Here is a 72,089-nt window from a genome sequence, read left to right as displayed (position 1 = left end):
AACTTACAGAACTAGCACGGGACTCCCGGTTTGAAAACTAAGTCCAAAAATGTAATTTTTCACACTTAAGCTTGAGAATAGGCCATTGGAGGTTAAAATCATGTTATAGTCACGAGAAGGCCTGGGCAACACCTCGGGAGGGACGAACGTAAGTTGTGAAAACTTACGGAACTAGCACAGGACTTCCGGTTTGAAAACTAAGTCTGAATGTGGGTCGATAGGGAACCATCCATGTCTGGATAGGTCTTACAATTTGGAAGGTAATGGCTATTGGTAATTGTGTCTCTAACCAGTGACTCATCTGTCTAATAGTAAGGTGATTAAAGGTCTAGGTTTCGGTGGTTTGTTGTCGCAGGGCCTATATTTTCCACTATAGTTCTCATTTGTTTGAGATATCTATGTAATGAGAAATGCCTCATGAAACAAGAATTCCACCATATCAGCCAACCATTGGCCCCATAGGGGTAAAAAATTGCCAGAAATTGGCCTTCTAATAGGGGGATAGGGCACCGTTGAGGTAAAATTCCTACTCTTTTCAATGTGACAAGAATCTGTTTGGACCCACCAATTATAGAATCCACTTGATCATTTCTATATGTAGAAAACTGGGAAAATCATTTTTTGAGATGATTTCTATATGTCACCGTAGGGAGGAGGATCCTCATGAGGTTTTGCAAAGAAGCAAGCGAAGTAATGGGGAAAAGAACGAAAACATCACATCAATTTCAAACGACAAAATCCAGAGGAAGGAAAATTCTGATAGGTAGTGTTCAGATTTACAGCTCTTGAAAATGCTTTGTCATTTCACATCTCTTGGTTTAAAAACTTATTTTCATTGCTTCTATCTGTTGCAGTGAGGGACATTTTGAACATGCTTTTGAAGAGGTATCTAATAGAAGGAAAAGTCTGGTTCTCAATGAAGATCTGGAAGGACAAATTAAGGGTCAATATGAAAAGTGAGTGTCATTTCATGCATATGTTTTATGTTGCAAATATTTGATCATGAATTACCATTGTAATTATAACATATACATTTTAATCATGATAGAATTTAAACATATTAAGTTGCATTTTCAATTATTTGACTTGTATTATCGAAGTGATTGAGTCGTTGCTCTTTGAAATTCTAGATGTACTCTCCATTATGTTGGTAGCATTAGCAATGATTAATTCCTAAAAATGAAGTGGTTATATATATTTTTCTTTTATGATTGTGCTTCAGCTGAACACTCATTGCCCAGTTAATTTCATGAATTTGTGTCTGTTAGTCTGTGTCTGTTTACATTCAAACTGAATCTGTGTCTGTTTACATTCAATCTGTTTAATTGAATCTGTGACTGTATTTTATATTTTATTAATATTTTATTAATCTGAATCTGTTTAAAAGAATTCAATATTTTATTAAAAAGGTCCAAAATAAAGATTGACAAAATAGGAGAAAAAAAGGTTTAGAAATGGACTATAATTGCTATAATTGCTTTAATTTTGCTCTGTTATGTTATTTGTTTATTTTTCACTTTTGTTCCACAAGTTTGGTCATAAAAGAGAGATCTTCATTTTACAATTTCGACTAGTGTTTTTGGTGTCTTGTATCAAATAAAATGAACTTGAGATTCAATGACATTGTTTGATATTGTTTGGTTTTGCTACTTTGGAATCTGATTTTCATAATTTTGCTTATGTTTGGTGTAATATGGAATGAAATGGACTATAATTGCTATAATTGCTTTAATTTTGCTTATGTTTGGTGTTTCATAATTTTGTGTTTTAGGCATATATAAGGAAACTTTGTTCATAAGGTTTGATAGAACTAGAGTTTGTCATAGTTTTATGTATATCATTTCACACCTAGATTCAATTAGCAAAGATTCTGAAGAAGCAAAAAAATAGCAAGGGGAGTTTAATGTGTATTTTGCTGGGAAATAATTTGAGAGAAGTGAGTGGATCTATAAGTGACACCGAAAAAACTTGAATGGTGTAGACTGTATTGTTTTAGACTAGCACAATACATTGATCTATAAGTGAGTGGATGTATACATATTACCCCTACTCTCTTTGTTGTGTCGTGCTTAGTATCTAATCTTTTATTAAATGTCTTGTTTCTCAAATAATATTGTCATTTTCTACAAGTGCATATCTTGAGTTTTAGATCACTTTTTTGTTTTATTATTAAATTATTCTAGCTTAAGAAAGTTTGAAATCATTCATGCCTTGATGATTTATTTTGGCTTCTACAAGGGTATCAATATCTTTTGTAGCTTTATACTATTTGTGTGGAGAATCAAAATAATTATGTCATTTTTGGTGGCTGTGGGGAAAGGATTGGGGCAGTTTAACAACTAGATAAATTACATTATTTTTGGTGTGATCTAAATGTAAGTTTATAAATTAATTAGTAAGTTTATTCATATGCTTCTGGCGGTTTTTAAATTAATTTGTTTTTTTATTTTTCAGGTCAGAAATTTCTTGGAGAGATGCAAAATATAGTCAAAGAATTCAAGAACTTACTTTTTTCAAGTTTTTTATTTTTTATTTTTTAATGTATGTAATCACAGTTAATTTTTTTTTTATTAATTTCTTTGTATATACTTTTAAACATTTAACTTTCATTTATGAAATATATGATATTATTTCATTCAATATATGGTTGTGATTCAAAATATAGTATATAGTGTGTATTACATTATTTAAATGCGCGTGCAAAAATAATATTGATTATTCTTTAAATATGTAATTTTTTTTATCACAGGTTTTATTAGCTATTAATCACACTTAAAAGGTGTGATCTAAATATTTTTAATCACACTTAAAATGTGTGATCTAAAGTTTTTAATCACACTTAAAAGGTGTGAACTAAAGTTTTTAATCACACTTAAAAGGTGTGATCTAAATGTTTTTAACCACACTTAAAAGGTGTGATCTAAAGTTTTTAATCACACTTAAAAGGTGTGATCTAAATGTTTTTAACCACACTTAAAAGGTGTGATCTAAATGTTTTTAATTACACTTAAAAGGTGTGATCTAAATATTATTAATCACACTTAAAAGATGTGATGAAAGCATTTTTTAATGACACTTAAAAAGTGTGATTAAAAATGACCATTTTTAATCACACTCCTAAAGACCACACTTTAATAAAACTTAAAAGGTGGGATTAAAAAACATACATCACACCAAAAAAGTGTGATCTTTATCTATATTTGTAGTAGTAATTCTGAACCAATATAATGGTATTAGGGGTGGGCGCGGGTCGGTTGCGGCCACGGAACCTCCAATCCGCCATCCGTCCGCCAAATTGACGGATTGGAGAAACTCAATCCGCATCCGTCCACCAATCCGGCGGATGCGGATTGAGCGGATTGGCGGATGGATGCAAATTGGTTTAGCGGTTTGAAATTTTATAAATTTTCAACATAGTTCACTTGTGCACTTCCTCAAAAAAAAAAAAAAAAAAAAAAGAGTATTACAGTCAATGACTTAAAAAAGTATTACAATTACTTTATGCCTCATCCAAAGAAAGAAAGTTTGAAACTTTAAAATATCACAATCACTGCATGCCTCATCCACATATTACAATCACAGCATGCCTCATCCACATAAAGTATTACCATCTGTTGTTCTTAAAATATAAAAACAATTCAAACCACCAAAATCATGAACAGAGCAATAGTAGAGATTGTATGTCTTTGTATTGTTACATTTATATATGTTTTTGAAAATAAAAACTAACCACCATATATCATATTTTCTATTTATTACTTTTAGAGTTAGATTTAAAAACTAAAAAATATAGATAAATAATACGTTTATTTTTTTCAATTCAATATTCAAGTTAAAAACTTTTTTTCAACAGAATATTTGAACTCCTTTTCAATTGAAAACACAAACAAAATATTTAAACAAATTGAAAACACAAAGTCTTATAAATTACTAAGGGTGCTCGCGGTTTGGCGGTTCGATTGCGGCCAAAGGAACCTCAGATCCGCCATCTGTCGGTCAAATTGGTGGATTGGAGAAAATCAATCCGCAACCATCCGCTCGTCATCACGCATCCGTCCAAAATGCGGCGGATCGGTTCGGTTCGGTCGGTTTTGGCGGATCGATATATCCACTGCTCACCCCTAAATGGTATGCCTCTGAAATGCTTTTGGAAATAGGGGAATACTAAGAACAAATTGTGAAGGTAGTGGCTACGTACTTAAACGACTTCTTTGTGACTGTTGGAATGAAGTGTACCTTGTTGAATAGGCAGAACCTTCTTTTATTCTACATGCCTGAAGTGGACACCGAAACGACTAGTTGGGTAAAACTGTGAGATGCTTATTATGTTGTGCACTTTGGAATAATTGTGATACATATCGGGTTAACTTGTGAACTGTCCGAACTGATTTATAACAGAATTAGACAATAATGTAAGACTGAGATTTCTAACCTGTTACATGGTAAAACAAGTTTGTGGGACCAAACTTATTTAAGGGGGGGGGGGAGGGTGTAATAACCCGACCCTCGTACATGTTTTCTAGTATACGTTCAGTCCCTCATTCTGTGCATTTAAATGCTTCATGTGAAATTGGATGTTGAATCAAGGTTAATTAAGTGGATCATATGAATATAGATTCATATCTGTCTAATAGAAGAAACGTATGTTACTATTGAGGTGATTAGAGCAAAAATTGAAGGCCTTAGAAGCGTAATAATCTGAAATTGATTTTACTTTTGAGATCAGCATGATTTTTAAGTCATAATATGATTTTCTGTGAAATTTCTATTTGGAACGATTAAACTGATTGATTTTCGTCCTTATTTACCTTTTAGATATATATCTATGTTCTTCACATATTTGACTTGGAGCCATTATGTAAAACATCTCCTGGGAGAGGGTTAGAGAGAAAAAAAGAGAGAAAAAGAGAGCTTGAGAGGGAGGAGAGTAGGAATTGAGAGAGGTTGTGAAGATTTGGCTCAAGGACACACTCCAGGGGGAACCATCACTTCGCTACAGCACTGTAAGTAGTAGTACGGTAGACGTATATTTTACTTACCGTTAATATTAACGTTCTGAATTAACGAATACGATGAAACGATGGCATTGATATGGACCTATGGACATTCTGTATAAAAGTGGGCCCCAGGGCCATTATGATATGAATTGCTTTGCCCTATTAGTATAATGAAACATTTGCCTTCTGATCATTATTAATATTTATGTTCTGAACTTACAACAAACCGTGGGAAAATCCAAGCGCATCATTGGGTAGTAGTATTGTAGCATTACATTTTGGTTACTATTGATAGTTAATATTAACTTCCTGTTATCTGCAAGCTAGCGTCATCCAGGCACAGATCATCAGTGCAACAGTTACCAGATCAGCAGTCATTATCTACCTCACCTGTGCGCAATTGGGTTGTGATATCTGCTTCCACCTCAGAGAGGGAACATACACCTTCTCAGTCAAATCCGTACTTTACAGTCAGTATGGAAGACATGATGCGCCAACTCCAAAAGACCATGTAGGCCATGCAGCAGGATGCTGCTCGTCAGGCAGAGGTTACCGCACGTCAGGCAGAAGTTGTAGCTCAACAGGCAGAACTGATTGCCAGGCTCCAACAACAGCAGTAACCACAACAAGCTAGAGCATCTACTTCGCATCCACACCCACCCTCACCTAGGGTTCCAACACTCGGAGAAACAACAAACGTCCAGGAAAATACGGACGTTCTAACAGGGCTGGTCTCACCGCCAATCCCACCTCAGATGTCTAAGGCACTGGCTAATCCAGTGGACATTCCGTTTGAATTTGAGGTGGATCCAATCGCTCTGAAAATGAGTAAGCTCGAAAAGATGTTCAAGCGAGCCCAGGGAGTTAACCTGATCCTGGACATAGAAGATAGGTATACTGATTCGGCGGTGACATTGCCAGACCAGTTCAAGATGCCACATATAGACCATTTTAACGGTTCTAGAGATCCTATGGTACATCTGTGGTTGTTCTTACATATCCTACGGCCAATGGGCCTCTCCAGATTGCAAAAACTATCACTCTTCGGTCAGACCCTGTCGGGTATTGCGGCCATCTGGTACGCCAAGTTGGACGACTCAATGAAAAGGAGTTGGGAGGAGATGGCTAAGGCCTTCGTCACACAGTATTCAGGCAATACGCAGATCGAGGTCATGACTCGTGATCTTGAGGCGACCAGGCAAGAGCTGAAAGAAGGCTTTTCTGACTTTGTCACTCGATGGAGGGCCAAGGCCTCCATGATAACAACTCAGCCACTTGAAAAAGATCAGATAAGAATGGTTGTACGCAACCTTCAATCCAAGCTGATGCAAAAAATGATCGTCTTACCCCTCCCTACCTTTGCTGACTTGCATGAGATTGGGGTACAGATTGAAGATGCTATGAAGCAAGGTCTGATTGACCAAGAGAAGGAACAGCCCAAGAGGGCATTTGCACACGGTTTAAATGCGGCCACGAGCAGCGCTGCAGTCACAAGAACTTCAGACGTCGGCATGGTCACCACCACGCCCAAAATAACTACACCCTTCACCGGTACACCTGGAACCAGTTCGCAACCAGCAAAGAATCCACCTCGAGGCAAGAGGGTTTTTACCCCACTTTATATGCCTTTGTCTAAAGTTCTAGGGGTGCTACTCAGGAAAGGACATCTAAAATCGTTAGAACAACGGCCTTTACCCGATCCTCTCCCTCCAAAGCATGACCCGACTAAATACTGTGCTTTCCATCAGCAGCAAGGTCACGACATTGAATTTTGCTTCAGACTACGTCATGAGATTCAAGATCTCATTGACAACAAGGTGATTGAACCCCCCGACAAACCAAATGTCACTACCAACCCACTCCCACCATATAACCAAGCTCCACCACCTAGGCAGATAAACCTGATCCAAACCATGGCCATCCACTATGACCCAAGCATATACATCACTCCCTCCCACCTACCCAAGCCTAAGGTGTTCATCCCAGATAGTATAGACTTGTGCATGATGAGTACCTCTCTAACCCAACCCGAGCTAGTGGTGTTGACTGTCGAAGACAGAACTGGGGTGACTTTGGAGGCAAATGAGAATGTTGGTTTAGAACCTAATAGATCTGGGAGCTTTATTGAGGAAGCATACAACCTGTGCGGTTATATTGTGTCAACAGATCAGGCTAAGCCAAAGGTAGAGATGCCAACTGGGGCAGAGATCAATGTGGTCCGGGAGGATAAACCTAGTCAGGGGTTGGATGATTTGGCAGAGTTGGAGGAAGACATTGCTAATCTGCAGTTCTTTAATGAGCAAGACCCGGGGGATGTGAACATCAACTGGTTTGACTTGAATGGTTGACAGATAATTCAGGCTGGCTCAGTGACGAGCCAAATATTGTTGAGGAGCCTCAGCCAGAATAGGGTCAGCCAGAGACAGGGACGTCTGCAGTGGGCGGAACGGCTGAGAATCAAGAGGAATTATCGGAGAGCACCGGTGTGAAGAATTTTGCTCGGGACTTGGGCAGTTTATGTACAGCAGACACCAAATAGGTGGCTGCATTGAAAAGGTTTGAGCAAGAGAGGATCAAGAACGATGAAAGGGCTAGAAAAGCCAAGGCACCTGAGGGGGCAAAATGTATTGAGAATACGAGAACAGCTACAGCGAAACCGGACAGTTGTTTGTCAGTTACCGATGGGATGTGGTGGAAAGACGACGACTTACGTCTTGCCTACACTGACGAGGACTGGGGGCAGAACCAACCAGATGACACCTAGTACATCGAAGAGGTCGACCATATGACCCGAAGTGGGCGGTACTTCAAACCCCCACACCTGGACCAGCCGGAGGCGTCTAGAAAAGACAGAGAAGTTGAGAAACAAAAGGACAGACTGCTAGAGGAGGAAGCTGTGTTGAAACAGCTAAAGAAAATTCAAGCAGACATCTCCATCTAGGGACTGCTTATGGCCTCGAGGGTTCACAGACAAGCCGTCCTTACAGCCATGGATAGGGCCAAGCTTTCAATAGATACCACACCCGAGTAGTTGGTGGGGTTGGTTTTCCCGAGCGGAGCTTTACCTACCTTAACCTTCATAGATAAAGAACTATCACCTGAGGGCTCTGATCATAACAAGTCGCTCTATATCTCTGTAGAGTGCAGAGAGAAATGGATACCGGTGGTCCTGGTCAACACGGGATCTGCAATTAATGTATGCCCGTTGAGAACGGCGTATGCTATCGGGTTGAAGCCCGCGAATTTTGTACCTACAGCCCAGGTAATACGGGCCTATGATAACACCAGTCGGGAAGTGATGGGGACGATACAGATCAAGACTCAGGTTGGCCCGAGACAGCAAAATATTGAGTTTTATGTCTTGGACGTACTAGCAACCTTCAATCCACCCCTTGGGCGACCGTGGCTGCACCAGGTGAAAGCCGTCTCTTCCAACTTATACCAGATGTTGAAGTATCCCCATGAGAAGGGGGTGGCAATTGTTTTTGGGAATTCTTCAATACATCTGCCGCCAGAGGTTTCTACACCAGTTCTGGAGATTGAGCACGGCATGGAGGATATATTTTTATCAGGATTCACCTTGGCTGAGGCTCGGGTTGTACAGGATATGCTGGTCGTTGATGAGGGGCTATACATCAGTGCACAATTTGTCTACATCATGAACATGCTTCAACACATGCCCAGAATGGGATTAGAGAGAAGTGGCTGGAAGGGTGTCGCAGCATTGGTTGAAGTGCCACACAACCTATATACCTTTGGTTTAGGTTATCTGTCTGCCAAAGAGGATCGGGCCAGGAAATGAAGGGAAATGGCCGGAAAAGCTAAGGCCAAGCAAGCTGGGAAGCACTATGAGTTGGTGCACAGACCTATCCAAGGAACGTTGAACGAACGCTTTGTCCGGGAGGGGGATGACTTCCCATTTTGCAGCTTTCCGGAGACATGGTTGAATTCAGAGAAGCGGCGTTTGACCGGCTTCGAGATCTTTTTTGACCTTCAGTTATCAGGGGATGAAATTGCCGAAGAGCAGACAGACCCACCAGCTGAGGTTGAGCAGTACAAGGAGAAAGAGTCAGAGAGCACATATATTGAGATTGGGGTAGCACTGGCTTGTCTCCTCTCAGATCCTCAGATCATACCGGAGTTCTTGGGGGATAACTTCTCAGTTTCTGTGATCGGGGATCAAGCGGCTGCGGGCCCTTCTTCTGGCATTTTCGATGCATCCTTCGCACCCTTCCTCGTTTGGCAATATAAGGAAGGCTTTTTATCGAGTAGTTTTGGAGCAGGTAGTGAACCAGAATCTGATATCACAGAGTCTGTGGAGTCGAAATCAGATTCTAGTTCGTCTGAGTCAAAGTCAGGTATTTCTAGGAGTGGTAACCCAGATGCCACTGTCCTGTCCAGGTTGTCCTTTTCTTTTTCCTTTGAGTCTTTTGTAACCGAAGGATCAGACAGGCTGGATGTTATTAATGAGAATCGTGCTGCTGTGGTTTCTGAGTACTTTTCTGTGCCTTTAGTTTATTGTATTAATCAGGATTTTCAAACTTTGATGAAAACGACGAGGAAGAAATTCCTCCGGTTTTGAAACATTTGATTGATCAAGAGAATGAGAGGTTTGTAAAACCTTTGGTTGATGAAATCACTTCAATTAATGTTAGTACTGAGAAGGATCTGTGACTGGTCCAGATCGGGTCCACGTTGTCTTCTGAGGAACGCAAGCGCTTAGTCGCTTTATTAAAAGATTTCAAAGATGTTTTCGCGTGGTCCTACGAAGACATGCCTGGAATCGATCCTGAGATTGTACAGCACCGGATCCCTCTTGACCTAGAGGCCCGACCTGTTAAGCAGAAGCTGCGAAGGATTCGCCCAGACTAGGCCCTGAAAATCAAAGAAGAGGTCACCAAGCAGATCGATGCAGGGTTCCTGTTAGTATCTGAGTATCCAACTTGGCTAGCCAATATAGTTCCGGTGTCGAAGAAAGACGTTAGAATTCAGATATGTGTGGACTTCAGAGATCTGAACAAAGCCAGTCCGAAGAACGACTTTCCTCTACCGTATATCGACGAATTAGTGGATTTCACTGCTGGGCATACGCTGCTCTCGTTCATGGATGGGTTTTCAGGCTACAATAAGATTTTGATGGCACCTGAAGACAGGGAGAAAACTGCTTTCAGTACCCCGTGGGGAACTTACTATTATAGGGTGATGCCGTTTGGTTTGAAGAATGCTGGGGCTACATAACAGCGGGCTGCGACCACAATCTTACATGATATGATCCACGAAAAGGTTGAGGTGTACGTGGACGACATGATTGTCAAGTCCAAGGAAAGAGAGGGCCACTACACTGCCTTAAAGAAAATTTTCCAACGGATCAGAGAGTATCGGTTGCGGCTGAACCCTCAGAAATGTACATTTGGTGTTACAGCAGGGAAAATGTTGGGATTCTTGGTCACACAAAGGGGCATCGAGGTCGACCCTTCCAAGATTAAGGCCATCTTAGAAATGCCACCACCAAAGACTTAAAAGGAGATGCGAGGCTTTCTAGGTAAAGTGCAATTCATAAGACGGTTTATTGCAAAATTAACCTTGACTTGTGAACCACTGTTTGGTCTCCTGAAGAAAGGAAAGAAGTTCCAATGGGATGACCGATGCCAAGTTACTTTCGAACAGATCAAGCAATATCTGCAGAACCCACCTGTGTTGTCGACGTTGGAGCCAGGGAAACCGTTGATATTGTATCTGTTAGTAACCGAAATGACAATGGGTTGCATGCTTGCAGAGGAGTCTGAGGACAAAGTGGAGAAGGCTATCTACTACCTGAGCAAGAAAATGCTGGAATACGAGACCCGCTACACGCTGCTGGAAAAGGCTTGTCTGGCCTTGGTATGGGCTACCAGGAAGTTGAGGCACTACCTGTTAGCTCACTTTGTAATACTGGTTTCGAGATTAGATCCCATCAAATATCTCTTTGAGAAACCTGCACTTTCGGGTAGGCTAGCCTGTTGGTTGCTTCTGTTTTCCGAATTCGATCTGAAGTACATGACGCGCAAGTCTGTGAAAGGGAGAGTGGTAGCGGAGTTCCTAGCTGATCACCCAGTGAAAAGGGATGATGCAGTAGAATATCTATTCCCGAATGAAGCCATTTTTCATGTTGAGGAAGAAACTTGGACTATGTACTTTGACGGAGCGTCAAACCAGTATGGGTATGGGATAGGGGTGTTGCTGATAGCACCCGACAATTCCCGCATACCCTTAGCCTTCAAGCTCCGGTTTAAGGTATCGAATAATGAAGAAGAATATGAGGTGTGTATTGCTAGACTAGAAGTCGCCCTGGAACTAGGGGCAAAACGATTGGATGTCATCGGAGACTCGAACCTTGTTGTATCTCAAGCTAATGGAGATTGGAAAGTTAAAGAAGAAAGAATGAAAATCTATCACCAGAACTTGGATGTTTTGATTCCTTGGTTTGAAAAGTTAAACTTCACCCATCTGTTAAGAGAGAACAACAGGTTCGCCGATTCTTTTGCAACTCTATCTTCTATGATAGACATCTCTTTTGAAGTCCGGATGCGTCCGATCAAGATTGAACAGAAATTCGTGCTGGCCTACAACCTGATTGCTGCCATAGATGAGGTACAAAATCAGAACCTCTGGTATTATGACATCTAGAACTTCTTGGAAAAGGAGGCTTATTCACCATGGGCAAATGCCAAAGATAAGAGGGCAGTTCGAAGAATGGTTGTTCAGTTCATCATCTGCGGGGGTAAACTGTACAAGCAGGGTCATCTTGGAATGCATGAACTGTGTGTTGATGCTAAAGAATCTAAGCGCCTGATGGAGGCCATCCACGGAGGAGAGTGCAGAGCGCACATGAGCGAGGTGATGCTAGCCCAGAAGATCCTTAGAACATCAAACACATTCTGCAGACCAACGGAGCTGTTGAGGCTGCCAACAAGAACATCAAACACATTCTGCAGAAGATGGTGGAAACCTGCAGGGACTGGCCAGATAAGTTGCCATTTGCTCTTTGGGGCTACCGGACTTCAATTCGAACTTCTACTGGGGCAACTCCGTATTCCTTGGTCTATGGGATGGAGGCTGTTCTGCCTATCGAAGTTAAGGTTCCGTCATTGCGAGTAATGGCTGAGTGCCAGATTGCTGAGGCAGATTGGCAGCAGAGCAGATTCAAACAACTCATGTTGTTTGACGAGAGAATGCTGAAAGCAGTGTATCACGTCCAAGGTTATCAACGAAGAATTGCCAAGGCTTTCAACAAGAAGGTTAAGTCCAGGAATTTGAAGGAAGGAGATTTGGTGCTTAAAGACAACCGAGCTCTCATCCACGACCCTAGGGGCAAGTTTAGACCTAATTGGACTGGTCCCTACATCATCAAGTCTATCTAGTCAGGTGGAGCTGACATTCTGATGGATTTAGATGGCCTTGAGTTCTCCCAGCCGATCAACATGAACAAGTTGAAGAAATACTATCCCTGAAAGGCTCGCTAGGCCGAAAACCCAAAAGGGCAACCTAGGCAAAATTTAGAGCATGAAAAATTTGAAATAAGAAAAACTGAGTTCACAAGGTTGAAAACCTAGAAAGGGCAGCCTTGGCAAAAGTTAGAGCGCAAAAGGAGAGTGTTAATATGCGAGTGAACCTGAACCGAACTACGTAAGGCTTGATTCCCATCTTCGGGATACGTAGACAACTTCATTCTGAAGTCCAGCCACAAACACTTCCAAATCAACTGTGTCCATGTGATTGTTTTTGGCCATCTTTGTCTTTTCCGCATCCAAGAGTTCGGTTGTGATCTACAGTGCAGTGTTGTTCAGACTAGGGGCAACTTTCTAGTTTTTGGGATCCGGGGTTGTACATCTCAGGGATAGATCTCAGGCATGTCCAGTTTTGATCCATATCAAAAATGGTTTTGAAAAGTTTTAATAAAAGTTGATTTTGTTCAAATTAATCTTTTTACGACTTAGACCATTTTTGGACCATAACGGAAAATTTTCAGTACCCACAACCTTCAATTACTTTGATTTCAGTACAGAGTTCTCCTACTCTTGAATACAAATTGAAGTTGCTTTTTATTACATTCATAAAGAAAACTTAAAAGTACAGATAAAGCAATAAACTCAGGGCGTGGTCAGGTGTTCCTACGCCCCCTCCCAGAGCTTGTGGAAGTCTCTGATGTCAAAGTAGGCCCGATCTATGCTTCTTCATCGAGCCAAGCTATGCACTCGCCAGAAAGGGTGCAACTAAAAGTGGGAACGGGGGCCAGAAGCTCTCTTATCCTCCATGTTGTGGCATACCAAGCCAAATGTGAGCCTCGAACTGGAAATGCAGCAGGGTACTCTACCCCATCTTCCGGGCAAGTCTGATCATGTCCAAATTGGTATCGAAATCGAAATGGGAAGTAAAAGACACAGTGTGTCAAACCAATCAGCTGAATGCCTGGCTGGCGAGACATGATGTAGCTCATCGTCGGCAGATTAAGCCAGGGGCAGCGCCAAGCGATGTTGACAGTTGATAGGCTGCACATCCATTCGCACCACCATCCCTCGTCTGGGGCATCAACTAGTCGTTGTCGGAAGAAATAGTCGCGTGCTGAATATGCTGGGCATGAGTCCACTACTTTCAACTTATCCATCATCCATATCTGGAGAGGGATGAAAAGCAAGAGGGATTAAAGAATAGAGAGGTGTACGTGGAGAGAAAAGAGAGAAAAGGGTTTTGAGAGAAAAACAGAGCCTGAGGGCCGAGTGATGTGAGACACACATGTGAGAAGGGTGGAAAACATTACCTACAGCTGTAGTGGACTCCCCGCGAATCTAGTTGTCTCTCGACGATGGAAGGCATCCAAACCCATCTGTGTCTCAGCTAGTGTCATGCCAACGCAGCTCTTACCCTCTTTTAAGCCTTGGGCAACCTCAATCAAACGGACGCTAGACCCTCCAGAGCCTGGGGCAAGCAAGAAATGAGACAACATACAGAAGCAGAGGGTGTGTCACCGAAAACTCTGCCAAAGATGATCGTCTCGGTCATCGGCATCAGAAAATCGATGAATCAAGCATGGAATGTCCATTTCTCTGTCGTGAATCAAAGACCGACCGTCATGCAAAGTAAGCCCACACATCCATCCTAAGGCGTGGATGTCGCCAAAATGGAACTGGGGCACGATCTCTTCATCGCGCTGAGATTCCATTAAAGCTTGGAAATCTTCAAAAGTGGGACATACCTCTTGTCCGCCAAAAATAAAAGCATGAGTTACCAGATTCTAACACCTGGCCGCGGCATGGAGGAACGAAAAACGCAGCGGGGTACTGCTCAGCGTGAATAATGCATTTATTCTGAAACCCCAGAAATTCAACTCTTCCGAGCCATCTAAGCTTGCAATCCAATTTGTGAGGTTTTGGGTAAGAAATGCTTCCATTTGGGGCAAAAATGGAGTTGGAATGAGGAACTCACGAAGCTGGAACCTTTACAGAAGATAGAGCATTGAGTGGAGGACAAATGGCAGAAATCTAGAGATTCCCAGAATTACTGGCTGACCGGCCAGTTAAAGTAGCTGACGACCACCTTAACTGGCTGGCTGGCCACTTAAGTGGTCCACAAAAACAAAAAGTGAACGGCAATGGCTATAAGTGGCCGACAACCACTGTTTGTCCCCAGCAAATTTGTCTTGGTCTGTCTATGTGCTGGGAGTGCTGAAAATCTGTGTTTTGTTCTGCTCTGGATGCGTTCTGCTGTGGTTCTGTGGACTTATCCTCAAGTTTGTCGCTTTTATTTATCGAGTTGTTGAACTTTGCTTATCGAGTTGTTGCAATTTGTTTATCGAGTTGTTTTGCTTATCAAGTTGTTCTTTAAGTTGTTTTGTTTTGTTTGTTACGGCGGTTCACTACCTGACTATGCAATAAACAAATGTTCAATTTCCATCAATCTCATTTTTGTGCAAAATGGTGTGATGCGATGCTTAGATTACAAATGCAACACTTTTTGATCAAAAAGATGTTTTCATTCCATCATGGTTTCTCTTTACTAAAAGTACAAAGTTTTAAAGAAAATAAAACTGCCTAAGGTTGTACAATGTACCATAATACTAGTAAAAAGAAAACAAAGCAAAAAAAAAAAAAAAAATCTGAACTGGTGTCATTCAACTTAGGACTCAGAGGCCCTCTTCATCCTCTTCCTTGACTGAGAGAACTCTGGAACATCGTCGCCATTAGTACTGTTGTCTGAGCCAGAGTCATCTCCGCTCTCATCCTCGGAGCCCTCCTCGGCTGACTTTGACTGAGGACTCGCTGCCTCCTCGTCCTCACTGGACTTATCGTCATCACCGCGTCTGGTAGGCCTCTTACGTCTCCCTCGGTTGTGTGTTGCTGGAGATGGTACTGAAGGTCCTGCTGCCACTCCTCCTGGGGCACCTGATGGAGCTGATGTCTCGAAAGGGATTTGAAAAAAAGGGAGCTTGTCATAATGTATTAATTGCGGTATATAGCAGATGCAGTATATTAGATGCAAGAGATGATGTGCCGTGAGCAATAAATGGTTGTAGTGTGTATGCTGTGAGCAGTGTATGAGAACAGTGTATTAATGCAGTGTTTTAGTGCAGAGTATCAGATCAGCGTAGTATGGAACTGTGTAAATGCTAATGCATTAGCAGAGAGTTTCATGGCATGAAATGAAAATTGAAGAAAGATTATCGGAATCCTGTAGAGGCTGAGTAGGTCCAAGCTCGTCTGCATCATCTCTGTCAAGGAAGTTACTAAGTCAAGAGCTTGTCCTGTGTACTCAATAGGTGCCTGCAAGTGCATTGAAGATATTAGTATTCCACAAAGCATAATTGAAATGAAGCAAATATGCAGAATCTAAAGTTTGGTACATACCGGGGTCCGACCTCGAAATCCAGCAAGCGCACGCCCGACCGGTGCAGGTTTGACGGGGATCTAGCAAGTTTCCCCAGAACGTCTCCAGTAAGTCAGCGAGGTAGGCAAGTCTGGCCATCCGACACTCTGTCTGGTGGTGGACATCTCCCCAACTCTGCCTCTCCGTGCTCGAGACCTGCTCATCAAGGGGGCACCCACCGCTCTAGCCCTGCTCGATGAAGTAGTAGCAACTGTCCTCCACGCAGGAGCGCGAGCACCTGCCAACGGAGGCATGAGGTATGTCCGGATGTAAGCTGTGTAGTCTCCCTCTCCAATGAATCAATCTGCATCCGCGCCCTGCATAACATCAATGAGCTCCTGAGGGGAGAAACTCTCTGTGTCCCGCATGGATGGTTGAGGTGGCAAAGGGATCGACTGTAACTTAAAGCCTAATGTCTGGTGCCTGAAGTGCTCACCTAAGAACCAGGCTCGGCCCACTAGTTCCTCGAACAAGATCCGGTATCGGGAGGTGCCCCGGGCTCCAGCAAAATGGAATCGGGTAAACTCTGGCATCACCTCCGAAGGCTACCAAGTAATCTGCAGGCAACAAGTGCATTAGTTGCCAGTAGCTATGCAAAGTGAAGTAAAGTTGAAAGCAAAAAGAAAAAAAAATTGTGAGTTTTGAGTTACCTCTGCTGGCCTCACTGTGTCGACATACTGGCGCAGGTAGGAAAGAGTCTCCCGGGTCCTCGGCTGGCACTGGCCATCATAGCAACGTGAGTAGGGTACCTCAGGCGGCGTCTCAACCTCTAGCTCAGGTGCAAGCACTGGGAAGTAGGTGTATACCCATTGCTGTGCAAAACAAGAGGGTGGCAGTAAGAATACAGAAGACAGATAATGGAGGAAGCAGAGTATGGTACAGTGTGTAAAAAGTATGAGTGCAGAACAGAAAATGAGACTGTGCATGTAGTGTGCAGTGTGCAGAAAGTACAAGTGTAGAACAGAAATGAGGTTGTGCGTGTAGTGTGCAGTGTGCAGAAAGTACAAAACAAAAAAACATGGTCGAGAATGTTAAGCTGAAAATTAAAGCATACCTCCCAAACTCTCCAGTAGCTGCCCACTCTATTCTCGCTCCTGCGGGAGGTCGAGCCCATATAACAATAAAGAGTGGCAAGGGCGGCGCAGCCCCAATCATAGTGTCGCACTTGGGACAGGTCCACTAAGGCACTTAACAAATATAGCCCCATAGTGCTCGCCCTATCAGCAAACAGAGTAGTGCCGCAGAGGAACATGAGGAAACCACGAGCATACTGCTCTATAGCCTCGGTCGTCGTAGGCTCTCTCCCTCTGAAGTGTCGTCGAACCAAGTATAATGGACGGAGCCTGATGAGCGGTAAATAGGCGGATGTGCTCCCAATAGGTAGGTCCAAGCTGCCTCTCACTCGCCCATATTGGAATCATATGGGATCGGCTGGCCTCCTACCTCTAGGCCTGTCAACATCGCGAAGTCGTACGGGGTTATAGTCATATCCCCCATGGTAGAGAAATGGAAAGAGTTTGTGGTGTCCCACCATCTCTCTACCAATGTGCCTAAGACAGTCCTACTCGCGAAGAGATGCGAGAGCCCCGTACAGAACAAGCGAAACCCCGCCTTGTCTATAATCTGCTAAACGCTGTCAGGGAGCTCCAAGTACCACTCCCTCACCATGGTCGACCTGTACCCGCGGGTGAAATGGGAGTCAACCTGTGTGAATGAGCAGAGATGCAGTGTATATGAGTGTTCAGAATGAGCAGATGAAATACAGTGCAAAAAGTGCGAGCCTATGCAAGAAATGTAAAGTACATCACAGAAAATGTAAAAGTGCAGTGTGTACCTCTAGGGCATCATGGGATAAATGGGACTCAGGGTTCTGTAGCAGAAGATCTGCGGGCGCGCGCCGCGCAAATTCGGTAAAGTGACGCACCATGCTAGGTGGTAGCACGTGTACCTCAGGGTGGTATGCCACTGATCAAATGACCAGACTCGGGGCGGCAACGGGATGTGCTCCGGCTCCCCCTCCATCCTAGGAGGATCCCCACCATGTGGCGCGTCATCTACTATCTGAAAAGAGGATGAAAGACAGACAAAATAAGCAAAATGGGGCGAAAATGCAAAAAAGTCAACTCTTGGGAAGAGAAAAGTCAAAAAGTCAAAACCCGGGAAAAGGGCGCAAAACTCAAGTCAAAGTTGGGGGAAACAAACCTCAAATGGTGGAAATGGAGGAAAAGGATCCAAAAACAACTTTTGTACGGTTCAAAACGAAGAGAATCAAAAGTTTTTCGCGAATCAACTTCTCGGGGGCGTTGGAACACGCGTATAAAGTGCGGATTTGAGGGGAAAAAAAGGTCTAGGGATGAAGAGCAAGAGTTTTCGGCAATGGGAGTGTGAGAAAAAGTGTTTGGGGTTTGAGTTTTTAAAGACCCGTGTGCAAAAGGTCAAAAACTGCCCCGATTTTCTTAAACTGGCCAGCTGGCTAGTTTTTGTGGCCAACCGTCCACTCAAGTGGCCAACAATTGAGAAAAGTGGCCAGCAATGTTTTAAAGTGGCTGGCAGGTGCCTAATGTACTCTCTAAGTGCTTTCAGATTGTTATGTGTCCTTGGGTTCCAAGGAATGCAAGGAATGCTCAAAGTTTGATTCAAAATGCCTCCGCGGAAGTCAGAATTGTGTTCTTTGTTCACGGTGATCATCGCTCTTCAACACACATAAGGTGTATCCTTTTTAACATAGTGCAACTCTCCGAGAGGTAAATCGGGAGTTACCTTTGAGTTGTCTCTATCATAGGCTTTTGTCGTTGCATGGAATGAACATCACTTTTATTATTGCATGGAGTATACATTATGAATTGTTGCATTGAGCATGCATTATTTGGCATCGAATATACACTATTGATTATCTTGCATTGAATATGCGTTTTTGGTTATCTTTCATTGCATATGCATCGTTGTCGTTTGTCTCGTAGGAGACATGCATGGTATTGCATTGTATCTATCGGGTTTCTTTCTTATAGAGGCACGATATTGTATGTACGGTTCATTTGAAGCTGGTGCAACCAGACGATATTGTATGCATGGTTCGTTCAGAGAAGTTTCGTTTAAGATTGATTATGTCTAGTGTATCTATCACACGTTCGCTTTGTGTATCTATCACACATGCTCACTTAGTGTATCTATCACACGTTCGCTTTGTGTATCTATCACACATGCTCACTTAGTGTATCTATCACACTTTGCTCACCTTGTGTATCTATCACACGTTCGCTTTGTGTATCTATCACCCATGCTCACTTTGTGTATCAATCACACTTTGCTCACTTTGTGTATCAATCACACATGCTCACTTTGTGTATCTATCACACATGCTCACTTTGTGTATCTATCACACGCTCACTTTGTGTATCTATCACACATGCTCACTTTGTGTATCTATCACACATTCGCTTTGTGTATCTTTCACACATGCTCGCTTTGTGTATCTATCATTTGTGTATCTATCGCACATGCTCACTTTGTATATCTATCACATGTTCGCTTTGTGTATCTATCGCACATGTTTACTCTGTGTATCTATCACCGTTAATCTCGTATGCCTTGGGCATTGTTGTTCTTTCTCCTCGCGCGTGCAACGGGTTAGACCTCCTTTGGTTAAGAGCGTTTGCAATGCTTGTACCACTCCTATTCCTTTCGCGTACAACGTGTCAGGGTCTTTTTTGAGACTTCGAGTGTTCCCGACAATCGCTTTGGGCCTTCCCCGAGAAAGGCGCAGTGAAGATTGCATAATTTTCTTACATCCTTTCTGCATGAAATGTAGTTCGGTCTGTAATTCCCACGCATGGCGTGTTTACTTACTTGTTTATGTATGAGTTTGTTGTAGCATTTTTTTGCATAACATTTGCATCTAGATGTTTCTTTACAGTCCTCTCTGCATAATCATAAATTATGTTCTGCATTGTGCATGTCATTTGTATTTTGCCCCTACCTGCGGGCGCATCTATTTTGTTATCTTGCCTGTTTGTCTAAGTCTTCGGCCTTGTCAAAAATGGGCCGTCTCTGGGCTTTGACATTCACTCCTGTCATTTCATGACTTTCGAGTTCTGTCAAAGAAGGGCAACTGTAGACACCTCATTTTTGACCGACCTTAAGACTTTGACATCATCGTTTGTGCACGTAATGATTGCGCATGTTTGTGCTTGTTTCGAGCGCTCGAAAGTCTCAGCTGAGTGCTTTGTCTTTGAGCCTCTTAACACTTTGTGTTTTGGCCTTGGTTTTTGGGCCAAACCTTGTTGCCTCTTTCCTTGGGGAGAAGAGGGCCTTGTCGGCCACCTTTGGCATCTGCCGGCCACTTTTCTTTCTTGTAGGCCACTTGGAGTGGCCGGTCGGCAAAGGAAAGTGGCCCTCGGCCACCTTAACTGGCCGACAGCTATTTTTTCTCCTTTTTAGATATTTTCAGATCTTTTGAGCCAGTTGTGGCTCACTGAGTTCATCCTCTATACACGTGTATGGAGAGATGAATCAAGCCTTTTTGCTTGCTTGTTCTATATAAGGGGAGCTTCCTCTCCCTATTTAAGGGTTCAGATTTTCCAGAGCAAAAATCTCCCTCTCTCTCTAGAATTCTCACACTCTCTCTCTCTATATATTGTGCTATTTTGAGCCTTAAAATGGGTTTTCTTCACACATTTGAACTAAGACACTTAGTTAAACACCTTCACTTTGGAGCTGAGGTCCATTGGAGCTTCATTTGAGGTCTTTGGATTGCTTTTGGTTCAAAATTGTTGTTGAAGTTGCCTCATTGCTGCTGTGCTTCAAGGGTAAGGCACTTGTCCCTTTTAAAGCTTTGTTTTGCTTAATAGCTTGACCACTTTTGCATGCTACTTTGGGGCTATTTTTAGCCTCTCAAAAACTCTAATTTTAAGGCTTGAAAATGTTGGTTTGAGCCTTGTGTGGTTACGGGGGTGTTTCCCCTCTTTTACTTTTTGGCTTGTTAAGCCTCTTGAGCCAACTCTCTAAGCTTTTGAATCACCCCTTGTTTGGTCTTTTAATCACTGAAACTCAAAGGAATTTCAATGGCAAAAAGTTGGTTTTGTGGCCCAAAATGGGAGGCGGTGGTCCCCTCCCCTTTTGTCTTGCTTGCATGCCTTGTTGGCCTACTAAGTGGGCATGTATTTCTCCTTTCTTTAAGTTGAGCTCAAGCTTGTTTTGTGACTTTTTGGATGTTCCATAACTTAGTTTTTGGTTGGTTTGGTCATTGGTTGCTTGCATCTTATACTTGTAGTGTAATATTATTTGTTGGCCTAACATGTTTCATGCTTCATGCCTATCATCCTAGCTTGTGTTAACTCTATCTCAACATGTTTTTGCCATTATTTTAGCATGCCTTAGCTCTGTTTTGAGCGGTCTTGGCCATGTGAGACTGTAGTGCATGGTTGTAGTGTGAATGCCTTGACTAGCTTTGAGTTTCAAAGCCACTTGCATGCTTTACTTGTGGTGTTTGCATGCCTTAGCCTCATTTCTCACATGATTTCAGTGTATATAGCATAGTCACACTCTCACATATTCCACTCTTTCATAGTTTTTGTGGGTTGTGCTTTATGCCTTGATCATGAGCCAATACGTATGCATGCTTGTCTAAGCTTTTGGGCTACCATTTCAGCATGTTTTAGCCTTTGTTTTGGCATACTTGAGCTCTGTCCAAAGCTGGTTTGGTTGTTTAGGCTATGCATTGCATGCTTCTTGTGTAGTGCTCTTTACTAGTCTTGTGCTTTAGGCCTTCTAGCATGCCTTATTTGTGTTGTTTGCATGATATGTCATCATCTAACACATAATTTCAGAGCATATAGCCTTGTCATACTCTCATGTATATCACTCTTTAATTATGTTTAAGAGTTGTGTCTCATGCCTTGTTGATAAGCCAATGCATGAACATCATTTTCTTGCCTTTCCTGCTATCATTTCATAGCATTTTGGCCACTGTCTTGACATGCATGAGGTCTGTTTAGGGCTGATTTAGTCTATTGAGCATTGTATTGCATAGTCCTAGTGTTGTGTACTTCACTAGTTTTAATGCTTAAGTCATCTAACATGCTATACTTGTGTTGTTTGCATGATATGTCATCATTTGGCACATGATTTCAGTGCTTGTACCTCTGTCATGCTCTCATATATATCACTCTTTCAATGTGTTTGAAAGTTAAGCTTTGTGCCTTACTTGCGAGCAAATGAATGAGCATGCATTTCTTGCTTTTTATGCCTAAGTTTTAGTGTGTTTTGGCTACCGTTTTGGAGTATATTAGGTCTGTCCATAGCTGGTTTGACCATTTGAGATTCATAGTGCATGCCTCATGTGTAATGTTCTTTACTTGCTTTAGTGCTCTTGGTCCCTTAACATGTCTTGCATGCATTGCTTACATGATAGAGTCTTGTGTATGCCACTTTAGCATTGAAAGATGAGCGTGTTGTTTGCATTGCATTGTGTTTGGATCGAACGTCAATCCAAACGCGAGGAATGTGGCATGTTTCATACTCAAAGTGATGGAACGTGTTGCGTTTCTCGGTCGCCGACACCCTTGATCATGTATGATAGGGTGGAGGCTCTTTGAGTCTTGTTTGTGCATTCACTAACATTGTGCAAGCTTGACTCTTTGGCCATCATGCATTGAGATGCGTGATTGGTGACTTGAGAGCCGAGTACTACGCTCCTTTGAGCTTGAGAAATGATAAGGGGAGTAGTTGCACACACATTTCCATGAAAATGCATTGATGTGCCTTTGTTGATCTCTGTTGCAGCAAACTTGGGATTCTGGAAAGGGAAGTGGCCGCCTGGCCACTTGCACTAGCCTGCCGACCACTTGTATTGGCCGGCCGGCCGGCCAGTTGAGGTAGCCTACCGACCAGTTGAGGTGGCCGGCCGGCCACCTGTGGCAAAATTTTCCAAAATGCTCCTGTTTTGGGACAGATCCAGCCTGAAAGTGTGTTTGATGCTCTGAGGTTACCGCGAGTGTAAACCGAGACAACTCATGGCAAGGCAATGCATTTCCAGGCAAAGCAAACCGAGCATGCATGTCTCCCTCTCCTTGAGGCCATTTTAACTGCTTTACTTAGTTAGTTAATTTGCTGTTTTTTTGTAATTAATTAGTTAATGTGCTTAGCTAATTTAATTCATCTTTGTAATATTCTAATTAGCTTAGAATAGTTAGTTAATTTCAAGTCTTTTATTGTAATAATTAATTAGCTTCACATAGTTAATTAGTTGGTTTGTAATAAGTAGCTTAGCTTAGCTCTTATTCATTCGGACCCTCCGTCGAGAGGGCAAATGTTGTAATAAGGGTGCGTGTGTGTGTGAATGTCTTCCAACCCCATGTCTTTCTCCCTTTTACTTAAACGCTTTCGATGGTTAATTTAGGGAATATTTCGATTAGCATACCTTATGCTATGCATGTTTGCATCATTCATTTGTATTGCATGCACCGGGCTCGGTGTATCATTCAAACTGCATTGACTTTCAATACTTATTTTGAATACGTGTTTCAAAGCATGTTATCAAATTGTCACATTCATATGCCATCCTAGATAGCAGACCCTATTTAGTTGTATTTTTGCATGTGTAGCATTAGGCATTTTAACATAGCTAGGATCATGCATGATTTCTAACTAGTTTTCTGTTTTGGCTCAGGATACACTGTATGCGTTTACGCTTTAGCATACTTGCATGTGTGTGAGTGTTGCCATGATAGCATGCTTTCCATGAGCCTATGTGCTTATTTGATTAACTACATAAATGCCTGTGGATGAAGGCTTCATTACTTGAATTGGAACAATTCATCAAAATGTGAGTTTTAAGCCCACTTGGAGTGGCAAATCATTATGTTTTAAGCCCACATTGTTTGGTGGCAAATCTGCATTTCTAAGCCCACTTGAGGGTGGCAAATTCAAACCATTTTCAAAAATAAACATTGAATTGTTTTGTTCCAATTCTCGTGATTAAATCTATACTTGTATGTTGTGCGCATCACATAGTAAGTTGGATAATAACCGGAATACGAACACGTGTTTTCAAAACAACATATCATGTTAGTAGTGACCAATTCTTTGATCGAGCGAGCGGGGGTTCTCATTTCATGACCTTCCCCCCTCGTGCCCAAGTTCCCGAGCCAAGGCAACTTTGGTGATGATAGACACGTGACCTTAGGCACGAGTCAGGGTTTCCTAAATTTCTCAAAAAATACAAAACATTTAGGTGGCAACTCTGTAATCTGGCAAAGCAGTCCATGTTTGACACTTCTTGATTAAAATCGATTTTCCAAAACGATTTGCTGGATTTAGACTCTTTGGTGATTTATTAGTCTTACATCGCCCTTTGTAAGATTAGATATAGAACCGTGACAAGAGTCCGAACTGTAGTAAGACCAATTCGCGCCTCTCCGAAAGGGAGGCGTGCGAAGAAAGTCGGGTCTATAATAAGCCTTGCAAGACAGTCGCCCATAGTGTTGTCACATTTACCAGTGACAACGTATTGTGTAATTTTCAGCTCCCGACTTTGTTCGCTCACTGCTTCGACGAGATTGTCCATGCTACTAGCTCTGGCCGCTTGCGACACTTTGCGTTGGTTGATCCATCCATGGCTAACTAAGGGGGAGCATCGTCAAAGAAGGTACTATCCACCACGTTCTCCCCGACAGTGTCATGGCCTGGCTATGGTGGTGTCTCTGCACTGAGAGGTCCCATCCCGCTATCCTCGTTGGCATTGGTCGCGGCAACAGCATCATCGCGCACTTCTGTTGGAGTCCATGCATGTTTCTCAGTCGCTGCTGCGCCAGAGTACACCCGCTCCAGGAGGTCCAAGTGCTCTAGAGGCTTACTCTTGAACTTAGCACATCGGTTGTTCATCTAAGACAAGAGAAAACACATATGTAAGTAAAGCTTGAAATGTATTTGGTGCCCTTAAAGTGTACCACCAATGATAGTAAAAGTGGCTAAACACATGAAGGGATTAATTGTTGTAATTATAAAACAATAAATGTAAGCATAAAATTAAGTGTGCACATGGATATCAATAATATATTAAAGAAATGCTTTGATTTGTAAAAGTAGTAACATGAACAAAATATGGCACTACAAATCAGAAATACTAGTACAACAGTAATGGGAAAAATAAATGGTTGCAATACATACCGCTTGAATTTTGGCCCACCAATGGTCAGGTGCAGTGAGCAAACCCGTCTCATGGTTGTACCCAAGTCCTGTCAAGCCGTGGTTGGCATTCTCCAGCTTCTTCCACGCTACCCAATCTTTCTTCAAGTTGTAAAACTTGTTTTTCATTTGTTTGGCCGAATGTAGTAGGCCGGTTTTTTTTCCAGAAATTTGTTCGCAACGTTCTTATACCCAGTCATGGACAATCCGCACGGTTGTCGATTACTAACTTCCATTTCAGCAATGACGAGTTGAAGAAACAGCTTTGTATTGTCATTGTCGAATTGGCATTTGTGGACTGGTTGGTGTTGGGTTGATGTAACAGACTTACCTCGAGACTTGAAAGGGGTACAGGGTGATGATTGGTTCATTTCCATGAGCAGTGCCGTCCTGCTTGTAAATTTAATGAAATATCAGTGTAAAAGAAAGTAGAGTAGATATTGTTTTCATGCCCTAAAGTGAAATCCAAGTGTCCAGACAATTACTGCAGTAATAACAACAAATAGTATAATGCTTTGCAAAAGACAAAGTTGGTTTGTATTACACGATGGGGAAATGTTATGTAACAGGACGGACATATAATTGACAACAAGTACATAGGTGATACAAAAAGTAACTATGCAGCAATATTACATCCATGACAATGCATCACATCCGAAACAACAACACCAAAACAACGATGCACAAAGCACTGACAACCGTCCTAAGTGTACATAGGCTCGGATTTATGCATACAACGTCCACCCGTAACCCCATATCAACATCATTATGTGGGTAGTCAATACCAAATCTGGCGCTGCGAAACTCGTCACACCAACCAACCCACGCAACACATCGCTGTCGTACAAAAGTGCAGTAGATAGTTAGCATGCATTCTATGCGACACAACCACAAATGAATGATGACATGACTAAGTGCATAAGAGAGGGGCAACACAAACATACCGTAGGACTAGGGCAAACGTTGTACGCACGACCAGGGTTTTTGGCAGATCTGAATATCTTGACAACGCAATGTCCAAAGCCACAGGCACACATCCTCGGTGGCAGTTGACATGGAGGATGCCATCTCTATAATCCTTTTATTTTTTTGTACATGTTATAAATTGAACTAATATGATGTAGTGTGCGGAATGAAAGAGAATAACTGAAAAAATTTCATAAAATTTAGTATTTTTTTTAAAAAAATACTATTCTTCATACCTTTTAAGTAAGGGTTAATTTTGTTGACAACACACATTTTAAAAATAACACAGCATAATAATATGAAAAAACAAATACAAACTTGAAATGACACAGCACAACACCGGCCACCTCGAGGTTAACTTTTGAAAATGCTAGTTTACTAGTGTGTCTTGATTAGGCATTTTCTTTTCTCAAGTTTTCCGTACTGTAGTTGTCTTGTGGTGTCCTATTTTGTTATACTAGTTCAGGAATACACAAGATATTTGTTATACGAATTTTTGTAGTCTGGGAAGTACAATAAAATAGCAAAATAACATGAAAAATGACAAATATTTTGTTTTTCTATTCCAAATGGTGGAAGTTTCAAGCCCCCACTAGTCTTCCAAAGAAACATCCCTAGTTTGTCCCCAATTATACTATAATTTGATAACCACCCTCCACAACAATGGTCTCAGCCAACATCCCAATGGTGTACTAATTCGTTTCCTCCCCATCCCAACAATGCAATACACAATACACAATACAATGAAGAGGAGCCATTTTCCAAATCCTACTCAATGCCACCTCCAATTGCTGTAGCTTCAGCACTAATGAATCTACAGCTACAATAATGCTACATATCGCAATTATTTGATGAATCTATGTCTATAGCATCAGCACTGATAAACAGTTTTTCTTGGAGTTTTATAAATGTCTATTCCAACTATAAGGCTTTTTTTAATTCATGTTCTCATTTTCTATTCTAAACATTAATTAAATATATATATATATATATATTGTTTTGCATTTTTGTCAATTTGAAAGAGAAATTAACAGAGCAATATTCTATTGCACCGATGCCTCAATCCTTGGTGCAACACAGTGATCGATTGAAAAGGATGAGTACATAGACGTTTTTGTGTTCACAGAACACTGACAGCCAAAGATCAGAAATACAAACATCACACAAGTTGAAATCACGAGTGGAAATGAATATGGAGCAACATTACAACATACATAAGTCATACAGTGGTTGGTCCCTTAATTTTTGAACAACTGTTGTCATGGAAATTGGTCTGTCAATACTTGTGAGAAGACAACAACGGAAGAGGGTTTTCGGCTTACTTGATGGTGCAGATCCGGCGACGGCGAGGACGTGGACGGCAATTCCGGCAGCAGCTTCATCGAGGAACGACAACGTCGTGGGTTGTTTGAGGGAGTTGGAGGTGCAGCTTGGAGAAGGAGGAAGAAATCAATAGCAAAGGGAGAGAAGGCAAATGAATGTGTTTTACCCTAAGCCCCAATTACATAAGACGGAGGGTAGTTTGGTAAATTGATAGAGTTGCATTTTTAGATCTTCCCAAATGGTGCATGTTGCATTTTTTCAAGCTTCTACGTTTTTTCGTTAGGTCAAAACACTGGTTTTTACTATTGTTGCCAAAACGGCACTGTATCTTATGTTTCTCGACAGTTAAAATCTCATGAGAGACAATACCCTACTCATGAATTAGAGTTGGCAACAGTTGTTTTTGTGTTGAAAGTGTGGCGATTTTACTTGTTTGGGGAGTGCTTTGAGTTATTCACAAATCACAAAAGTCTCAAATATCTTTTTTCTCAGAAAAAGTTGAACATGAAGCAACAAAGGTTGGTCAAATTCATCAGTAGTTATGATTTCAAGATCCTTTACCACCCGAGGAAAGGAAATGGGGTTACAGATGCAGTTAGTTGACAACATGGGATTATAGCTTCTTTGATGATTCAGGAATGGAAGTCCTTGGAGTTAATTAAAATGCTTGATGTTCAACCAATAGAGAGTGTCGAGAGGGCATACATTGGTAGTTTGACTGTGCAACTGACGTTACTGGATAAAGTTCATCAGATGCAGTATTTAGATGGGTTCCTTCTCAGCAAGCTCGATGACCTTGCAATGGATTTGATCGATGATTGTCCTACTGATTGGTTTGTGGACTCAGATGGGAGATTGCAATTCAAGGGCAGGTTGTGTGTACTTAACATTGATGAATTGAGGAAAGAGATTATGGATGATGCCCTTTGGTCTCGATATACCATTCACCCTGGTGGGACTAAGATGTATCTTGACCTGAAGAAGACGTTTTGGTGGGAAGGTATGAAGAAAGACGTAGGAGAGTATGTTTCTCGATGTTATGTGTGCCAACAAGTTAAAGCAGAACACCAACGACCGTTTGGACTTTTGCAGCCTCTCGAGATCCCTACTTGGAAATGGGAGTACATCTCTATGGACTTCATGGATGGATTGCCACGGTCTAAGCAAGGCAATAAATCTATTTGGGTGATAGTGGATTGACTTACCAAGTCTGCTCATTTTATTCGTATCAATGTTCACCGAACTGCAGATAAATTGGCTAGGCTTTATATTCGGGAGGTGGTGCAACTTCATGGCGTGCCAGTTTCTATGGTTTTGGATCATGATCCGTCGTTTGTGGCAGAGTTTTGGGAAAGTTTTCAGTATGCTTTGGGTGCTAGGTTAGACCTAAGCACGGCTTATCATCCTCAGATCGATGGGCAAACTGAACGAGTAAATCAGATCTTGAAGGATATGTTAGCAGCTTGTGTCTTCGATCTTGGTGGTAGTTGGGAAGAACACTTGCCATTGGTGGAGTTTGCTTATAATAATAGCTATCACTCAGTATCGGGATGGCACCTTTTGAGGCTTTGTATGGGAGGCCATGTCGATCACCTACTTGTTGGATAGAAGTAGGATATGCGTCGAGCTATAGTTGGTAAGAGAGACCAAAGAGAAGGTGAATATTATTTGGGAACGTATTAAGACTGCATAGAGTCGTCAGAAGAGTTACGCTGATAAAAACCGTAAGGGGGTTGAGTTGAATGTTGGAGATTTTGTGTTTTTGAAGGTCTCGCCGATGAAGGGTATTATGCAGTTCGAAAAGAATGGAAAGTTGGCACCTAGATTTGTAGGACCATATGAGATCACTGAGAGGATTGGTAATGTGGCTTACAAATTAGCCCTACCACTTGCTTTAGCTATGATTCACAACGTGTTCCATGTATTTTTATTACGGAAGTTTGTGCAAGACCCTTTCCAAATAGTATCACCAGAAGTGTTGGGGATTAGTGATGATCTAACATATGTGGTGCGACCGGTTACTATTCTAGACCAAGATGTAAAACAGTTGCGGTGCAAGAATGTGAACTTTGTGAAAGTGCAATGGAGCGAAAATGAGAATGGTATCACTTGGGAATTGGAAGAAAAAGTTTGGCGTATTTACCCGAAGCTTTTTGTTTAGTACTCTTTCCTATCGAATCTCGGGATGAGATTCTTTTGAGGTGTGTCTATTGTAGCGACCCTGATTTTTCATAATTCATTATTTATTTATTATTACTTTATTTTATTTTTTGGCTTTATTAATTGTGTGGTTGCAGGAGAATTTAATGTGATATTTAATTAACTTAATGTGATAGTTAATTATATGTAATTAATCTAAATATTGATATATTTATATTTTTTATAATAAAAATAGAAAGTGTTTATATATTGATAAAATATATATCACATTTATGTATGTTGTATTTATATAGTATTTGTAAAATATAATATAATAATAAATGTCAAGTACGTTATAAGATTAGAGGCTCAGTAAGATTTTTTTTTTTTTAAAAAGAAAAAAAAAAGAGTTGCAACAGAAAGTCGAGAGAGAGAGAGAGAGGAGGGGGAGAGATTAATCAAAATAGAGAGAGGGACGATGGGAGAGAGAAGAGGAAAGGAAAGTAATCGGCTTCTAAAAAAAATCATCTTAGGGTAGTTTCTTTTCGTTTTTAGTTCTACATTTATTTGATCGAATTTCGTCTAGGTTCTTCTATTAAGCTTTTTCTCTCAACTTGTTCAGTTTTTACTAAATTTGTTCACGTAGCCTTTTAGGAAATTTGATTATGTACAACTTTTGTTCTTTGAGTTTTGGTCAATTTAAATGATTTAAGTATGAAACAGTGCGTTCTTATACTTCTTCAACAATTTACTTAATATTAAATGACACTACTTCTTTTTTTATTTTTCTTTTTCTTTTCTTTTCTTTTTTTTTTTTTGTAGAATGGTGGGTTTTACTAACTTTTTATGTAGGGCTAACCCACCATATTTTTTTTAAGTTTATTTTGTTATTTTATACTCAATTTATATTTAGTTGTGTATGGGCAAGAAACTAAATGCAACCGTATCTCTGGAAACAACCCATTTGTCTTGATGCGGGTGGAACTATTTGTCTTGTCCCGTAACAAGAATTAAATGTATTTTTAATTGTGTCTAGTGGACACGTTGGTGTCAAATATTTGTACTCATACCAGTATACCTATCTACTGACCCGTTTTGCCTCTTGCCATCTCAAGTGCGTTTTGTTGGAGCGTAGCCAAACTTTTTTTGCAAGATTAGTTAGGACTACAGGGGTGACAAGAAATAACTATGATCATAAGACATGTCTTTCGGACTTTTTTATTTTCTGGAGTTTAGGATTGATATTAGTTTATTTATTTATTTTATGACCTTAGTATTTTGACAATTTGGCATTGTGGGTTATTTTTCAACTTTACATTAATTAAGTTGTTTTGACTAGTTGTTGTTTCTTTAATGTTGGAGGTAGTGGATAGTTATGAAATTTTAATGGATGATTTGGTTGGCGTTCTGTTAGTTTTTTTTTCTTTTTCTTTTTTTTTTTTTTTTTATCTCTTGAAATCTTTTGAGCATGGAAATTTACTTAAACCTTATGGTGACGAGAACATTTACATTTTGTTTCATCCCTAGGATTTGGATGATAGAATATTGATTGGGGTTTAGTCGTAATTTAATATTTAATTGTCCAAATTTTGGGGCGTGACATAAATAGCTTTGCTAGTTCATTGAAGATATTCCACATTGGCCAAAACATGTGCCTCCTATTTGTATTCATTGTGATAGCCAATCGGCAATTAGTTGGGCACAAGTAATATGTATAATGGAAAGTCTAGACATATCCTTCGTAGACATAATTCCATGCGACAACTACTCTCTAATAGAGTTGTCTCGCTAGACTATATAAAGTCTAAGGACAACATTACGGATCCGCTAACCAAAGGGTTAACTCGAGAGTTACTAGAAACGCCATCAAGAGGAATGGGGTTAAAACCTTTAGTAAATGTTACCGGAACGAAAAATCTAACCTAGTTGACAGGAAGTCCCCAAAACCTAGGTTCAAAGGGACAACCTAACTATGTGTAACGGGTGAGTCATTGAAAAGGTAAATTCTCTTACCCATTCCTTTATACAGTGATACCCTGTGGAGATGGAAGGTTAAGCTAATGCTTTTAATGACCTAAGTGATATTGTGAAGCCCTAGAAAATTTTACTTTCTTAAAAGTCCCTCACTTTTAAATTATTTCCTTAAAGTCCCTCAGTTTCTTAATTAATTGCAACACTAGGATCAAAATACATACGCCAACAAAACCCACAAACCCTAATCGATTTCGGTAAATTAGAAATCATTTCTAATACCCTAATATTGATTAATTGACTCCCTAAATATGAAATTACCACTTGAAAGCCCTAGGTTTTTCCGATCTTTATCACGTTCGTCGGTTGATCGCGTTTTTATTCGAAACAAGAAATCCAAACTGAATTAGACTCTCTAACCCCAATTTAATTTAATTATACACTAAAATAAATGTTTCAATTCATAAATTAAACTCAAAGCCCTCACATTTTTCTTGAATCACATTTTGACCCAAACTAGTACCATTAGACATATATATACATATATATACTTGTACCTTTCTTAAATAAATAGTTTTTTTACACAAATATCTTCATATATATATATATATATAATCAACAAAAATCTCCCCAAATCTAGAACATGGCCACCCTCTCTAGGCTACAATCATAGGTACTCTAGAGACAAATTCCTTAAATCGTGGAAAAAGTATCATTGGTACCCCCAAATCAAGGAAAGTTGTCTTGTACTTAAAACTATCTTGGTTCTACTTAAGCCTAACCCAACTATATCATGCCTAAATACATGATTAGGCTCCGTAATGATCCCTCATTCCATTATATTCCAACTAAATACATCTCAATTCCATTCCATTCCAACCAATGGGCATTTTGGACCTTTTGCACCAATTTTCCTATAAAAACAACCCCTCCCTTAGCATTTTACATAAAAGAACACACACATAAACACTTCATTCAGCTGAGAGGGAGAGAAGAGAAGAGGGTGAGCTTGGTGGAGGATAGGAGAGAAAGAAAGTTTGCTAGCAATCCAATCAAGCCTCAAGTAAGTCACAACACAACTCTCTCTTTCATTTTCCTTTTTCAAATACATGTTATTAGAAGACTAAAATGGTATTTTCAGATCTGTTCTAATGGTGTTTTTGTGGTAAAAAAATGAAATGAGTTGAGCCTTGTTCTGCCCTTCTTTTATTTTCCCTTAATCGGTACAAAAGTATCTTTTTCCATACCAATCTCTCAAAATTTCCAAAGGCACACCTTCAATATAAATTTCTAATTTTAATATATAATACTTATCATGTTTTCATCACAAAATAAGTGGAAAATGTCCCTTAGTTGGCCTCCTTTCTCACAAATCTTCTTATTTTGAGTAATATGCATGAAAAATCTGTTTTAGAGCCAACTTTCGAAACTTCTAGACAAATGTAGAAAAATCTTCTAGACCTAGGTTTTACATGAAAATATTCCTTAAGGAGTTATCTTTCGAGGAAAATTGGTTTCATTGAAAAAGAGTGAGCGGTTTGTGAGAAAACCCGATGTTCGTAACAGTCGACGAATCTGACAGCGTTGGGGTATTTCCAAAATAACTAAACATCTAGGAAGGATATAAAACTTCTAAAAGATGTTTTGAAAACTAGATAAAATTATCTAAAAACCATAGGGAGCTTAGGTTCAGTAAAAAATCTGAAATGGTTTTTTAATTTTAATCTCTAAGTGATACTGAATCTGGGAATTCTATTTCGCATTAGTGTTTTATGCTCTTGTCTTCATGAATGTACTTATTAATATATGATCATGTCTTGCTATGATATTGCATGTATTATGGTTATGTTCCTTATCTTCTTCATTTGATGGTGCTCATGCTTATGTGGATATTACTACCTTGTTAAGTGTTCTAACTTTAATTTAAAACATTTAACTCAACGAGAAACTTAATTGGGTTGGTTTTGGGTTTTCGATCACTTGAATAACGAAGAGATGATAATGTGTTAAGTATGGATTGATGGGATGTGCTCCCTAACTGAAAGTTAAGTCTTGCGCAAGCAATTATCGCATAAACCCTAGGGACGGACGTATTCAGACTCTTGCGATAATTTGATTTGGTAAGATAAGGTTGGGTCCAGATGGGACATTTAGAAGGATAAAACCTTTTTTTCTTTTTTTTTTTTTTGAAGGATAAGGTTGGATTCAGGGTGATAAAACCTTTTTCTTTTAGTCGTCCCTTTTGAGGCCCTATGGTTGGCGCTACGCAGTATATAACCATTGGTAGGCATCCGAGGTAAGTTCTGCAACAAAGTAGCAAAATGGGGAGTTTCAAATAGCCTGGTGCCCAATTCTTGCGGTTGGGATGATGAAATCTCTTTGGAGGATTTATAGAATACTAACATCTAACCTTGTAATCCTTGTTATTGACTTGAATATCATGCTTCATTACTTGCTTGTTATAAATGTGATGGTGTATTGGATTGGAAAAAAATGATGGGGTGTGTGTGCGTTTACTGGGCATTCAAAGCTCATGGCGTTTCATGCCAGGTATTGAAGACTATTGGACCAGTCAAAGGCAAAGCTAAAGCATTTGAGGACGTACGGCTACCCTAGGAGGATTAGAACTAGTTTGTAAACGTGTTGTGTGATTGTAAGTGATAGATCCCATGTTGTATTTAAGACTTGATTTTGTAATTATTATATGTCTATACGTATCTTTTATATTACCTATTTCTTATTTTCTGTCAATTCATGTAGAGCTTGTATTAATACCTTGATAAGATCTGTTAAAAATGTAGCTTTGCTATCTAAGGAGATTGGACTTTGAAGGGAGGCTATTTGACTCCTCCGATCTTTCATGGGATCTTACTTGGTTATTGATCAAAGGACTCATTAGTGACATTTCCTGTTTTGTAATCTTAGAAAAACCCTATATTTATTTGTTATTATATTCTCTGATGTTCCCGATTTTTGGGGCACCAGAGATATGAAGAATCAACCGGGGTATAATGAGATATCTTTTATAGGTCACCTATGTAAGTGCGAAGTGGTGCCACTTCTTTAAGAATTGACAAGGCCGAATTCTTCAAAAGCACTCATTTATCGGACACACCAGTGAGAACCAGAACAATGGTTGGACTAGCTCTCATGTGAGATCTATTGTCTTAGTTTACACAAATGATAGAACAATTCAAGACATCATGCTCTCTAGTCAGCCGGTAAATCCGATAGGCTTTCACTGTAAAAGGTTCAAGGCCAACAGCTACTTTTTCTGGTATAGGGTCAGTCTGTGCTCTATCTCTCTCTCTCTCTCTCTCTAAATCTTTATTGTTAAACGTTGTCTGTTTTTCTTTATTCGGTCAATTTTTATTCATGTTGGGGATTGTTGGAAAAAATTGTTTTATGGTGACTTTAATATGAAATTAAAGTAGGTTTCAACCACCACTTGAGGTGGGATCAAATGAGTTTAGATTCTTTGTCACAAGATTTTTACAGCACAAAAAGCATAACCAAAAACCAATGGGAATTGAATGAGAAATTGTCTCATAAAGTTGACCTCATGAATGAGGTTTTAGAAATGGTGTATATCTACCTATCCCGCATTGATTATAGAGAAAAACATTGATGGGTATTTAGATCCCAAGTTTTAGATAAGGCATGAGTCATTTGGGACATCAAAATTTTTCAAAGGAAGGGAGTTATAGATACTTCAAAGATGGGCTTGAGCCAAAACTATAGTCCAAATTGATTTTGTAAAAATTGCCACACATGCACGCGCACACGTGCCGCCCGGGGCCGGGGCTGCGTCCGAGTTCATGGTCCATAGTCCTTTGACCGTGGGCTGTGGGCCGTGTATCATGGATCATGGGACTTAGGACTTGGGGCTGGGGCTTGGGCTTGAGACTTGAGGCTTGAGGCTTGTTGGAATGAGTTAGGTTTGAGCTGGGCCAGATTGGTGGCCCATCAACCTAATCTTTTTTGAACCAGGTCTGTTTGGTGGCTGCAGATATACACACATATGTATATAGAGTGTATAACTTATACACTAATTATCCATCAGTTTTTCAGAAGTAATTGGGTAGTTTTGACTGCATTTGTTGCCAGCCTTCATGGTTAGGAGGCTCCTCCTCTCTTCCTAATTGTGTATAAAAAGAGACCAATCTCTTTATGTTTGAACACAGAAATTCTTTGCTCTCATATTATAGTCAGTCTGCTCCTATAATACTATTCTTCTTGTGTGAGTGATAGGGATGGCAACGGGCTAGGCCGGGGCAGGGTGGGGCCGAGGATCACACTTCATGTCCCTGATCCCCGACGGTAGAAATTCCCCCATCTCCAGCCCCAATCCCCGACGGGGAACCAATCACCACCCCCGTCCACTTCCCATGCCCTCTCCCCCTAATAGGGATCGGGTTTCCCCGACCCCAAAAATTTCCCAGCCAAAACAAAAACAAAAAATCAACTCCAGATGTGATCAGATCTAAGCAGACTGTTCTTGATTTCCAGTTGCAAATCTAACAACACAATCTCAAAGTTCTGTAATAATACAAGAATTCATCAACAACAACATCATCACCAAATCATATATGTTCATCATCATCATCAACAACAACAACAACAACACACCTATACACTAGATTTAACATATATATTCAATAGAAATAGATATGAGCTCAAATGTAAAAAGTAAAATATAAAAAATCCAACACATTTAATAGATAATCATTTTCTTCATCTTCATCAACAAAAGATCTGAGCTCATCTTCATCAACAACAGATCTACACCGTCGGCTGCTACAACCAAATCTGTGTGTGTGTGTGTGTGTGTGTGTGTGTGTGAGAGAGAGAGTCGTGGTGGTGGTGTGACTTAATATTGTCAAAGTTTCGTCAGCATTGATGACGGAAGAAAAGCAAAGCAAAGAGAGTTCAGCGGCGAGAGGTAGTTGTGGTAGTGGTGTTTTCGATTCAAATCAGCTTATTGTTGTTCATTTGGACTGTCGATGGTGTTGTGTTGAAGAAAGAGCTCTTAGGGCGGAGGAGGAGGGACTCTAGATCTGGTGATGATGGCAGCAGATTCGTTGTCAACAAAGCGCAAGTGTGGCTGTAGGGGAGACCATGAGATGAAGAGAACGAGATATGAGAGAGAAGAAATAGAAGAGAATGCGCCATCGTGCACGCCGTGAGCACCTACAACAAAAAGATAGAGAGGTTGAGAGAAGAGAAGTGTGTGTGAGTAGAAGAGAGGCTGAAAATGAGACAAAGAATAACCCTAAACATATAAATATATATACATGGGGAATATGCAGGGATTATTCGGGGGGAGGGCCGAGGTCGGGGGAACCTATCCCCGTCCCTGGCCCGAAAATTGTCAAGGATTCAATTTTCAATACCATCCCCGGCTCTATGGAAGATAATTTTCGGGAAAAACGCGTTCTAATTGGGGTCGGGGGGTCGGGTCCCCATCGGGCCGAGTCCAAATTGCCATCCCTAGTGAGAGAGTGTAACCGTTGTCAATTTACCGGAGCTAAACAGAATGTGCTTCTGCATTAGCGTGTTCTAACCGTCGTATCTTGAGAAATAGACGCCAACATATCTCCAGCACCCATGATAAGACAACGAATCTATTTTAAGGAGACTGAGATATCATTCAGATTTCGGGTTATATTCTTTTCTTATTTTATATTATTATATATTTCTGTTCATTTACTTGTAATTTCCAACAAGATTGCTTATTCTATATTTTTTAATTTAATTAAATATGAATTTGTTTATTTTATTTAATTATACAATTTGCACAACACATGAAAGTACATAAATCATTTGTGTTACCCAAAAAAAAAAAAAAAGAAGAAGAATGGCGGTACAAATCTCTACATGTGAATATTTCATTTGTTTTCTATTAGTTACATGTGTCCCATGCGTAAAATAAATTTTTATAAAGTTTACAAGAGATGTTTGTTGTTATTTTCTGTAACACCCTCAAAATAAATACATAAATCAATCATTCATGATATCCATAGACATAGGAAAATAAAATATATACATCCATCAGAGTATTCTTTACAAAAAGTATTACATATTGACAACAAAAGTAAATGCCCTACGGGCTTACAAACTTTCCAAGTCAACACTCGGTTTCAACAAAAGAGAGTTCTAACTCTTAACATATTAAGCCCTTGGCTTGAATTACATGTAATACAAAAGATAACCACAAAAAATAACCTTTTAGCTTCTAAACCTCCCAAGCTACATCCTTGGAGGCAGCATATCACCTGTACCTGAAAATGATGTCCCACATAGGGTGAGCCAAAGCCCAGTAGAGATACCCTAAACATAATATGAGAAATAAATAAAACACTAGCATCTGATAAATGTTCAACACATGTACATCGATTAACATCATTTCTATAACTCATCAACATTGATATTCATCTTTCAACCCGATTTCATTTCTATTTCCAATTCACTTTATCAACATGGCTCATTTATCCGAGTAATTCAAATGAGACTACAACTCATAATGACAACACTTCAATTCATCAACTATTTGAAATGAGACTACATCTCATATTATCAACACTTCAATCATCAACGTTATTCAAACGTATATAAAATTTCGGAACTTTCACCCTGGACACTCTGGCCAACTTAATTATCAATGGAGTCCATCCCCTATCTCCTCCCAAACAGTGGAGTACATCCCCTATCTCCTCCCACACAAATATACATATGCGATGTATTTAAATACTTCACCATAAACAATGATCAATTAATACACATATTCAATGTGTCATTCCAACAGTCATATTCAATGACATAATTCAATTGATTGGTTTCAATCTGCCCAATCATCATGCAGTGTCTACAACAATCAAGACTATCCTCCACCGATAGCCTAAAGCAGTTATCTCTAAATAGATAAATAATTCCATCAACAGATAATTTATTACGTTTTCTATCGGTGAGTGATTCATCAATCCAACTACACCAACTAGTCCCAATTCCATCCAATTTCATGATTTTCAAATCAAATTCATACTTCTCACAATTACCAAATTAATTATACAAATTAATTATTTAAATTTAATTAGGGCATTTTTCCATTTTTCCCAAATATTGATCCTAAGACCAAATTTCACCAATTAAACCTATAAATCCCCAATTTCAAGACCTCATATGCGCATGGAGCTTAAAAACACAAAACCCCTCCTTTAAATATTACAAATCTCAAACCCTAACTTCCCAAATTACCAAATCTCACCATTTATACAAAATGACAAATATTTATGTTAAAACTGATAAGAATGAGTAGATTATCCCTACCTCAAATGAAGAGACTCAAAGGAGATGATGAAGAAAACTCAAGGTGCTCCAAATCCAAGAATTTTCGGATCAAAATGTAGCCCACGCGATACTCCACCCTTTTCACAAAGGAAGTAGGGTAGAAACCTTCTAAATCAAGTGTATTGGTAGAGAGAAGAAGTGTGTAGAGAGGGAGAGAGTCGGATCTAGGGTTTGGAGAGAAATGGAATTGAAAAAATGGTGTATAAACCCGCTGCTGCGAACTGATATATACAGGGCTCGCTCGAGTGAAGAAGTGTTCGCTCGAGCGACCAGACACAACAAACACCTCGCTCGAGCGCAAGAAGCCTCGCTCGAGCACACAATTCAAAGCTTCAGGTCTGCAACTCAGACGCATGCTCGAGTGCAAGAGTTCTCGCTCGAGCGAAGAAACACAAAACATAGAGCTTGCTCGCTCGAGCGATAAAAGCCTCGCTCGAGCGAAAAATACCAACGTTCAGGTTTTTTCAAGACGCAGACGCACGCTCGAGCGCAAAAGTTCTCGCTTGAGCGAAGAGACAGACCACACGAGTCTCGCTCGAGTGAAGGAACTAAAACCCAAAGCTCGCTCGAGCGACAAAAGCCTCGTTCGAGCGAAGGAACCAAAATCTGGACAGCCACCATTTGTTCTAACACCCAACCAACCTATTCCAAACTTACCCAACACATCCCAAAACTCAAATACAAGGAATTAAAGAATGGAAACAAGATATAGACAACAACCAACAACTATGGAACCTAAGTCCGGAACACAATACATGACGGGAAAACCGGGATCGCTATATTTTCGCCCAAATTAAATATTCATGTGGTTTTTCTTCTCAATCTTTGATTTTCTATCACTCATTGAAGTGGTTAGAAAGATCAAATCAAAAAAGAAGATAAAGTGTTATCCAACCCTTCGGAATTAGCGTGTTGCAATTCTCTATTTTTGAATTTCTCGCTTTTTTATAACGTTATTTGTTGGGTTTTGCACATGATTGCACTTGTTTTTATATGTCAATTTAATTGGGATTCATCTATCAAGTTATTGTACATATTTCCCTCAAACCTTTTGTATCTCCTCCTTCAACTCAATAAAATTTTCTTTACCAATCAAAATAAAAAAGACAAGCATTATATTCTTTAATATGGGTGATCTTTGAAACCTTAATTTCTATCTATCTATCTATCTAGCTAGCTAGCTAGCTATATATCTATACTATATATTAAGCAAAAGGGGATTTTTAACCCCTAAGGCCTGTGGGAGCTCCAATATCCCAATATGAATTTTCTAAATTTTTTATTTTTTTTAAAAAAAACTCAGCATTTATTGATTTGGTCAAAATCCCCTGACCAGCATTTATTAACTTTTTTCAATCCACATGCCTTTCCACATGCCTGCATTTATTGATTTGGTTAAAATCCCCTGATCAGCATTTAAAATCCCCCCATACAAATAATTATAGATACAACTCGTGCATAGTTATTGCAGTACCCTTTTTAACTTCTCTTATACACTATGGTTAGTGATAAAATTGTTAAATTATTTTTATAAAAAATCTTAAAAAACAGAATTTATATATTAAAAAAAATCTAAAATAAAAAAAAATATCTATAATTATCCCATGCATAGCACGGGTGATAGGCTAGTATTATATAAGGAAAAGAGGGTTTTTAATCCACAAGCCTTGTGAGAGCTCTAATATGCCAATCTTAATTTTTTAATATTTTGATTTAAAAAAAAAATAACCTCAGCATTTATCGGCTTCTCTCAACTCCCAAGCCTTTGACTTCTCTCATAGTTATTGCAGCACTCTTTTCAACTTCTTCCATACACTATGGTTAGTGATGGAATTGTTAAATTATTTTTATAAAAAATCTAAAAAAATAATTTTTATATTAAAAAATATCTAAAATAAATATCTATATCTATATCTATATCTATATCTATATATATCTATATATTATATAAGAAAAATGGGGTTTCTAATGAGAAGCCAGCCTCCTAAGAGCTCCAAACTCTAATTCTATAATTATTGATTTTTCAATTTATAAAATAGATTAAAAAAAACCTATTGGTTGTTTTATTTATTTAATTATTTTAGAAATAATAATGGGAAGATAACAAAAATATTTCATAATCTCTTCATCATAATCTCTCTCAACAATTTTCAAAAAAAATAATAAATTAGAACTTGCATTCCTTTTCTCTCCTCCAAAAAATCAAATAATATTTTTTTATAAAAGTTGTGGGTTTCTGTCTATATCTTATATATTATAATATAACATAACCAAAAAAAAATTAAAAATCAGATATACAAACAAATAAAATTAATAAGTCGGATTTTTATTTATTCAGTTAAGATATTTCTTTTGCCTCTCAATATCCAATTTTAAATTTTAAATTTTAAAAATCTATAAAGTCTATCTAAACAAATCTGATTTGAAAATATCTCCCACTATCATACTTGAAATCAATAAAACTCACATATCTATCACATATTTAACTCGCATCATATAACACCCTCAAAATATGATATAAATCAACCCAAGAGATTCATAAACATAATATGAAATGTATTACTTTCATTCATCAAAGTTTATATTACAAAAGAGATTACATGCATTATACATTCATAAATATCCATCCTGAATCTATAGCATGTAACATTAGATTAACAATAACAAAATAAATGTCATACGGGCTTACATGTTTCCAAGTTATCACTTGGTTACAACAAAAGAAGAGTCCTAAGCTCTATACATGTAAAGCCCTCGGCTTGAATAAACATTTAAACATATGATAACAAAAATAAAGCCTTCAGCCCCTAAACCTCCCAAGCTATGTCCTTGGAGGTGGCATGTTACCTGTACCTGAAAATGTTTTCCCAATTAGGGTGAGCCAAAGCCCAGATATACCAACACAATGTATAAAATTTAACTAAGATATAAGCATTAGATAAATGTTCAACACTTAAAACCAACTGACATCCTCTTTCCATGACTAAACAATAATGACATCAATATCTCAAACCATTTCCGTTCATTTATTCAAATCGACTCATAGATATAATCCCTTGTTATCTAAACAATCTCAAACGAGGCTACAACTCCTTTATCAATACTTCAATAGAAATCATTATTCAAACACTTCAATTTCCTTGCCATTTAACGGAATTCTCATCCGAGGGAACCGGCATCCATAGATATATAAGGTTTTGGGACTTTCACCCTGGACACTCTGGCTAACATAATTTTCAATGGAGTCCATCCCCTATCTCCTCTGAAACAATGATACATATATAATGTATTTAAAGGCGTGTCATATACAATGACTACCAAAATTCACACATTCAACATTAAACCGTTATATTCAATGACATAGTTCATATGATTAGTTTCAATTTACCTAGTTCTCATGCAGTTTCTACAACAATCATAGCTATCCTCCACCGATAGCCCAAAATAGATATTTCTAAACAGATAAACAAATCTATCAAACAGATAATTTGTCAAATTTTCCATAGGTGAGTGATTTATCAAATCCAACTACATCATTCATTTACACATCCTCCCAATTTCATATTTCCCCTATCAATTTCATTATTTATACAAAATAATTATTTCATACAAATTAGGGCAATCTTCCTCCTTTTCCAAATACCAAACCCAAGGTCAAATTTCATCATTTTAACCTATGCAACCTCCTATTTAATACTCCAAGCATGTATTCATGGAACCCAAAATTAAAATCCCTCTTTTAGAATTCAAACACAAACCCTAACTTCACCCAAATCTTCCCAAATCCCACCATTTATACAAAATGACAAATACCCAGGTTAAAACCCATATAAAAGAGTAGAATATCCATACCTCAAGCTTTGATGAGAGAGAAGAGGGAAAAGCTCAAAAGTCGATGGCAACGAAACCACGTTTTGCCCCGATCAAAACGAAGCCCTTGACGAAACGTCTCGAAAAATTGGGCAGGGTATATCTATTTATGCAACAAAACCCACTTGCTAGACAAACACATATATATAGCTAACTATTCCATACATTCATTTCCATTATATCCCAAATGCCAAATACATGTTGTTTACATCTCAATGCCCCAGTTCCAATCTCAAGTATGTATTTTACAGTAAGTATGAAATGGAAGCCAAATAGATAATAAGTGCCCTACAGGCTTACAAATTTATCCAAGAACATTCTTGGTTACACAAAATGGAGTTTCAACTCAACGCAAATACATCCCTGGGCTTACATTGAACAAATAACCATAAAACAAAAATGAAGCCTCAGCTCCGAATCCTCCCAAGTCAATGCCTTGGTGGAGACATATCACCAGTACCTAAAATGGTTTCCCTTATAGGGTGAGCCACAACCCAGTAGAGATATACTACACAACGTATGGACCATGACAAGACTAAAGAGGAGTATACTCATGCCATGCTCATGATAAAACAGTTTATCTCTCTTTTTATAAAGCATGCGATGCCGAGATGCAATAACAGAAATAAAGCCATTTCTATTTTAAACCATATATGTTACATGAATACAGGCTCTGTGAATCTACAGGTGAGTGTCTGCAAGTAGGCCCTAATGCACAACCACTGTCATTTTTACCAGTAAACTAGAAGGCTCGACACCTAATTGCGCGGTTCCACACGCCCTACCCAGATTCACCAAGTATTCATCTTTTCCCAAATAGATACATTTACAAACATTTCTCAAAAATAGATACATTTCTAATAAAATGAATGTAATGCAATGTCCAATGCAACAAATGAGAAATGTGGTTCAATTTACCTAAGTCTTATGCATTTCTACAGCCATCATGGCTATCCTCCACCGATAGCCCAAAACAGATATTTCTAAACAGATTTTTAAACAATTAAATTCTAAAAATTCCGATAAATACAATCTATTCCACATCTCATCAAATATGAACAACTACACTAGTTTTCATATCACAATCACGTCCGGTAACCTCTCGATGTCCATTTCTAACCATGTCGATTTTATTCCAATAGATACATTAAGCAAAATAATACCGTTAATGCCCAAGAAAATATCATTTTCTTTCCAAACTCATTCTCCAGGCATTATTCAATTATGACATCCTATTTTGATCAAAAGCCCCAAAAGTTAAATATAATTCCTTTGTTTTCTCTAAAAATGCTCTTTTGTTTGTAAAACGGTAAAAATTTTAAAACCGATTGAATCGAAGTCCGTTTTTAGTTAAATTTAAAACATAGTTCTTTCATAATCATACAAACATATTCCAAGTTTACACTTTCACAATTTGGGCATCAACTCGTTATTTTTCTCAAAATTTCTCTTTTAAGCAAATAAATCACAAACTTTTCAAAAATTCTAATTAAATTATATACAACTCTAAGCTCCATATAATCAAGTAAAAGTACATAAAGAAGTGTAGGAAAAATCCCTACCTCAAGCCAAGAAGCTTTCAAATTTTTCGGCTAGAGAAATTAAATTTTTTTGGAGCCAAACGACGCCTTTTCCGCCCTCTACATTTTGATCCAAAGCACTAGGGGTCAAAAATGACATATACTAAATTAAATCTATGAAAAAACCAACATTGGAACCCTTTTTCTCTTCTCACGAAAAGACCTCCCAAGAACTCCCAAAAGTTGAATAAAAAATTCTTTTGGTTACTTTTATAGATATTTTCTAAACAAATATCTAATTAAACAAATATCTAACTATATATACACATACACACACACACACATATATATATATATATCAATTAAAAATACAGTTCAACATCTTTAATGACAAAAGTTAATATAATATTTTCTCACCACAAAATATATTTCGTTTAATAGTACACACCATAAATATTCACAATTCTTTTATGGTAATTAAATAATAATAATAAAACCACAAAAATATTACATGGTTACTAACGGGTCACAATTTAATCAATTAGGTCCAAAATATGGAGTTTAATAATTTAAAATAAATCCCCAACTGAGATTAAAGTATAAATTCAATTTGATTTAACTCGTTATACTACACTTTATCTCAAAGGAGAAAGGTGAAAAGATCACTTTAGGTGACTAGATCTAGAGATTTAAGTGAAAAAGTTTGAGTTTTATAGAGAGAGAGAGAAGAACTCACAGGTTGAAGGGCAAATAGGGAGGAAAAATAATGAGAAAAAGTGGTTTGGGCCCATTTATAGTAGTAGCAAATAGCCCTAAAGTCAAATAAAATAATAGGCCCAAAACCCCCCCAAAGGTAGGGCCCATTCGAACCTCAAAAATCTGGAAAAAAAAAAAAAAAAAACACGCAGGGGTCGACCCTATTTTCCAACAACTAACACACAGATTCGGCAACATAAGAAGCTCGACCCTCCCCAGGTTGGTGTCTACCCTATATTCCAGCAACACTTTCATAAACTTCACCAACAGGTAAAGATAGACCCTTAGGAAGGCTAGTGTCAACCCTAGAATAGAATTTCTAAGTCTCCAAGGCACTTTTGACATGAACAAGTGCGAACAACCGAGCCCAACATGTTTAAATCGGATTATACTCCTCCAAAACCAACATACACAACACCAAAGATTTCCAAAATAAAAATAAAGGATTCGAATACACTTCCCCAAAAGCTTTGAAGGATACAGGTGCTACACATCATAACTTACCTAAATACTAATAATTAAAAACAAATAAAAACCACAGATAAATTAAATTTAAAAAATAAAAAATAAAAACTCACAACTCCATCTAAAATAAATTGAAAAAAAAAAACAAATAGAAACCACACAAAGTAAAGAAGATAAGAATTTAGATATGGATCTCAAAAAGATATAACAATATCTAAATTTGAATTATGATTTAATAATATAATTATCTATTTTTTTGAGGTATATCTATCAAAATTTTAAATCATAGACAAATTAATAAATTTTCTAAAATTATTGTTTTTTTAATTTTTAAAAAGATTTAAAAAAAAAACTGTTGACTACTTTATTTATTTAATTATTTTAGAGATAACAATTATCCTTTGATTTATGAATTTCAAATGGAAAGATAATAAAAGTATTTCATAATTTCTCCATCTTAATCTCTCTCACTGATTTCTAAATAAAATATTAAAACTTGCCTGCGTTCTCTCTTCCCTAAAAAATCAGATAATATTTTTCACGAAAGTTGTTAATATCTATCTATATCTTATATATTATATTATAACATAACCAAAAAAAATCAGATATAAAAACAGATAAAATTAATAAATTTGATTTTTATTTATTCAATTAAAATCTTTCTTTTGCATCTCAATATCTAATTTTAAATTTAAAAAATCTTTAAAGTTTATCTAAACAAATCTAATTTGAAAATGTCTCCCACATCATACTTTAAATCAATAAAACCCACATGTCTATCACACATCTAACTCACATCAAAACTTATCTAAATAACAATAATTAAAAACAAATAGAAACCATAGATAAATTAAATTGAAAAAAAAATAGAAACTCACAGCTCCATCTTAAATAAATTGGAAAAAAAAAACCACACATTTTTTTTTAAAAAAAAGATAAGAATTTAGATATGGATCTCAAAAAAATATGACAATATCTAAATTTGAATTATAATTTAGTAATATAATTATCTATTTTTCTTATGTATATCTATCAAAATTTTAAATCATTTAATGAGACAGATTAATCAATTTTTAAGTTTTATTTAAAAAATAATCTGATTAGTCATCCTAACTCCTAAACTTCGAGGTCATTGGCAGATGAGTTAACGGATTGGATTAGGTAAGGTCTAAGTTGTTGGAGGTAACATTTTCTCATTCCAAAAATTTATTTATTTTTAAATTTTATTTTTTTTCATGTGTGATTCTCTTTCTCTGCTATTGGTTTGGTTTGGTTTCGGTTTCAGTTTTAGTGAGGTTTATGTGTTTGTTTACAGGTTTACATGGTGGAGAAGAATTATTAGTGATTATGGTTGCAATAGAAGTATCTATGTCTATTTTGTGCCAAGAATTTTGATCGAATTTTGTTTTCTTCAATGAAGACCATAAAATTGAAGTAAAAAAATAGGTATCAAAATTTTTTATTTTTTATTGTCATTTTATTTTATAGAAAATGTAAAAATTTATTGAGAATCCAAGATTTTACTATAACATTAGGTAAATTTAAAACTTTTAAATATTATTGTATTATTTATTTTTATCCTTTTTCCATCCCATTATACAATTACAACTATTTGTTAGTTTGTTAATTATAATTCAATTAATTGAAAATGAAAGCTTAATAGAACTTTTCATATATATATTATAATTAATTTGTGGCAGCTATAGTTTTTATATAATAGCATAATATATAAAGATAATCTCTAAATATAATTTTTATTTTTTTTATGTGATTAAATAGTCCATCTTAAATAGTTTATAGAAGAGTTAAATGACTTATTTTATCTCTAAAAAACCTGTAACGCCCTCAAAATAATAACATTAATCCCAACAAATAAGATATGCGTTGATATGTAAAAGTTCCACATTCTTCCATTTAACAGAATTCCATTACATATGTATTACATGTTGACAACAAAAGCAAATGCCCTAAGGGCTTACAGCTTTCCAAGTTAACACTTGGTTACAACAAAAGAGTACTAACTCATACACATTAAGCCCTTGGCTTGAATATATATGTAATACATCAAAAGAACAAAATAACAAAAGTCCGCCTGCCTCTAGCCTCCCAAGCTACGTCCTTGGAGGTGGCATGCTACCTGTACCTGAAAATGATATTCCCTTATAGGGTGAGCCACAGCCCAGTAGAAATATACTAAACCAACCATGAACAATGACTAAAAGATTAGCAATTGATAGATGGCCAACACAGATACATTCACATAAATCACATATTTATGTCATACGACTTATGAGTCCAAGTTACCTTTCATTTTCCATTTTTCAACAGATAGGCATACGAGCACTACCCACATTCTCAACAGATATGTATAACAACAATATCCACATTCTCAGATAAGCAAATAAGCTATATCCACATTCTACAACAGATATACATAACCACAATATCCACAGATAAGCATATAAGCTATATCCACACTTCACAAAGATAAGCATATAAGCTCTATCTTCACTTTACTAGACAAGCATATGAGCTGTATCTACGGAGTTCATCCCCTATCTTCTCCCAACACTATCCGGTTTAGAGGTACATCCCCTATCTTCCCCTAAACCGCAGAGTACATCCCCCATCTCCTCCTCTACACATACGTATACAAACACATTGGTTCTATATACAATCACTCAATACATACAGTTAATGTATTCTATCAACCGTCAAATTCCATGACACATTCCATTGATTAGTTTCCGTTTGCCTAATCATCATGCATTGTCTACAACAATCACGACTATCCTCCACCGATAGCCCAAAGCAGTTATTTCTAAACAGAAAATAAATGCACAATGGATATTCAATCAACATTTCATTTCCTCATTTCTCACAATTAATTATCCCAATTAATTAAACAATGTAATTAGGTTGTTATCCATAATTACCATTTCAACCCTTAGGTCCCATTTTCATCAATGATTCAACATTTATTCCATTTCTCTACTCCAATCATGCATCTAGGTTTATTATGAATAAAACCCCAACTTTTGTAAAATTGCACAAAAGCCCCAAACTTATACCAAATTACCAAACCAACCCCAACATCTCAAAATACTAAAATTTAAAGACAAAATCCATAGAGAGGAGTAGGATATCCCTACCTCGAAGTTTAAGCCAAAAAGGAGATGAAGACTCGAAGATCAACGTACTCCAAATCCAAACTTTTTCAGATTAAAACAAAGCTCTCAACGCCCTCTATCTTTTTAACAAAGGCCCTAGGCTAGATTCACACTCTAGGGAGATCAATTCTTAGAGAGAGTGTAAGTTTAGAGAGAGAGTGTCTCGGATCAAGGGTTTGAAAGAAAAATAAAGTGAAAAAGTGATGTTTCAAAATGCTACTGTCCGCTGATAGAAAACACTCTCGCTCGAGCGAAGACTTGGTCGCTCGAGCGACCAGACACAGAAACTCTCTCTCGAGCCAAGGAACTCTCGCTCGAGCCAAAAACTCAAAAGTGCGCTCGAGCGAAAGAATGCTCGCTCGAGCCAACAACTCAAACCCTCAGGTCTGCAACCAGAAGCACGCTCGAGCGACAGACCTCTCGCTCGAGCGAAGAACAAACCAGACCGCTCGAGCCAAGAAAAGCTCGCTCGAGCCAAGAAATACAACTCTCAGGTCCAGAACCAGACGCCATCACTCGCTCGAGCGAAGCCACTCTGGCTCGACCCACCAGACACAAACTCAACTCTCGCTCGAGCGACCAACTCCTCGCTCGAGCGAAGGTCCAAAAATCTGGGCAGCAACACTAGGCTCCCAAACACAACCAACCTGAAACAAACCTGCCCAACACATCCCATAACTCAATATACAAAGTAAAGAGGATGCAAACATGATAATAAACAACTACCAACATCTACGGACACATGTCCGGATCACTGTACAACAAGGGTAAACCCGGGATCGCTATAACCTCCCCCCCTTAAAGAATTTCGTCCCCGAAATTAAGCACAAGTTTTCAAAAACAAGTTTTTCTCCATTTTAAACAATGTTACATTTTAACATTCAACAATTCGACCCATTACCGGTCATCCCATCTCTTTAACAAGAGGCATTTAACAATATGTAAACAACATATGTACTTTCAACATGCATCAACATTATGCACTATCTTTCCAATGTTTCACAACTTAAGACATATATAAAAGCCTTAAGTTCAACAATTGTTCAAAATTTAAATACAAGATTACATATCAACAAACAAGTCCGGATATTTCTCTCGGACTTCCAACTCACGTTCCCAAGTGCCTTCCTCCACTCCGTGATGTTTCCACAAGACTTTCACCAAAGGAATGGTCTTGCCACGCAGGACCTGATCCCGCCTATCCAAGACCCGAATCGGTCTCTCCTCATACGAGGCATCCTCATCTACCTCTAAATCGGTCCAATCCAGCACATGTGATGGATCTGGCTCATACTTCCGAAGCATACTCACATGAAACACATCATGCACTCCGGACAACTGCGGCGGTAAGGCTAACCGATAAGCAACCTCACCAATCCTCTCAAGGATCTCAAAAGGACCAATAAACCGAGGGGATAACTTCCCACTCTTCCCAAACCTCATCAGGCCTCTTCTAGGTGATATCTTCAGAAAGACATGATCACCTACCTCAAACGCCAAAGGCCTCCTCCTACGGTCGGCATAACTCTTTTGTCGACTCTGGGCTGTAACAAGCCTCCTACGGATAAGCTCAACTTTCTCCGTCGTCTCCCTAACCAACTCCGGACCCAACAAAGGTGCATCACCCACCTCGGCCCAACAAACTGGAGACCTACACGGTCGGCCATACAAAGCCTCAAATGGTGCCATACCGATGCTAGACTGAAAATTGTTGTTGTAGGCAAACTCTACCAAGGGCAAGTGCCTCTCCCACGTCCCGCTAAAGTCAAGGACACAACCCCGAAGCATATCCTCGAGGATCTGAATAGTACGCTCGGACTGCCCGTCAGTCTGAGGATGATAAGCCGTACTAAAGGTCAACTTAGTGCCCAAGGCACTCTGCAAACTCTGCCACAACCTAGCAGTAAAACGAGGATCTCTATCTGAGACGATCGTCACTGGGACCCCGTGCAATCTCACTACGTCCCGAATATACAAATCGGCAAGATGATCCACCGAATCTCTCACGCGCATAGGAATGAAGTGCGCAGACTTAGTCAACCGGTCTACAACCACCCAAATAGTATCATTACCCCGTTGAGTCCTCGGAAGACCTACAACGAAGTCCATAGTGACATGCTCCCACTTCCACTCGGCAATAGGCAAGGGTTGCAACAAACCCACTGGCCTCTGATGCTCGGCCTTCACTTGCTGGCAAGTAAGGCACTTTGATACGAAAACTGCCACATCTCTCTTCATACCCCGCCACCAAAACTGGCGACCCAAATCCTGATACATCTTAGTACCTCCCGGATGCACCGCAAGGCGCGAATGGTGAAACTCTCGGAGTACTTCCTCACGGCAAGACTCCGGTACAAACAAACGGTCTCGGTATCTCACACTCAGGTCGGGATACACCGTCAAACCCTTCTCAACTTTCCCACTGGAGATCTTCTCTCGGAGGGATTCTACCTCAAGGTCACCTCTCTGTGCCTCTAACACTCTAATCACAAGTGTAGGCTGCGCAACAACAGAAAACAAGGCCGCAGCCTCAACAGATTCGCCCAGTAGCAAATCAAACTCCCTAAGTGCTCCCAACATCTCCCATTCTCGGATGGCTATACTAGCTACATCACTAATGGATTTCCTACTAAGGGCATCGGCCACAACATTGGCCTTTCCCGGATGATAGTGCAACTCAAAATCATAATCCTCGATGAACTCCATCCACCTCCTCTGCCTCAAATTTAAGTCTCTCTGTGTAAACAGATACTTCAAACTCTTGTGATCCGAGAATACCTCGAACCTCTCACCATAAAGGTAGTGCCTCCAGATTTTCAAGGCAAAGATCACAGCCGCTAACTCTAGGTCGTGTGTGGGGTAATTCTTCTCGTGTATTTTCAATTGACGTGAGCCATAAGCTACCACTTTCCCTTCTTGCATTAACACACAACCCAAACCCTCTCGTGAGGCATCACAATAAACCGCATAACCCATCCCTCTCTCCGGAATAATCAACACCGGAGCGGTGGTCAATCTAACTTTCAGCTCTTGGAACGACTTTTCACAAGTCTCACTCCACACAAACTTGACTCCCTTCCAAGTCAGTCTAGTCAACGGTGACGCTAGCCTGGAGAAATCTTTCACAAACCGACGGTAATACCCAGCCAATCCCAGAAAACTGCGGATCTCAAACACATTCTTAGGCTGTGCCCAATCTTGCACTGCCTCAACCTTGGATGTATCAACAGACACCCCTTCCCCGGATACCACGTGGCCTAAGAATTTGACTTCCCTCAGCCAGAACTCACACTTCCCAAACTTGGCATACAGCCTATGGGCTCTAAGCAACTCAAGCACCACTCTCAAGTGTTCCTCGTGCTCCTCCTTTGAAGGCGAATAGATGAGGATGTCGTCCACGAAGACGACCACAAATCGGTCTAAGAACTCCCGGAAAATCCGGTTCATCAAGTCCATAAAGACTGCCGGTGCATTGGTAAGCCCAAATGGCATCACCAGAAACTCATAATGGCCATACCGCGTACGGAATACCGTTTTCGTAATATCTTCCTCCCTGACCCTCAACTGGTGGTAACCCGATCTCAAGTCTATCTTAGAGAAACAACGGGAACCCTTCAACTGGTCAAACAAATCATCTATACGGGGCATAGGGTACTTATTCTTAACCGTAGCCCGATTCAACTTCCGGTAGTCAATACACAATGTCAAGGCACCATCTTTCTTTTTAACAAAGAGGGCCGGTGCTCCCCACGGTGAAACACTAGGGCGAACAAAACCCTTATCTAGCAATTCCTGGAGCTGAACTTTCAACTCAACCAACTCTGCTGGAGCAAAACGGTAAGGTGCCATAGAAATCGGCGCCGTACTAGGCACTAAATCAATAGAGAACTCTATCTCTCGGTGAGGTGGCAAACTAACAAGATCTTCGGGAAAGACATCCGAATACTCACAAACCACCCTCGGCAACACAAGCTGGGTCTCACCACTCTCACCACTCTCAAAGCTGGCAAGTAGACTACTAAGCTCACTTCGCCCTCGCGAATCATACCCCGGTGGCAAAACACTACCAACCCAGTCTCCCAAGAAATGGAACCACTCCCCGCTCAAGGTACATAACGTGACCCTCTGGCGGTAGCAATCGATAACAGCCCGGTATGACGATAGCCAGTCCATACCCAAAATAACATCAAAACCCTTCATGGGCATGACAACAAATGGAAAAGGAAGCCTATAGTCGGCGACCTCTATATCACATCCTCTAACACCCTGTTTCAAGATCAACTCACCACCCAAAGGCGATACCACACAAATAGGAGATGCTAACTGTGCTAACTCCAATTCCAAAACAGATGCAAATGCAGCAGATACAAAAGAATGAGATGTACCCGTGTCTATCAACACATTAGCAACCGAGTTGCAAAACAGAAAAGTACCTCTCACTACCGATGGAGCCGGTACTAAATCCTACGCGGTAACAGCATACACGCGCCCCGTAGGCCCTTGGTCTACCTGCTCACCTCTCGGAGCAAAAGACTGCTGCATAGACTGGGATGACGAAGCTCCCGGATTGGCCCTCGAGGCCTGCACAGACTGAGCTGGCTGAAAACCCTGCGTCTGCCTGGAACCAGACGCTCCCGAAGTGGCACTCAACTGTGGGCAAAACCTCTTCAGGTGCCCAGGCTGTCCACACTGATAACAAGACAAGGGCTGCCTCCTGCCCAAACTCTGACTCTGCGGTCTAGCTGAAGAAGAAGCAGCTCTCTGACCCCCACCCTTCTGCGGGCAAACAGAAACCTTGTGACCCAACTGGCCACACTTGTAACAGGTGAAATCCCCCTGACCACCTCTCCCAGAGCCTGCACTCGGGACTGGGAAGGTCGATCTAGCAACACCACCCTGCGACTGCTGAGGGTTAGAACCCCTCTACCTCCTGCCATCACCCTGGCCATCTTGGCTCCTCTTGGAGCCTCTCTGCCCCTCATCCTCCTCCTGCATCATGAGCTCCATATGAGCTGCAGCATCCACTAAGTGCCTATACTCTCGGATATAAGACCCACCAACTCTCAACTTGAGGCCCCGCCTCAACTTCCGCTCAAACTCATAGCAACGGCGTTCCTCAGACGCCACCAGTTCAGGTGCAAACCTAGACAGACTAGTAAAGGTAGCCTCAAACTCAGCCACTGACAAGCCCTGCTGATTAAGCCGGCTAAACTGATCCCTCAGCTTCTCCCTAGCTGCTGCAGACAAAAACCTCTCCTGAAAAGCATTTATAAACGCCTCCCAAGTACCACCAACACGAGCCTTCTCGTACTTCCACCATTGACCCGCATCTCCCTTCAGCTGGAAGGATGCCAAGGTCACTTTCAGTGCTCCGTCCTCGATGCCAAGCATCTCGAACGTCTTACTCATTTGCTCTAGCCACTCATCAGCCTTCAGTGGCTCCTTCGGATCCCCGATAAACTCATCCGGATTAGACCGGAAAAACTCCCTCTTCAAGAAAGAAGGCCCTGCCTCAGATGCCTGATTCCCAGCTCTAAGAATACCCAAAGCTCCTGCTATCTCTCTGGCCAAGGCACCCATGGCCTGCCGACCCACTGGCTCGGCCACATTGACCTGACCAACTCCCTCCTGCACTGCCGGAATCTCACCCGGTAACGGTACTTCCTGCCTCGCAGGTCTACCACGCCTAGCACCTCTTCCTCGTCCTGACATCCTAATAAAGGTAACATAGAACATTAGCACATTCACAAATGTGCCGAAACTAAACACTCACGTCCTAATGCATGGACAACTGTAATTCACTCCACGTAAGCACATAAACACATAAGCACTTACGAATTTCATTTCCGGATAATGATAGTCCCGAGGCGTTACTAGAGTTCCGGTTAGAAACAGCATTGATCATGTGCTTTTCCAACAAGACTCCCAGAAACCCAAGGATCCAATCAACATCCTAGAAACTAAATCCCATACCCACATAGTCACATAAGCATGTTATCAATCAATCACATAGCATATGATACTACATCTAAGTCTCTATCAAGCGAGACAAACCCATTGTGATCCAAATCACTTCCCACGTACCCAAAGTATTCGAACCCGGTACGCTCTGATACCAAGTTGTAACGCCCTCAAAATAATAACATTAATCCCAACAAATAAGATATGCGTTGATATGTAAAAGTTCCACAAAACCCAATCTATTTTTTAATTTTTAAATTGAAACATCAATTGTTTATGTCCATAAAACAAAACTGATAAACACATATCCAAAAGTTACACATTTTTTTATTTGTTTTTAATATGTAGGATATTTACAAATGAAAAATGTTTGACACCTCAAAATTTTTTTCCATATAATTTGACTTATAATGATATAGTTATAAGTGCCAATTTTTATACAAACATGAGAAAAGAATTAATTAAATTATATATTTTAACCAACCATATACTCAAATTTTGACTATTTCAAGATATTATTTCACTATAATTCCAATTAAGAGGATCTTCAACCCTTAATATTTTTTTATCAAATTATAATTTGATAAAAATTTAAAAAGATGAAATGTTGAAAATTATTGTTTTTTCCATCAAAATTGGTGAAAAGAAAAAAAAAATGGGATAAGAATGAAATTCTTTTAAAAATTGCAAAAAATTTAATGAAAAATTTAAAGTAATTCATATAGAGTCAAAAAATTTATTCAAATTTAAAATCAAATTAAATAAAAAAATTAAAAGAAAATGATGAAAGTTTAAAAATATTTTGAAACATTCTTATTCTTAAAGACCAGAAATCTATGTGTGTATTATATTCATAATGTATTTTTTGTTATGAAATTGAAATCAAAACAAATGTAACTTAAATTATTGGATTAATAATAGAAACATCATATTAATTATTGTTTAATATTACTTCACTTCACATTTAATAATGAAAATATACAAATTTAAAAGTTATAATTAAGACGAATATACAATTTTATTATTAAATGTAAAGTGAAGTGATATTTAACAATAATTAATATGATGTTTCTATTATTAATCTAATAATTTAAGTTACATTTTTTTTTATTTCAATTTCATAACAAAAAATACAATATGAACACAATACACACATGGATTTCTAGTCTTTAAGAATAAGAAGTTTTCAAAATATTTTCAAACTTTCATCATTTTCTTTTAATTTTTTTTTATCTAATTTGATTTTAAATTTGAATAATTTTTTTGATTTTATATGAATTACTTTAACTTTTTATTAAATTTTTATCAATTTTTAAAAGGATTTCATTCTTATCCCATTTTTTTTTTCACCAATTTTGATGGAAAAAAACAATAATTTTCAACATTCTATCTTTTTCAATTTTTATCAAATTATAATTTGATAAAAAAAAATATATTAAGGGTTGAAGATTCTCTTAATTGGAATTATAGTGAAATAACATATTGAAATAGTCAAAGTTTGAGTATGTGGTTGGTTAAAATATATAGTTTAATTAATTTTTTTCTTATGTTTGTATAAAAATTGACACTTATGACTACATCATTACAAGTCAGATTATACGAAAAAAAATTTGAGGTGTCAAACATTTTCCGTTTGTAAATATCCTACATATTAAAAAAAAAAATTTAAATGTGCAACTTTCGGATATGTGTTTATCAATTTTGTTTTATGGACATAAACAATTGATGTTTCAATTTAAAAATTAAAAAATAGATTGGATTTTTTAGAGATAAAATAAGTCATTTAACTCTTCTATACACTATTTAAGATGGACTATTTAATCACATAAAAAAATAAAAATTATATTTAGAGATTATCCTTATATATTATGCTATTATATAAAAACTATAGTTGTAACAAATTAACTATGATATATATGAAAAGGTATATTAAGCTTTCATTTTCAATTAATTGAATTATAATTAACAAACTAACAAATAGTTGTAATTGTATAATTGGATGGAAAGAGGATAAAAATAAATAACACAATAATATTTAAAAGTTTTAAATTTACCTAATGTTATAGTAAAATCTTGGATTCTCAATAAATTTTCACATTTTCTATAAAATTAAATGACAATAAAAAACAAAAAATTTTGATACCTATGTTTTTACTTCAATTTTATGGTCTTCATTGAAGAAAACAAAATCCGATCAAAATTTTAGGCACAAAATGGACATAGATACTTCGATTGCAACCATAATCACTAATAATTCTTCTCCACCATGCAAACCTGTAAACAAACACATAAACCTCACTAAAACCGAAACCGAAACCGAAACCGAAACCAAACCTAATCAAAACCAAAACCAAACCAACAACAGAGAAAGAGAATCACACATGAAAAAAAAAATAAATAAATAAATAAATAAATTTATGGAATGAGAGAATGTTACCTCCAACAACTTAGACCTCACCTAATCCAATCCATTAGCTCATCTGCTAGTGACCGCGAAGTCTAAGAGTTAGGATGACTAATCAGATTATTCTTTAAATAAGACTTAAAAATTGATTAATTTGTCTCATTAAGTGATTTAAAATTTTAATAGATATACATAAGAAAAATAGATAATTATATTACTAAATTATAATTCAAATTTAGATATTATCATATTTTTTTGAGATCCATATCTAAATTCTTATTTTTTTAATAAATTTTTTTGTGTGGTTTCTATTCGGTTTTTTGTTTTTTCTCAATTTATTTAAGATGGAGCTATGGGTTTCTATTTTTTTTTAATTTAATTTATCTATGGTTTCTGTTTGTTTTTAATTATTGTTATTCAGGTAAGTTATGATGTGAGTTAGATATATGATAGACATGTGGGTTTTATTGATTTAAAGTGTGATGGTGGAAGACATTTTCAAATTAGATTTGTTCAGATAAACTTTAAAGATTTTTAAAATTTAAAATTAGATATCGAGATGCAAAAGAAAGATTTTAACTGAATAAATAAAAATAAAATTTATTAATTTTTTTTGTTTGTTTATCTGATTTTTAGTTTTTTTTTTTTTGGTGGTTATGCTATAATATAATATATATAAGATATAGATAGATATTCACAACTTTCATAAAAAATATTAATCGATTTTTTAGGAAAGAGAGAACGTAGGCAAGTTTTACTATTCTTTTTTTTAGAAATCGATGAGAGAGATTAGGACGGTGAAATTATGAAATATTTTTGTTATCTTTCCATTTGAAATTCATAAATCAAAAGATAATTAGTATCTCTAAAATAATTAAATAAATAAACCAATCAACAGTTTTTTAAAATCTTTTTATAAATTGAAAAATCAATAATTTTAGAAAATCGATTAATTTGTCGGTGATTTAAAATTTTGATAGATATACATAAAAAATAGATAATTATATTATTAAATAATAATTTAAATTTAGATATTGTTATATCTTTTTGAGATACATATCTAAATTTTATCTTCTTTATTTTTGTATGGTTTCGATTTTTTTTCCAATTTATTTTAGATGGAGTTGTGGGCTTTTATTTTTTTTTAAATTTAATTTATCTGTGGTTTCTATTTACTTTTAATTATTATTATTTAGGTAAGTTATGATGCAAGCTAAATATGTGATAGATATGTGAGGTTTATTGACTTAAAGTATGATAGTGGGAGATATTTTCAAAATTAGATTTGTTTAGATAGACTTTATAGATTTTTTAAAATTAAAATTAGATATTGAGAGGCAAAAGAAATATTTTAACTGAATAAATAAAAATCTAATTTATTAATTTTATTTCTTTGTATATCTGATTTTTATTTATCTTTATTTTTTTTTTGTTATGTTATAATATAATATATAAGATATAGACGGATACCCCCAACTTTTATGAAAAATATTATCTGATTTTTTGGGGAAGAGAGAACGCAGGCAAGTTTTAATATTTTTTTATAGAAATCGGTGATAGAGATTAGGATGGAGAAATTATGAAATATTTTTGCTATCTTTCCTTTTGAAATTCATAAATCAAAGGATAATTATTATCTCTAAAATAATTAAATAAATAAACCAGTCAACAGTTTTTTAAAATCTTTTTATAAATTGAAAAATCAATAATTTTAGAAAATTGATTAATTTGTCTGTGATTTAAAATTTTGATAGATATACATCAAAAAAATAGATAATTATATTATTAAATCATAATTCAAATTTAAATATTGTTATATCTTTTTGAGATCCGTATCTAAGCTCTTGTCTTCTTTATTTTTGTATTGTTTCTATGTGTTGTTTTTTTTTTTCAATTTCTTTTAGATGGAGTTGTGGTTTTTATTTTTTTTTTAAATTTAATTTATCTGTGGTTTATATTTATTTTTAATTATTATTATTTAGGTAAGTTATGATGCGAGTTAAATATGTGATAGATATGTGAGCTTTACTGATTTAAAGTATGATAGTGGGAGATATTTTCAAATCAGATTTGTTTAAACAGACTTTATAGAGTTTTAAAATTTAAAATTGGATATTGAGAGGCAAAAGAAATATTTTAACTGAATAAATAAAAATTTAATTTATTAATTTTATTTGTTTGTATATCTGATTTTTATTTTTATTTTTTTTTTGTTATGTTATAATATAATATATAAGATATAGAGAGATACCCACAACTTTTATGAAAAATATTATCTGATTTTTTGGAGGAGAGAAAAAGAATGCAAGTTTTAATTTATTTATTTTTTTGAAAATTGGTGAGAGAGATTATGATGAAGAGATTATGAAATATTTTTGTTATCTTCCCATTATTATTTCTAAAATAATTAAATAAATAAAACCAATAGGTTTTTTTTAATCTATTTTATAAATTGAAAAATCAATTATTTTAGAATGAGAGTTTGGAGCTCTTAAGAGGCTGGCTTCCCATTAGAAACCACATTTTTCTTATAAAATATATAGATAGATATAGATATAGGTATTTATATTTATTTTAGATATTTTTTAATATACAAATTATTTTTTTAGATTTTTTATTAAAACAATTTAATAATTCCATCACTAACCATAGTATATGGAAGAAGTTGAAAAGGGTGCTGCAATAACAATGAGAGAAGTCAAAGGCTTGGGAGTTGGGAAAAGCCAATAAATACTGAGGTTATTTTGATTTTTAAATCAAAAAATTAAAAAATTACGATTAGCATATTAGAGCTCTCACAAAGTTTGTGGATTAAAAACCCACTTTTCCTTATATAATATATATATATATATATATAGCTAGATAGATAGTAGCTTGTTCTGCTTGATCTGATATATTCAATAATATATAGAATAAATTCCCTTGATCTCCATCATAAGGATAAAAAAAAACTAATCTTTAATCCTTCATGAGTTATTTTGAGATCTAATCTTCTCCATAGCTACTTTATTCTGTTCTGGAATATGTTAAACAATGTTGTATCCTTTGATAACACTGCGTCTATTTGTAATGATTCCTTTCCTTTAACTCTCTTATCGGAATATTTAATGATTAAATCTTTAGAAGAATTTGAGATAAGTGAGATTGTAATCGCCACGTTCTTCCATCAAATAATATCACAGATCCTAAACCATGGCTTTATATAGGGCTTGAGAGAGGCGCGCAGGTAATAATCTACCCTGCACCGCCCCAAATGAAATCCAAGCCCTCCACGTGTTCTATTAAGATCCAACGGTCCCAAGACGTTGGGACGCAGGGGGTAAAAGTAGCTGTCATGCCCAAAATAATCTCAACATGTTTAATACATCAAACCCTATTCATTAAATAGATACAACCATTCTCCAACATTTACTTCAGAACTCTTCAAGATTTGTACAAAAGGTTCCACATGCAAATTATACATTCATTGGTAAGGAAACACATGAATCTATAGCATGTAGGGCATTAAGTTTTTTTTAAAAAATAAATAAATAAAATGCCCTCGCAGGCTACAACTTCCAAGGCTTAAGCCCGGTTACACAAAAATGGTCTCTCAGACCCATACAAGAATAGCCCTTGGCTAACAATTAAATCACAACAAAAGAGAGTATTACTCTTCACAACATTTCCACGCCTTCAATTCGGCGGGATCACGACATATTTACCTGCACCAAAACCCATAGGGGTAAGCATAAAGCTCAGTAGAGAATTCTCACAAAGTATATACAGTTATTCAAATCCCCTCGATATTAAAAGTGCATAGGTAATGCCATGCAAATGCCAATAATGAAGGAAAATTTCATTTCAATGCACTATTTGGAAATCATCATGTTCTTCATAATATTTTTCAATCTCATCAATTTCAAAACTTCCAATATTTAAATCAATAGGGGCGGTAAATACGACACTGGTAATCCCTAGGTTGGTGTCTGCAAGTAGGCTCAACAAGCACTACCAATACCCCACTTTACCAGTTGCTAACCGGAAGGGAAGTGGTGCCTCCTCCGCGCGTGTTTTCGGTCTTTCACCCCGGATACTCAGGCCAACTTATCAATCTCATCTACACCGCCTAACCTAACTTACCAACGTATGTACCCCTTTAACAATTCCATAGTTCTTGTTACAATTAATCTTTCTCAATGTAAACGTTTTTCCAACTCATGTCAAGATGTCCAATAATGATAATAAATCGATTGAGAATGTGATGTAAATAATTACTAACTCATAGCATTTCTTTATTTCAAAATATCTCAAAAAAGAATATCCACAATCACCTTCACAATTCCCCTTTCAATGTTCCTTCACAAAACAACCATATGTCATTAACACATATTTACAATTTCTCATTTCACAAGTCTCAACAATTAGGTCCCTTCAAGATTACATATGATGTTTCCAAATATTAATCTCCAATGATTACAATTCTCACAACCCATGGTGTACCACAATTGCCATTCACAACATTACATGTTCAAGTGTCAGTGATAATGTTAAAATGACATCTCATTTCACAAACATCAAGTAAATTGCCATTTTGCTAAACATTTGATGAAACTTACTCTCATTCATCCCCTTGGCACAAGAAAATAAATAATTTCAAGGGCATTTTCCATTTTTCCAAAATCCTAATTTCTAGGGTTTTCATTAGAAACAAACCTTCCTCTTTTTTTCTTTTTTTTCCAAGAGAAACTCCATTAACTATTTTTCATGAGTTTAATAGAGGAAAACCCTCAAGAAATAGTAAAAAGATTGAGATACAAACCCACATTCAAAACTCTCTACATTTTGAATCAAAAATCTAAAATGAACACAAAACTTCAAGAACACTTTTAAATCAATATCAATCTAGCAAAACTTGTATATATCACTCAAGAAATCCCTACCTCAAGGTCTTGATGAAGAAAAATGGAGATGAAACCCTAGATCGAAAAGATGGGAGATCCTTGACTTCCACCACACCAAGTGAAGCTCTAGCCCTAGATTTTCAAGATTAGAGAGAGATGATGATGATCTTGACTCAAGATTTGCAAGAATCAAAGTGTTTCGGTGTTTGAGAAGGTTTTCTAGAGAGAAGGGAAAATAGAGTTTAGAGTGAGAGAGAAGTGTCTAAAATGAGAGATACATTCAGACCAAAAAGAAATAAAAAACAGAGTTTCGGACTGCCCAGTTGGCTGCACGTGTGGCGCCCCTCCCCGTACGTGCGGCGGCCTCCACTGCCCGGGCTGCGGCGGCCCCAACTGCTCGAGCGGCCCACCTCCACCGCTCATGCGGCCCACTTTCCTTGCTCGTGCGTCAATTTCAGGATGCAAGGTTTGGTGTTTCCACCCTCACCGCTCGTGTGGCCACTCCCGCTGCTCGTGCGGCCTAAGTCCGCATGTGCAGCCTAGGGCCCCGAACATGCAGCCCTGGCCCAACAAACCAAGTTTTCCGCTTCACTCCCGGACACTCCAGACTCACTCGCGCACTCTTCGAAACAACCGAAATTCAACACCGAACGAAATAAGACTAGAACTCTAATCTAGAGGACCACTTCCGGACGTTTCAAATCCAACGAAGATAAAAGGGAAACAAAATGAAGAAAGAAAAAGGGAAGAAGGACCCGGTCGTCACAGTAGCAATTTAATGGCTGTTACAGAAATAGATTGCAACTTTGGAGGTATTCCCGTGCTCGACATGTGGCATCATCATAGCGAGATTGCAGCATAAGAAAATAGGTTATGGACTATGGGAATATTTAAGATAATAATAAAAAATTAAGAATTCTTGAAGCCTTTTGGATTCTAAGACCAAGTATAGAACCACCACCGAACAGCTAACGTGGATTATTTTATTGATGGCCTTGTGGGTCCCATAATGTACGTGTATAAACACGTTCTGATACATAATAAACAATAATATAGGAGCTCCATTGACAAAGTCTTCGTCTTCTTCCTCTAGATCTCTGTAAATTTCTTCAGAGTCTTCAATGGCTAATAAAAGTCCTCTAAACACATACACAGTTCTGTTATTGCCTCTTCATATAGATATTTGCAACGTCCATCAACGATCATGCAACAAATCTTTTTCTGAATTATGTTCTGCTTCTCCCTCAAAATAAATATCTCTTCTAATTTCTTCAGATGCTCTGTATATGATTTCTCAATATCCTCTTTACACTTGATAATATGATCAATTTTATCAATATTCTCTATAAATAATATCTCTGTTCTTCTCTGATGAATATCAAATATTTCTTTATAGGTCTTCAAAATAGATGTTCTAATATTGATAGAATCAATAATACATGCTTTCAAAACTAAATGATATAAGTTCTTAACAATATCACCTGGAATATGCTCTGAAATATTATTGATCGATGGATTTAATAGTTTCCACGCGAGAATGATCGCCTCATCCTTAGAATGCTCTAGACACAATCTCTTCATACTTAGGCGCGCCAGGTTCTTCCGTCAGATAATATCACAGATCCTGAACCCTGGCATATATAGACATAAGGTTTTTTTTTAAATGAGAACTTATAGAGCTTTCGTATACAAAATTGATCATTAAATTAATCACATAAAATACAAATAAAATAATTAAAATGAAATTATATCTTTATGATAATCTTATCATGTGATATGTATGATTAAAATTATTTTATGGGATTAATAATGTCTCTATAATCTTATTGGTACAGGTTGAAAGTACAACCATAACGAATACCATAAGTTATTAAAAATTTATAATTTTCAACTCAATCTATTACAATAAAAAAAGAAAGGGGAGGTAAAGTACATTTTTTAATCACATAGTTCGATTCAAATTTTACTGTAATCCATATTATTTTAATTTAAACAATTTAATTTTTTTCATCTTCATTCTAATTAAAAATATATTAAATTCAATTATAATGAGTTTATTGTCAAAATAAATTTCAATCATTCAATACTCATTTTGAATTCTCACAATATAGTGAATTTCAAAGAGAAAAAAAAAAGGTTCAAAATTAGTGTTTCACATGAAATGAAGCTTTTACTTTGTAATGAAAACTTGAGTCATGTCATAGTCGGAGATTGACTTTAAGAACTTTCCAATTCAATCAGTGGGAAACCAGAAAAAGAATTTACATTATCAGTGTATTTATGGAGCTATAACAACAAGACAAGACAAGATATAACTTTTTTAGGCCTTGTTTGGCATATACTAAAAAAGTTAAAAAGTCAAAAAGTTATTAGCCTATTTAAGTCACATCGCCTCCCTACCACATCACCTTAAACTCAACTCATATTTCATAAAAAAGTCAAAAAGTATACTTATTTAGAACATTCCAAACAACCCCTTAGTGTGAAATCACACAAAAACAAAAACAAAAAAGCAACTTCATTACTATTCTCTCTTTATATATATGTTATGAAAGTAGAGAGAGAAGAGAAAAGAGAAACCCTATATTGAATTGAATGAATAATACAATAGGAGAAGCCTGTATATATAGGCAAAAAGGAAACCTAGATAGGTACTGAAAAAGATAGAGATAAGTATAGAAGGAGATAGAAATAGAGAGCGATACAATACAAATAGATAAGATACATCTATAATAATATACATCAAACACCTCCCCTCAAGCTCAAGGTGGTAAGTCAGATATCAACTTGAGCTTGGAGAGGAGATTAGAGAAACGGCCTGGAAGATGAGCTTTGGTGAAGAGGTCGGTGGTCTGATCAGTAGAGGTAACAAAGAGAAGATGAACATGGCCACTAGTAACATGTTGTCGTATGAAGTGGCAATCGATCTCAATATGCTTGGTGTGATCATGGAAGACATTATTGTGGGCAATCTAAATAGCACTTTGATTGTCACAATAAAGATTGGTGGCAGCTGAATGAGAAACACCCATGTCAGAAAGAAGCCAACGAAGCCACACAAGCTCCTGAGTAGTGTCAGCAAGAGCGCGATACTCAGGCTCGGTACTAGAACGAGCAACAAGGGTTTGCTTCTTGCTACACCAGGAAATGAGAGAGTTGCCCAAGAAAAAGCAAAAGCTAGTAGTGGAACGGCGATCAGTAGGATCCCCTGCCCAATCAGCATCAGAAAAGGCATGTAGCTATAGAGAAGAGTGAGGGAAATAGTGAAGACCATGAAACAGAGTTCCTTTGAGATAGCGTAAATTACGAACCAGAGCAGCATAGTGTGGAGAGCGAGGAGCAGTCATAAATTGACTGACAATGTGAACAGCATAAGCAATATCTGGATGAGTAACTGTGAGATAGACAAGACTACCAACTAGCTGACGATATAAAGTGGCATCTGACAATAAGGGGCCGCCAAGAGGTGCAAGATGAGTCTGATGATCAATTGGAGTAGTGACAGTCTTGCAATCGGTAAGGCTAGCACGAGCCAAAAGATCAGAAGTATACTTGGCCTAGGTAAGAAAATATTCAGAGGAATCTTGAGAAATTTCCAAGCCAAGGAATCATATCATTCACATAGAGGAGAAGGAGAATAGTACCGCGTTCCGTCTTACGAATAAACAAGGCAGAATCATGGGCACTGGAAGAAAAATCAAAGTCACAAATGGTAGAGCTGAACTTGAAAAACCAGGCATGTGGAGCTTGTTTTAAACCATACAAAGCACGGTAGAGTTTGTAAACCTTGTTTGAGGGAACAGAAGCACCAGGAGGGGGTTGCATATAAACTTCCTAAATGAGATCACCATTGAGAAATGCATTCTTGACATCCGTCTGAGAAAGGCGCCAGTGGCGAGCAGCAGCAACGGCAGGAGCAAATGTTTCCTCATAGTCAATCCTATATTCATGACTAAATCCCCGGATGACAATGTGAGCTTTGTAATGCTCAATGGAACCATCAGAATGAGTTTTGATCTTGTAAACCCATTTACAACTAACAGTACACTTTCCAGGAGGAAGATCAACTACATCCCAGGTATGAGTTTGATCGAAAGCCCGCAGTTCATCAGTCATAGCTTGTTGCCAATGAGGGTTAGAAGAAGCTTCTTGGTAAGAAGTAGGTTCATGAGAGAAAAAGGCAGTGGAACCAACAATATAATCACAGAGAAGAACAGAAGGTTGCCTTACCCGTGTAGAATGACGCTCAGGTGGAGGAGGAACCTCAATGGAAATAGGTTCCGGAGGAACCTCCACCAAAGCTAGAGAAGGCGTAGGGCCATCAGCTGACATAGGATCCTCAGGATGGACGATAGGCGTAGGCGGCTGTGGAAGCATGGAGCCAAAGTCTGCATCAAAGTCATCAGAAAACAAATCTATAGAATTATCAGTGAAGACCGGTTAGTGGGTGGACTGTGGTAGGTGAAACTTAGAAAGAGTGGAGAACATTTTGTCTTCCTAGAAGACCACATGACAGGAAATACGAAGACGCTTGGAGATAGGATCCCAACAACGATACCCTTTATGTTCGATACCATACCCTAGAAAACAACAAAGACGAGAACGAGGTTCAAGTTTAGTGTGTTCATGAGGCTGAAGTAGAACAAAACAAGCAGAACCAAAAACTTTAAGAGTGGTATAGTCAGGAGGAGAACCATACAAGTGCTCGTAAAGAGAAGTGTTAGCTATTACAGGGGTAGGGACACAATTGATGGTGTGGATGGCAGTGAAGGCAGCTTCTCCCCAAAATTTTTCAGGACAAGAAGAAGAGAGCAGAAGAGCCCGAGTAGTGTCTAGAATATGACGATGCTTTCTTTCGGCTTGTCCATTTTGTTGGGAAGTGCCTACACAAGATCGATGAGAAAGAGTACCATGAACCCGAAGAAAAGAAAGAAAATCAGAATCCAAGCACTTCTTAGCATTATCAGAACGAAAAAGCTTAATAGTACGAGAAAACTGAGTGCGGACCATAGTAGAGAAATCATAGTAAATCTGTTTAAGTTCAGAGTGATTTTTGAGAAAAAAAAGCCAAGTATAGCGAGAAAAATCATCAACAAAAATCACAAAATATTTGGACCCCCCCCCCATGGTAGGTCTGGGGGAAGGTCCCAAATATCTGAATGAACAAGATCAAAAGGAGCAGTAGAAATATAATTACTTTTATTAAAAGGTAATGCAGGTTGTTTAGTAATTTGACAAGATAAACAATCGACATCTTCAAGACAGACACGACCTAACTAACCACTAGAAAATAAAATTTTCAAATGACTAAAAGAGACATGTCCTAAGCGACAATACCAAAGATGAAAAGAAGACATAGTAAATGCGGCAGCAACAATAGAGGATTTGTGCAGACTGCGAAAACGGATAAGCTTAAACAGACGTCCATGCTTACGGCCTATCCCAAGGATCTATCTCGTCTGAGGGTCCTGCACCAAACAACCATTAGCATAGAAGGTAATAATTAGACCAAGTTCACATAACTGACCAACAGAGATAAGGTTCATTTTAAGAGAAGGAATATGGTAAGCATCAGAAAGAGACACAGTGGAAGTAGAGATTTGGCCAATATGACTAACAGGCATATGAGAACCATTAGAAGTATGTATAGTGGGAGCAGAAGAGGATAATGACAAAGAAGAAAATATAGTGGAGTCAGAAGTCATGTGATTATAGCAGGCAGAATCGAAATACCATGAAGAGTTACTTGAGGTTACTGAAAGAGCAATAGAAGGAGGAGTACCAGATTTGTGGAGCACCTAGTGGATAATGGACTCAACATCATCCATAGAGAAGGAAGGAGCAGAAGAACCCTCAGACACAACAGTAGCAGAACAAGAACCGTTACCAGATTTAGACTGAGACCCAGAACGAGAAGTCCCTTTCTTGGATGAAGTAGTGGGGGGAGCTCAAGGACAATTGCTTTGGAGATGGCCCGGAGCAGTCTTGTGACAAGTCAAGCATTCGTGAACCTGGCAGTGAACAAGAGAATGATTGGCTGGCAGACAGGCCTCGATTTCGACAATAACTGCATATGATTGGCTGTGAAGATGAGGAACTCTGAGAAGATGGCGTAGCAAGAACAGAATCCATGTCTTGAGATCTGAGACTCCCAAAACGAGTCTCCTCTAAGAGGAGCTCAGTAATGGCTTGCTCTAAAGTGGGCAAGGGAAAACGATGGAGCAAAGAAGCACATACAGGCTCAAAAGTGGTATAAAGAGCCATAAGAAACTGTAATAGTCGCTGATGATTTTTGTAATGACTCAGAATTTTTTTTTAAAAAAAAATACACAGCGCATAATTTAATTGAGCAAATTTTTGGATTTGACTGCTGTGTAAATTCTGTGTGAAAATAATTCGGTTTTGTATTTTTTTAAAATAGTTTCCGATCTCAGAAAATTATGAAATGTTTATACGTTGTTCACATACGAGTCTAGCACGTCGGGTAAAAATTTCAGAATTTATTGATGAGTATTTATTTTATGAAAATTCGCGGACTGATCGGTGTTCAGTCTAGTGTACAACAGAATTTGAAATTGAATTTTGGGTGTTTGGACCATGATTTTAGATAAATTAGTTGGACTTATTTTGGTATATAATTGGACCATGTTTGACTTATGGGTGAGACCCATAATTTAGATTCAATTTAATTTGAATTTGTCTATGACTCGTGTTTAACTGTTTGGTCCTTTTTAATTATGTGATTGGTAGTAACCATCTTGGGAATTGTTATTATTTATTATATAGGATTATAATAAATATTTGATGGTTGATTTTATGGTGTGTACTATGTGGAGAAAAATTATATATTTTATAAGGAATGAAATTAGATATATTTTTTGGTAGTAAGCAAAATATTATATTTTGTTGTGTGCAAAAATATTATATTTTGTGGTGAGAAAAATTATATCATTTTATAAATTATATTATAAAATTTTGAGGTGTTATTACAAAAATTATATTATATTATTTTTTTTTCGGAGAAATCAACTTTTGAAGAAACAAACCCACTTGGGGTAGCTTTCTCCCTTTTGCCTTGCCCATCTTTTTTTCCCTTTCCCATTCATTTCTTTTGAGGTTTGAAGCAGATGGCTCATGTCCGTCTCTGTTACCCAAAAGACAACCTAAGAGAGGGGGTGAATTAGGTTTTTCCAATTAAAATAAATAATATCCTAATAAAAATTATGACTAGCACAATAGATAAATATAATTAATGAAATAAAAATAATTAAAACAAGTGTCTTAACAACTTTTTCAGTTAATGATTTTAGCACAGTAAAAATGTGAAATATAGCTATGGCAATTTAAAATAAAATAAAGAGATAAGGGAGAGAGAGGCAAACAAATTTATAGTGGTTCGGCTTCAACTTGGCCTACGTCCACTCCTCAAGCTTCACTTGAGATTTTCCACTATCTTCTAGCTTCACAGGGGTGCTAGCAACCTCTTTACAAATGGAGCAATCCTCCACGGATTTTACACAGACTTCACAAGCCCAAATCCTTGCCAATCTTAGGTGATTCACAATCACTCTCACAATTTCAAGAACACAGTGTTTGCAACACTTTTACAAGATGAAATGGTATTTTTGCTTTCAAAGAAGCTTATAATAAATACCTCTCAAAGATAGATATATAAAATGAAGCTTTGATTTTTCTGTAAATTTCACACAGGAAAGATGGGCTTAAAGCTATAAGGCTCAGTATATAATTTCTGAGAATAGATGTGAGTGATTATAGATCAAAGAATATTTTTAGGTTTTTTTTGTAACTTGTTTACATTAGAGGCTTTGGTATATATAATAAAAATTATAGCCATTTATAGCCGTTGTATTCATTTGAATTTATAGTCGTTTATAGCTGTTTATAGCCGTTGTAGTCATTTGATTTTATAGCCGTTTATAGCCGTTGTACTTCCATCATTACCAATTTGAATATCTTCCACTCCATCATTACTAATTTGAATATCTCCCACTTGAATCTTTTGAACCTTTTGGCCTTTTAAACTTTTATAGCTGTTTATAACCGTTGTACTTCCATCATTACTAATTTGAATATTTTCCACTTGAATCTTTTAAACCTTTTGGCCTATTGTTGTGCTGGGTTGTTTGAACCTTTGTTTTGGGCTGTTTGAATTTCTAATTTAATCAAATATTAAATACATTCTAACAACATTTAGGATAAAGGTTTAGGTGAGAAATAATGTGACAAAATAAATTTTGATTCTCTTTTTCTCTTTCAAATAAATCATCAAAATAAATTTTGATTAAAATATAATTAAATAAAGGGCTGTGATTGAGACCTCCTCAATCCCCAACCCCCACCACCCCCACACACACGTGGCGGGTGGTGATTGGAGGAGAAGGAAAAAAAAAAAGAAAAATTGGCTAATCAAGAAAGAAAGGGGGTCAAAGAGGGTGGGGGAAAAGGGGGTCTTGATCATTTTTCTTTAATAAATCATGAAAATAAATTTTGGATTCTATTTTTCTCTTTCAAATAAATTAAAACATAATTAAATAAATCATCAAAATAAATAAGTCTAACAATCTCCCCCTTTTTGATGATGGCACACAATGATGTTTTAATTTGATTTGGGAGTAACAAGGACTCCCCCTCAAGTCATGCTCCCTGAATTTATTTCTAAATACATAGGTTAGCTCATGTGTAATAAATAAGCTTTGATCAATAACATGATATAAGATTAAGATATCAAACTATAAATACATAACATCAGATTAGTTTGAAAATAATACTATAATACATAACATCATATAATTTTCTCCCCCTGTGACATTATCAAAAGGAAATTATAGCTCAAAATCTGGAGGAGGAGGAGGAAAATGATAGTGATAAATGGCATCAAAAAAATAGATAATCAAAACAGATATATACATATATATATATATATATATATATATGATTCGCCCGCGTCTCTTTTTTGTTCGTCGAAAATCGCGTCGGACAAGCATCCTTGCTTTTGCGTCAGCCTACCGACAAAAGCGAGACAAGTCAATCAGCTGCCTCGGCTCTCTCTCCCTCTTGTCGTCTTCTCCTCCGTCTTCTTCTTAATCACTCTCTTTGCCTTCTTCTTCCTTATTCGCTCCGTGAGAGAGATAGAACAGAGAGACTGAGCAAAGCAGAAAGGTTGCCGAAAACTACTCTCTATTCAATTACATCTCTCTCTCCTACTACATGGCCTCGTCCTGTGCCCCGGCTCTCACTCTTCCCAACCTTCCTATGATGTCGATTGAGCAAATAATGGCAGCTCAATCAGACATTGAAGCCAATCATTTCACACTGACGTCCTATACGGAGACGGTGACTGCAGTCACAAAATTGGCTCACTGACTGCAGAACAGGACGAGTGAGCTCCATCAGGTCAATGCCCAACTCGCTCTGCTCCAACGCATGTACAAGGATGCGCGAGCAGAGATAGGCGCACTGAAGGCCGAAAATAAAGAGCTTAAATGGAAGACCACCTCCATGGTCCGATTTGGAGCAACGTCGTTCTTGGCTTTTGATAGTCAGCGGGGAGTGCTCGCTCTCGCCGAAAGCACGGGGGCAAGGATGTCAAGCGTCGCCCAAGGTGATAAAAAGAAGAAGAGAGCGGTGGAAGAGGCGAGTAAGTAAGATCGGCGTAGGGCCGAAAAAAAAATTAAGGGTTTGTTTGGTTTTTTTTTTTTGTTTTTATGTTTATTTTGATCAACGTATGGCCGTAAAAAAAATAAAGGGTGTTTTTTTTTATGTAAATATTTTTATTTTGATTTGTTTTTGTTTTTTTTTTGTTTAAGTACTGAAAAATGAAATTAAAAAACAAAAAAAAAAGATAAGAAAATTAAGCCCAAACAAAAACTAATAATGAGAAAAAAAATAAAAATAATACCAATAGAAATTAAACTTAATGAGGCAGTGGTGTTGCTGGAATGGTATGCAAAAAAAATACCATGATGGTTTTAAAAAAAATCAATGTATGCAAAGTTAATTTTACCTCAAGATACAGAACCCAAAAAAATTACACAGTTGAGAATAGCAAACTGTTAAGGAGAATAAATGTATGAAGGACTTGAGAGCATTCAACTGATATAAATGTTTCCATATCAATGTAGCAATACACATATATCATTTTAACAAAAATCGAGTTCCACAGTCATAACAAAACTTTTTAAGTAGAAATCGACATTCCAAGCTTGCCACGAATA

The 72,089-nt window shown here is 37.7% G+C and overlaps 3 protein-coding genes across 3 annotated transcripts in view; 2 read left to right on the top strand and 1 right to left on the bottom strand.

Annotated features, from left to right (window-relative positions):
* Positions 1 to 2,640, top strand: part of LOC145821101 (uncharacterized) — a 3,247-nt gene extending 607 nt beyond the window's left edge. The window contains exons 2-4 of the mRNA XM_082917686.1: positions 650 to 763; positions 855 to 956; positions 2,455 to 2,640. Of these exons, the coding sequence (XP_082773812.1) occupies positions 650 to 763; positions 855 to 956; positions 2,455 to 2,540 (302 nt within the window). The 3' untranslated portion in view covers positions 2,541 to 2,640. The remainder of the gene's footprint in view (positions 1 to 649; positions 764 to 854; positions 957 to 2,454) is intronic.
* Positions 2,641 to 24,581: 21,941 nt separating this feature from the next.
* LOC114266529 (uncharacterized) lies at positions 24,582 to 25,208 on the bottom strand. Its single transcript, XM_028207430.2, has 2 exons — positions 25,062 to 25,208; positions 24,582 to 24,776 (listed from the first exon to the last, which is right to left on the bottom strand). The coding sequence occupies exons 1-2, from the start codon at positions 25,206 to 25,208 to the stop codon at positions 24,582 to 24,584; spliced, it is 342 nt and encodes a 113-aa protein (XP_028063231.2).
* Positions 25,209 to 27,306: 2,098 nt separating this feature from the next.
* LOC145821768 (uncharacterized) lies at positions 27,307 to 63,708 on the top strand. Its single transcript, XM_082918331.1, has 4 exons — positions 27,307 to 27,468; positions 28,005 to 28,368; positions 28,618 to 28,747; positions 63,690 to 63,708. The coding sequence occupies exons 1-4, from the start codon at positions 27,307 to 27,309 to the stop codon at positions 63,706 to 63,708; spliced, it is 675 nt and encodes a 224-aa protein (XP_082774457.1).
* Positions 63,709 to 72,089: the final 8,381 nt, after the last annotated feature.

The sequence above is a fragment of the Camellia sinensis genome, chromosome 3 (assembly GCF_055761805.1).
Source record: "Camellia sinensis isolate YWXY chromosome 3, ASM5576180v1, whole genome shotgun sequence".
In the NCBI taxonomy this organism is placed as follows: Eukaryota; Viridiplantae; Streptophyta; class Magnoliopsida; order Ericales; family Theaceae; genus Camellia; species Camellia sinensis.
The sequence above is the reverse complement of the archived record's forward strand: the minus strand, read 5'-3'. Positions and strand labels throughout refer to the sequence as shown.

Coding starts and splice junctions, on each gene's coding strand:
- LOC114266529 (XM_028207430.2), bottom strand. CDS start 25,208: ATGAAAAACAAGTTTTACAACTTGAAGAAAGATTGGGTAGCGTGGAAG. Junction 24,777..25,061: donor GGTGGGCCAAAATTCAAGCG/GTATGTATTGCA, acceptor CTCTTGTCTTAG/ATGAACAACCGATGTGCTAA.
- LOC145821768 (XM_082918331.1), top strand. CDS start 27,307: ATGGAAATTGGTCTGTCAATACTTGTGAGAAGACAACAACGGAAGAGG. Junction 27,469..28,004: donor GTTGTTTGAGGGAGTTGGAG/GTGCAGCTTGGA, acceptor TTGATGATTCAG/GAATGGAAGTCCTTGGAGTT. Junction 28,369..28,617: donor GAAGACGTTTTGGTGGGAAG/GTATGAAGAAAG, acceptor ACCGAACTGCAG/ATAAATTGGCTAGGCTTTAT.